The sequence below is a fragment of the Quercus lobata genome, chromosome 10 (assembly GCF_001633185.2).
Source record: "Quercus lobata isolate SW786 chromosome 10, ValleyOak3.0 Primary Assembly, whole genome shotgun sequence".
Taxonomy (NCBI): domain Eukaryota; kingdom Viridiplantae; phylum Streptophyta; class Magnoliopsida; order Fagales; family Fagaceae; genus Quercus; species Quercus lobata.
The window spans coordinates 433,676-493,761 of NC_044913.1; the positions used below are offsets into that span (position 1 = coordinate 433,676).

Genomic DNA, 60,086 nt, shown 5'->3' on the forward strand with positions numbered 1-60,086 from the left:
CTATCTCTCGATCTATTGTGAACTTCTCTAATGAACCATATCTTAGCAACTATCTCTTAGCATTGTGAAGCACGTTACAATAGAAATAAGTAGATTTTTTTTTTTTTTTTTTTTTTTTTATGAGAATAGAAATAAGTAGTTTATTGCACAACAATGAAAAAAATTCCTTTATTTATTTAACTCTTTCATATATAAGGGGGTTTTACGTAGAGAAATAAATGTTTCATACTAATAGATTTGGACACATAACCATGAATTTCAATATACGAGATATTGTAGCTCTTATCATTGAGATTTGCTCAACAAGTATTACAAGGAACAAATTAATTGTAAACATTAATATAATTAGATCGGCTCTTTACTGACCAACTTGTAATAGCAAATCTTAGGTATAATCTTGTAAGGACTCAATTTGTAACGATCCTAAACTCGTATTGGGTTCGAACGCTAAAGGCCCAAACAATAAATTTGTAGAGCGTGGATATAAAAGAACTAGATTAACTTCAAAAGAAAAATGATTAAACTTAACGTTTTTAGATGGATTAACACAAATATTACGATCAATTTCTCCTTGAAACAAGCTAAGTTCTTTATTTCATAAGGTTTTCCTCCAGGTGTCACTTGTTCAAAAGTTCCGATCCTTTCTCTCAATGCATTCTTCCATGTTATATACTGCCCTCTTGGTGTCATCTTCACCACACATGTGTAAGTTGGATTCGGGGGATCCCTTCTTGTTCCATCCAACACTTCCTGGAACCTTCAACCAGCAGCTGTAAGGCTGCTTCATCACTGTTCAAGCATCACCTCCACATTAATGCGGTCAGAGAGTTGGTTGAGAGGCAATTAATGCGGAGGCAGCAGTTGTTAAAGATATTTGTTGATCTTTTCTTTCTTACCCTTGATCCCATGTCCCACCTTTAGGGGTAATGTAGCTCTAAAGTGTGTTTGTAACAATATGGCGTTCAAGTCGTCCTCGGACACATATTGCTGAGAAGGATTTTGTCCTCGGACGAATACTGGACCCATCTCATGTGATATCTACTCCTCTTTTCATTTGGTTCCCCTTATAACCTCATATGGGTCTCTTCGGATGGTTTAACGTCCTCGGATGGGCCACAAGCCCAGTTAACATGGTTTTAATAATTATTGATTAACCGGCCCCCACAATAGCCCCTCAAAATTTTGCTTTTCGACTCCTCGGGAGAAAAGACTGATTTTGATGTCATAAGCCCATATCCTTTTACGTTTTGGGCATGCTCCTGACGCTTCAGCGTCCCAAGCACGGCAACATTAAATTTTGGCGACGCCCCTGTCTCCCACGTTCAACGGTAATATGTAAATCGAACGGTGGGGGGTCTGTCTCGTTTTGCGAGCGGGAACTTTCCCGCTCATAACTTTTGCACGACTATACAGGAATTCTCAAATCAATTCTCTTTCTTACCTTCAGCGATCACACAATTCTAGAGCTCATACACTGAACCCGTCTTTCTCCTTTTTCGTCGTTTTCCTAGGCATCTACAAATACTAAAATCTTGTCCGAGGACCCTCTTTCAAACCTGTAAGTCTTCTCAAAACATTTACAGCTTTCATCTTAAACTCGTTAATTTTTCTACTAAACCCTTTAGGAAAATGGGGAAAGAGGGTAGGTTTCGATGTCTAGTTGAGTCCGAGGAGGGTATGCGAAATTTCTGCGCTAAGCATAGGATCCCCTCAACAATGGGTGTGCGGTATGCAGCCCAAGGGGAATGGGCCGGTGCTAGAAGAACCGGGGAAGTGGTTATTCCCATGATTGCCTTCATAGAAGGCGGGATGACCATCCCCATGGGTAAGATTACTAGGAACTACCTTAGGTTCTTTAGGTTATCCCCAACTCAGTGTGCCCCAAAAATGTTTAGGGTCCTGGGAAGTATAAAAGCCTTGAATGAGAGAATGGACCTAAACTTGACCCATCATGACGTGAATTGGGTGTACAACCTCCACCATTTGAAGGGGCAGGGATTTTGTCTTCGGACGAATATTGGACCCATCTCATGTGATATCTACTCCTCTTTTCATTTGATTCCCCTTATAACCTCATATGGGCCCCCTTGGATGGTTTAACGTCCACGGATGGGTCACAGGCCCAATTAACACGGTTTTAATAATTATTGATTAACCGGCCCCCACAAATATGATTATGATCATTTGATAATTTTGTTCGGCTTTGTTTTAATTAGTTCTTTAGTGTTTTCATATCAACTAGACTTAGATTCACGCAATGTCTGAGAATATATAATTATTTTGAGATTTTTATAATATATAATTTATTCTTTAAATTTTATTTTAAATAATTTTTCTCCTTAAAAATTAAACAATTTCTAAAAGTATTTTCTAATTTTACAAATATATAACTTTATTGTTTTTGGTGTTTTTGATTGCTCTTTTGAAGTGATCTATATTCTTCTAATTATTGTTGTTATGCATTATATTTTCGTAATCTCTTTTGGTACAATTAAAATTTTTCAGTTTCAAATTTATCATTCTCTTAAGGAGATAATTATCATGATAATTAAAACTTATCATATAATTACAAGTAATATTACTCAAATAATCGGTAAGCACATTTAAATATATAACCATATGGATCGTACTTTGTTAAGAACTCAAATTCTCACTTCCAAACTAAGGATTAACTCAAATAAATGTCAAACTAAAGTTATAAGAGAGAGGACTTTTGATTGAAAACTTAAAAAACACAAATCACGTGGGTTATACTAAAAACCTCAACGAGACTTTGTGTTTTTAAGGGAAACCACGTGGGTTTGTGTGTGTGTTTTTCCTAAAAAACATACTATGAAACTTTTTTTTTTTCAATAATTTTTTTTTTGAGAAAAAACATATTATGAAAGTGGATGGTGTTATATTGGTGTTGTTGAAACCCAACACAAAAAATTGAGCGTGTTGGGCTTTTACAAAGGCAACATAAATTGAGCTGTAGTTGGCCAATTTCTTACTAGGTAGGTTTGCTTTGCACGCTTGGGTCGTGTTCGTGTAGTGCAGTTTCCTTCAAAATTACATTTACTTACTTTCTGAGAATTCTAGGCCAACCTTTCCTCTCTCTTTCTCTCCTTAAAACCCTAAACCCCCCCACCCTTTCATGGGAAGGAAGAACACACCGACAAAATTTCCATTGGATTTGTTGAAAGTTTCGGGTAAGTAGTAGTATTAGCTATTACCATTCCTTACTTTTATGCATTTTCAAGTTTTAACATCCATGTATCTATCTTTATTTCCATTTTCTTCTTCTTCTTCTTCTTCTGTTTATTTATTATTTCAATCTTTGCCATGATTTCAGTTGTTTTAAATGGTGTTATTGTTGATTGCAATCCTTGGGGATAATAAAATTTCAACATCTAGAATCAATTCTATAGTTTGCTTTATGTGTCGCTGACTATATATATATATATATATAGTAATTTCAAGTTTAGTTATGTTTTTTGAAGATAAGTTTCTTGATTTCAATTATAGTATTCCCATATTCGACATTTTTTTAATATTAAATTTTATACCCTTTGGCATTTGTTGTGGGGTGGGGGTAGTTTGAGTTGAAAATTTGTATGAGAACAAATAGACTACAGTTTAGGTGTTTTGCCTGGTTTTTGATGTTTGTGTCTGATGATTTCAACAGTTAGGCATGTGGGCATGCTCAGACATCCATAATTGTAATTGATAAACTACAACTTGTCCCAAAAGCATGAATTTAATCATTTAACCATTATTCTAATAGTGTCGATGTCGAGTAATACAGAGTTGTCAAGAGATATTTTTTTAACATTATGAAGAAAGTTTGCTATAGAAGATTGTTCTAGATTTTGAGTTGTAATTTTTATAGACGTAAATGCACTTTTAGTCTCTACATTTTGGTTTTTTTTCCATTTTAGTCTCTACATTTTATTTTTTCCACTTTTAGTCCCTAAATCAATTAACGCGTTCCATTTTTGTCATTTCCGTTAACTCATTGTCGGAATTTGCTTAGGTGGCAGACGGACTATTAAAATAATAATAAAAAAATTTATTTTACTATTAAAAATGCCACATTAACTTATAAATTGAAAAAAATTATTTATTAATTTTAACTAAATAAAAAAATTAGAAACAGATCATTTAAAAAAGAAATTAAATTAATTAAATCTCAGAATTCAAACAATCACACCACAACCAACCATGGTGTTCATCACAATCCCAAACCACAAAACCCTATCCCTAACCCTAGACCCAAACACCACCGGCTCTACCTCTCCCAATCCCACCCTCTCCCATCTCAAAACGACGTCGTCCTCCTTTCTGGCCTTCTTGTGGTACTAGACGGACCAGTTCGTTTCGGAAATCGTTTTCCACAACCGGCTCTTGAAGCACAAATGCTGGGTTATGGAGCTGGAATCGACTACGGCGTTTTACATTCCATTCTACGCTGGACTCGTGGTGGGGAAGTATCTGTGGTTGAATTCGAGTGAGGAGTGCGATTGGGCTGGAGGTTGGGTGAAGAGAGAGAGATTGTAGATCTAGGTTTGCTTACCCAAACGAAAATCTCTAAAGATCTCTTTCTCAAACCAAAATCTCCCTCTCTTTCATCTTTCTAAAGCTCTAAAGCTCTAAAGTCTCTTTCTCAGATTGTGGATTTGGAAAAATCTCTAAATCTCTCTCTCAGATCAATGGTTGTGAAGTGGTGGTTGGTTCGGTGGTCGGTGGGGGTGGATCGTTGGGTGGGTTTAACGTTGGTGTGGGTTGCAGTGGCTTGATGGACTGATTGGTGACAGTGGAGGGGTTGAGGTCGGCAGTGGTTTGGATTTGGGTTTAAAGTGTATTTACCTCCAATCTCTCATAGATCAGTGGGTCTCTATTAGATTGTTGGGTTTAAAATTTCTGGGTTTGTTTACGGGTTTCTTGAATTTGGGTTTGAAATTTATGGGTTTGTTTCTGGGTTTGATGTTTGTATGGAGGGTTTGATTTTTCATGTGATGTTCTGGGTTTGCTAGAGATTGAGGGTTGGGTTTGGGTTTGTGTTCTTTGTGTTTTGAATCTTTGAAGGTCTTTGTATTTTGTAGATATGTGCCCTTTGATTTTATGTATTCCGTGTTGGCATGTTCTTGATTTTTTTTAATTTTCTTGGCAACCAAACATATTATTTGAGGAAGAACATGAACATGGTCTTCATGATGACTGGGAAGAACATAATGTAAAGATTTTTTTTTTTAATTTAATTAATTTAATTTCTTTTTTAAATGATCTGTTTTTAATTTTTTTTAGTTAAAATTAATAAATAATTTTTTTAATTTATAAGCTGACGTGACATTTTTAATAGTAAAATAAAATTTTTTATTATTATTTTAAAAGTTCATCTGCCACCTAAGCAAATTCTGGCAATGAGTTAACGGAAAGGACTAAAATGGAAAAAAGCCAAAATGTAGGGACTAAAAGTGCATTTACGCCATTTTTATACAGTTTTACACCCTTATGGGAAAACTTTTGGTTTGATTCAGTGATTATTGTTATTTACTTTGTACTGTTCAAAGTAGATATGTTTTTTTTTTTTTTTCTGCACATCAAATTCATGATTGGTTTATGGCTTATTATTTGTAATATAAAAATTTATAGAGAACTTCTGTTGTGCAATCTGTTTTCCTTGATACAATTTGTTGTTCAGCCACTCTATTCACAATTTAGTCTCCTAAGATTTGCGTAGTTGGTTATTGTTTGTGTGAGTTTTAGTATACTTGATGTGCACACACATACACAGTGGAGCCAAAAATGTTAAGATGGTATTTAAGGACTAGGGACGGCCCTAGACATTTTGGGGCCTAAGTTTGTAATATAAAAATTTTTAGAGAACTTCTGTTGTGCAATCTGTTTTCCTTGATGCAATTTGTTGTTCAGCCTACTCTATTCACAATTTAGTCTCCTGAGATTTGCGTGGTTGGTTATTGTTTGTGTGAGTTTCAGTATACTTTATGTGCACGCACATACACAGTGAAACCAAAAATGTTAAGATGGTATTTAAGGATCAGGGGCGGTCCTAGACATTTTGGGGCCTAAGGCGAGAACTAAAAATGTATGTGTATATGTATGTGTGTTTATGTATGTATATGTGTATGAGTGTGTATGTGTATGTGTATGTTTATGTTTATGTGTGTGTATGTGTATGTTTATGTTTATGTGTATATGCATGTGTGTTTATGTTTATGTATGTGTGGATGTTTATGTATGTGTATGTGTATGTGTATGTGTATGTTTATGTGTATATATGCATATGTGTTTATGTTTATATTCATTTATGTTTATGCGCATATTTATGTATGTGTGTATGTTTATATTTATAAACATAAATATAAACATAAACACACATACACATAAACATACATGAACACAAACACAAACACAAACACAAACACAAACACAAACAAACATACACAAAAACAAACAAACAAACAAATATAAACACACATACACATAAACATACATAGACATAAATACACATACAGACTGAGAAAAATTAAATTCTCATATAGACTGGAAAAAATTGTAAACTAACACCAATCCTTAAACAATTTCGTTAGTTACTTTGGTGTGCTAAATCGAGCATTTATATGTGTTTATGTTTATATTTAAGTTTATGTGTGTGCATGTTTACGTTTATGTGAGTTTATACGTGTTTATGTTTATGTATATGGATATTTATGTGTATGTGTATGTATGCATATGTGTTTATGTTTATATTCATTTATGTTTATGCGCATATTTATGTATGTGTGTATGTTTATATTTATAAATATAAATATAAATATAAACACACATACACATAAACATACATGAACACAAACACAAACACAAACAAACATACACAAAAACAAACAAACAAATAAACATAAACACACATACACATAAACACACACACATAAACATACATAGACATAAATACATATACAGATTGAGAAAAATTAAACTCTCATATAGACTGGAAAAAATTGTAAACTAACACCAATCCTTAAACAATTTCGTTAGTTACTTTGGTGTGTTAAATCGAGCATTTATACGTGTTTATGTTTATATTTAAGTTTATGTGTGTGCATGTTTACGTTTATGTGAGTTTATACGTGTTTATGTGTATGTGTGTTTATGTTTATGTATATGGATATTTATGTGTATGTTTGTGTATGCGTGTTTATGTTTATGTGTATATATATATATATTTATGTGTATGTGTATGTTTAAATATATAACCATATAGATCATACTTTGATAAAAACTCAAATTCTTACTTCCAAACTAAGGATTAACTCAAATAAATGTCAAACTAAAGTTATAAGAGAGAGGACTTTTGATTGAAAACTTAAAAAACACAAATCATGTGGGTTACACTAAAAACCTCAACGAGACTTTGTATTTTTAAGGGAAACCACGTGGGTTTGTGTGTGTGTTTTTCCTAAAATACATACTATGAAACTTTTTTTTAATAATTTTTTTGAGAAAAAATATATTATGAAAGTGGATGGTGTTATATTGGTGTTGTTGAAACCCAACACAAAAAAATTGAGTGTGTTGGGCTTTTACAGATGCAACATAAATTGAGCTGTAGTTGGCCCATTTCTTACTGGGTAGGTTTGCTTTGCACGCTTGGGTCGTGTTCGTGTAGTATAGTTTTCTTCAAAATTACATTTACTTACTTTCTGAGAATTCCAGGTCAACTTTTCCTCTCTCTTTCTCTCCTTAAAATCCTAAACCCCCCCACCCTTTCCTGGGGAGGAAGAACACACCGACAAAATTTCCATTGGATTTGTTGAAAGTTTCGGGTAAGTAGTAGTATTAGCTATTATCATTCCTTACTTTTATTCCTTTTCAAGTTTTAACATCCATATATCTATCTTTATTTCCATTTTCTTCTTCTTCTTCTTCTTCTTCTTCTGTTTATTTATTATTTCAATCTTTGCCACGATTTCAGTTGTTTTAAATGGTGTTATTGTTGACTACAATCCTTGGGGATAATAAAATTTCAACATCTAGAATCAATTCTATAGTTTGCTTTATGTGTCGCTGACTATATATGATAACGATCAATGAATCAGTTAGTTGAACAGCATGGATCATGATGATGTTGAGGGCCTGAAAAATAAGAAATAAGAGATCAGAGGAGACCGGGGTTGGTAGGTCACAAATCCTCCGATGATGAAGTTAGCATTTTCTTGTGAAAGAAAGAATTATTCTCTTAAAGAAATAGTGTTTGGAAAGAAGAAAATACTTCCCGTTTTCTTGTCAGAGATTCATCCCCTTTTATAGGTTTAGGGAACGGTTATCCGTTGGATAACTTTCCCCTATTTTCGGAGTCCGGAGCGTATAACTTGATAACCGCTATAGCGGTTATCTTTTCATGTCAAAACTGCCTTGGTCTTGTCCTAAGTGCTATTGGACGAGATATTGTTCATCAGTCAGTAGACGTTGTCCATAGGTTTCTGTGGACGACAGGCGGGTAGTCTATGCCTTGTGAACTAAGGACGACTTACCTTTTATATGGACGACCTCTATGGACGAATAAGGAGTTGGCTATTTTTTTAGACACCATTAATATATATATATATATATAGTAATTTCATGTTTAGTTATGTTTTTTGAAGATAAGTTTCTTGATTTCAATTACAGTATTCCCATGTTCGACATTTTTTTAATATTAAATTTTATACCTTTTGGCATTTGTTGTGGGGCGGGGGTAGTTTGAGTTGAAAATTTGTATGAGAACAAATAGACTACAGTTTATGTGTTTTGCCTGGTTTTTGATATTTGTGTCTGATGATTTCGACAGTCAGGCATGTGGGCATGCTTAGACATTCATAATTGTAATTGATAAACTACAACTTGTCCCAGAAGCATGAATTTAATCATTTAACCATTTTTCTAATAGTGTCGATGTCGAGTAATACAGAGTTGTCAAGAGATATTTTTTTAACATTATGAAGAAATTTGCTATAGAAGATTGTTCTAGATTTTAAGTTGTAATTTTTATACAGTTTTACACCATTATGAGAAAACTTTTGGTTTCATTTAGTGATTATTGTTATTTACTTTGTACTGTTCAAAGTAGATATGTTTTTTTTTCTGCACATCAAATTCATGATTGGTTTATGGCTTAAGAAGATATGTATTTTTTGGTTTCATTTGTTGTTCAGCCTACTCTATTTACAATTTAGTCTCCTGAGATTTGCGTGGTTGGTTATTGTTTGTGTGAGTTTCAGTATACTTGATGTGCACGCACATACACAGTGGAGCCAAAAATGTTAAGATGGTATTTAAGGACTAGGGGTGGCCCTAGACATTTTAGAGTTTAAGGCGAGAATTAAAAATGTATGTGTATGTGTATGTGTATGTGTGTTTATGTATGTGTATGTGTATGAGTGTGTATGTGTATGTTTATGTTTATGTTTATGTGTATGTGCATATGTGTTTATATTTATGTTCATTTATATTTATGTATGTGTGAATGTTTATGTATGTGTATGTTTATGTGTGTGTATGTGTATGTTTATGTTTATGTGTGTATGTGCATGAGTGTTTATATTTATGTTCATTTATGTTTATGCGTGTTTATGTATGTGTGTATGTTTATGTATGTTTGTATGTTTATGTATATTTATAAATATAAATATAAACATAAACATAAACACACATACACATAAACATACATGAACACAAACACAAACACAAACACAAACAAACATACACAAAAATAAACAAACAAATATAAACACACATACACATAAACACACACACATAAACATACATAGACATAAACACATATACAGACTGAGAAAAATTAAATCCTTATATAGACTGAAAAAAATTGCAAACTAATAACCAATCCTTAAACAATTTCGTTAGTTATTTTGGTGTGCTAAATCAAGCTTTTATGTGTGTTTATATTTATATTTAAGTTTATGTGTGTGTATGTTTACGATTATGTGAGTTTATACGTGTTTATGTGTATGTGTATTTATGTTTATATATATGTATATTTATGTGTATGCGTATGTATGTTTATGTGTATGTGTATGTTTATGTATGTGTGTGTATGTGTGCTTATGTATGTGTATGTGTGCTTATGTATGTGTATGTATATGTATATGTGTGCTTGTGTATGTGTATGTATATGTGTGCTTATGTATGTGTATGTGTATATGTTTATGCGTGTTTATATTTATGTATGTTTATGTGTATGTGTTTATGCGTGCTTATGTATGTGTATGTGTGCTTATATATGTGTGCTTGTGTATGTGTATGTGTATGTGTATGTGTGCTTGTATTTGTATGTGTATGTCTTTTTGTCTTTTTCAGATTCAGGTGCAATACCCTGATGCAATTGTAATTAATGACTGAGATTAAAAGTTGAAAAAACAACTTTCAATTTCAACCATTAAATAAAATATATTAAAGGAGAGTTAAAAAGTTAAAAAAAAGAGAGTAAAAAATGTAAAAAAATACCTACGACAGTGCACCTGATCTCAGTCCGTTTTTCTTCTCTCACCATTTTTCTTTTCTTATTTTTTATGCGGTGCTTTGTTCTTCTTCCTTTTATTTCTCTTTATACATCGCCTAGGCTGACAGGAGAGGAGTGAGCGAAAGCCATGTCAAGAAAGGAAATCGAAGATTGTGTTGTCGAGCGAAAGCCATGCGGTGTGTGATTTTTGGTTATTTATTTATTTATTTGAGATTATGAAGTAAACAGTTTTTATATTTTGCTTACCCTTTCTACTTTCTGAAAACACTTTTATGGGAAATACCATTTTTTTTTTTGCTTTGCTTTCAGTCTATCATTCATGCTTGTAGTATGTGTTTGATTAATTTGGATCTAAAATTAGTTCAACAAGATAATTCTTCTTCTAAAATATAATAACAAAACAAATATATGTTTTTTTAACGGTGGGTTCACTTTCAGTGTTTTCATTTTGTGATTTTGGTTGTTTTGTGGGTTTTGTGCTTTGATTTTGGTGTGTGTGATTTGATTTGTGATTTGGTGGGCTTCTGGGTTTTTGTTGCGATTTTGATTTTGGCTAGGTTTTGGCCGTGGTGGTGGTCGTGATTTGATTTTAGCTGGGTTTCGGCAGTAGTGCGTGGTTGGAGGTGATGAGCTTGAAAAGCTTCGGCCATGGAGGTTTAGAAGGAGAGCTTGGTGGTCAGTCATGGAGCACGGTGTGACATGGGTTGAGGCAGAGAGAGGATGAGAGGGAAATAGGGGCGGCCCTAGACATTTTGGGGTTTAAGGCGAGAACTAAAAATTGGGCATTTTTTATACTTATATATTAATTAAATTAATGTTTATTTAATATTTTTATATTATATTTGTACGGCACCGAGATTCCAGGCCCATACGGGCCCTGGGCCAGTCCCAATTGTACGGCACCGAGATCCCAGGCCCATACAGGCCCTGGGCCTAGTCCCATACCGGCCTTGGGCGCAGGTCCAGTAGAAAGGTCCAGTTATCCTGCGCCCTTCTTGAAGCTTCCTTAATGTACAGACGAGTGTAGGGCATTAAGTTCCAAGAGGTGATCGGTCAAACGTTCCCGGTCAAGTATATGAACCGTTCCCGGGAAAATGTGGTATGCACAGGAAACTGAGTTGCCGAACATAATCGGTCAAGATAAAACCAAGTTCCAAGATCATAAATGCAGCACCGCCCTCTCACCTAAACATCCACTTTAATCAAATAATATTGGACCTTCAGTAGCACTAACGGTGGCTGTAATCATAATCTCCCCACTAACCTTGGCTATAAATAGAAGAAAGTTGGGAGAAGAAAGGGTTCAGAAAATTTGAGAGAAAACAGTCAAGTGAGTGAATATCAACTGGGCGTTGCTTTGAGTCTCTCTGCCGAGAATGACCCATAGTAGGAAATCCTCAAGCCCACTACAAATAAATTGTGAGCCCAAGTGATCTAAGGTCCAGAAGTCTTATACTTGGTTCTTACAATTGGCGCCCACCGTGGGGCCCTCCTATAAAGCTGTGGTTCGACTGAGACTCAAACGACAGGAATGTCTGAGGAGCGTTCAGGAGAGCGTGCACCGAGCGGCTCCATGGGATCTTCTCGGGGGTCAACGTGGAGGGAGAGAAGGCAGAAACGGCGGGAAGATAGGGAGCACCCAAGAGGGGAGGAAATGTCCGGATTGGGAGAGGGGTCGGCTCAGACACATTGGACGGTTTCAGACTTCTCGGCGCATCGGCAGTATGACGAAAGGGACCGAGAGCTGGAGCGGTTACGCAGACTGGTAATGGATCTAGAGCTGGAAGTAAGGGGTCGGCGACATGAAAGGAATCGCAATCCCCAGCAAAGGAGAAACCAGGGCGAGGGCTCCAACCGATCTAGTACGCAACGATTCCGAGACCGATCGCGTTCCCACGAGTCACACCGGCAACCACGGGAACCACGTCATCGGCGGAACCGTTCACGGTCGCATGGTTACGATCACCAAGGATCAGAATCGCCGGAGGAACGACTGCACCACAATGCCGCCATGGACGCCATGAACCGAGCCTTGCGGATGGCGGCCCAGTCACCATTCTCCGATGAAATTGAACGGGCCCCAATGCCGAGCAGATTCACACGACCACCATTCAATTCGTATGAGGGGAGGACAGACCCCGTGGAGCATGTTAGCCATTACATCCACATGATGTCTTTGCATGCGCACAACGATGCATTGATGTGTAAAGTATTCCCCTCTAGTCTCGGCTCTACTGCACTGAGATGGTTCAATGGGCTGCAGAAAGGTTCTATACACAGTTTCGCCGAGCTGATTCAAGAATTCGGCAGTAGGTTCGTGACATGCAGCCGAGTGCAACAACCGGTTGACGCACTACTTTCCATGAAGATGAGGGTCGGGGAAACCCTTCGGAGTTATTCCAGCCGATACTGGGAACTCTACAACGAGATTGGTGGAGGAAACGAGAAAATTGCAGCAAGCACCTTCAGGATGGGGCTCCCTGAAGATTCTGAATTACGGGAGTCACTGACGAGAAGACCCCCCGAGGATATGAGGCAACTGATGAGACGCATAGGGGAGTACAAACGCCTGGAGGATGACCGGCTGCAAAGCAGGGGGAAAGCTCCTTTAGTGGGGAGATCTCGGCAAAGCATTTTGCCGACGAAACCGAAAAGAGACTTCAGAATGCAGGAACCAGAGGTGCAGATCGAAGGAGTTAATGTGGTGTTTAAAGAGCCCGTGCACAAGATCTTGGAACGGATAAAAAACGAGCCATTCTTCAGGTGGCCGAATAAAATGGGGGGCGACCCATCTCGGAGGAACCAAAACCTATACTGCACCTATCACAGAGACAAGGGGCACACCACCGAGCAGTGTCGGGTATTAAAAGATCATCTTGGACAGCTAGTAAGGGCCGGTACCTGAAAGAGTTTGTAGCAGATTCCATTGACCGAGAAACCGGGCAGGGCGCCCAACAGAAAAGGAATCCCCTTCCACCGCCCCTGGGGGTAATCGAAGTCATCCACGCCGCACCAAGAAGGGCAGCAGCGGCAAAAAGGGTATTGACAGTGGCCTGCGCGGAGGGAGAATCATCCAAGAAGAAAAAGAAAGTTGGACGGCTGTCCATCTCGTTCGGAGAAGACGATTTGGAAGGAACGGTCCAACCCCACAACGATGCTTTGGTGGTGACAACCCGGATAGGCGGATTCCTGGTGAAGAGGGTAATGATTGATCAAGGAAGTGGGGCTGACGTCATGTACCCGGACCTCTTTGAAGGGCCTGGGTTAAAGACCCAGGATTTGGCAAAGTATGACACGTCGTTGGTCTCGTTTGATGGGAGAGTTGTAATTCCCGAGGGGCAAATCTCTCTCCTAGTGGACATGGAAGGCAAGGGAGTTATAGTTACATTTATAGTAGTCCGATCATTCGCACCATACACCGCAATCCTGGGAAGGCCGTGGATTCACGCCATGGGGGCTGTTCCATCCACCCTTCACGTGAAAGTAAAATTTCCTACTGAGAATGGAGTCACCGAAGTAAGGGGGAACCAACAGGTGGCGAGGTAGCGCCTTGTCGCCGCGGTCAGGTGGGAGAAGGAACAGCTCGGTCAAACTGAGGATACCGAGAAAGAGAATTCATCGCAATTACAGAAACCCTAGGGGGAAACTTGGGCGGACGTTGCCGAGGAGGTGCTGAAGGTAAGAATTCTCCCAGATACTGACAGATATTTCCAGATAGGTACAAGCATGAATGACCGGGAAAGGGTAGAGATGTTGTTGTTCCTGTTGCAGAACATAGATGTTTTCGTATGGAGCCCGTATGAAGTGCCCGGCGTAGATCCCGAGTTCATTGTCCACAGACTCAACGTGGATCCATTATTCCCCTCGAAGAAGCAGAAATCGAGAAGAGCGTCAAAAGAACACGTCGATGCAGTAAACCTGGAGGTACAGCGGTTGAAGGAGGCCGGAGCCATAAAGGAGATATTCTTCCCGAAGTGGTTGGCAAACACTGTCGTGGTGAAGAAGAAGAACGGGAAATGGAGAGTTTGTGTGGATTTCACAGACTTGAACAAGGCATGTCCTAAGGACCCATTCCCGATGCCCAAGATTGACCAGCTAGTAGATGCAACATACGGGCACCCGAGGATGAGCTTCTTAGATGCCTTCCAGGGCTACCACCAGATTGCCTTGGCGCCCGAAGACCGAGAAAAGACAGCATTTATCTCCCCAAATGCAAACTATCACTATGAGGTCATGCCGTTTGGATTGAAGAACGCCGGGGCTACGTATCAGCGAATGATGACGAGAATGTTCCGAGAAAAAATTGGATGCACGGTTGAAGTTTATATCGACGATATGGTGGTAAAAGCAGAATTGAGTCACGGCATACTGAAGACCTCCGGGGAGTATTCGAGATACTACGTCGACACAAATTGAGCCTGAATGCCGAGAAGTGCACTTTCGAAGTGGGGGTTGGTAAGTTCCTGGGATATCTGATCTCTACTCGGGGAATAAAAGCTAACCCCGACCAAATAGAAGCCGTGAACCGCCTCAAACCACCAAGCAATCCCAAAGAGGTGCAAGTGCTCACTGGAATGTTAGCCGCCCTGAACCGATTTATCTCCAAGTTTGCCGATCGCTGCCGGCCGTTTTATCAGCTTTTGAAAAAGTGGAAGGGGTTTCGATGGGACGAGAGCTGTGATGAAGCTTTTCGAGAATCTGTTTATGTACCTTGCAGTCACCGATCATGCCGTAAGTGCTGTGTTGCTAAGGAACCAGGGAGTGCAAATGCCGGTGTATTACGTGAGCAAAACCTTGGTCGATGCCGAGACAAGGTACCTGCCTCTTGAGAAGTTAGTTTTGGCCCTGGTGCACGCCACGAGGAAGTTACCACATTACTTCCAGGCACACACGGTGTTCGTCCTCACCGAGTATCCATTGCAGTCACTGTTGAAGAGATTCGACTTCACAGGGCGGATTGCCAAATGGGGGACTCGGTTGGGATCGTTTGACATAAGATACCGACCTAGAAGCTCGGTGAAGGGACAGGTTCTTGCTGATTTCATCGCAGAATTTACACCCAAGAATGAAGGCAAGGTAATCTGTAGTGCGGAGATTCGCCCGTGGAGGTTATTTGTGGACGGCGCATCAAATGCTATGGGGGCCGGGGCTGGTATTGTCATAATCACCCCTGAGGGTATACGACTGGAACACTCCTTCAGATTGGGGTTCAAAGCCTCGAACAACGAAGCCGAATATGAAGCCCTACTGGCCGGGTTGAGGGTAGTATTGCATCTGGGCGCAAAGGACGTAGAGATCTACTCGGACTCTCGGCTGGTTGTTTATCAGATCACTGGGGACTTCGAGGCTCGGGACCCCCGAATGAAAGCTTATCTAAGTACGGCAAAGCAGATTATCGGTCAGTTTGGAACGGTAAAGTTATCCCAGGTAGCCCGGTCACAAAACAAGCACGCTGACTCTCTTGCCACGTTAGCCTCATCGGCTACCGAGGACACGCCAATGCTTATCACGATAGAACTTATAAGGGAGCCAAGCATCTGTGTGAAGAGTGTTCCCGACCTGGCCGGGGTAGAGGTTGCGCAGGTGGCAGTGGCTGGTCCATGTTGGATGAACCTGATCATAGACTTCCTTGCCGAAGATAAAGTTCCAGAGGATGAGGCCGAGGCCAACAAGATTCGACGAATGGCTCCCAGGTACTGGGTGTCTTCGGACCGAAAGTTGTACCGAAGGTTCTTCGTAGGCCCTTACCTCTTGTGCCTACATCCCGAAAGAGTCAAAGAGCTTCTGACCGAGCTGCATGAGGGAGTGTGCGGCGGGCATGCTGGGGGACGATCTTTAGCACACAGGGCGATGACACAGGGGTTTTGATGGCCACAGATGCAGAAGGATGCCGCCGAATACGTTCGGAGTTGTGAACAGTGTCAAAAGCACGCCCCAATGATCCATCAGCCTGCAGGACGTCTAAATCCTGTCAGCAGCCCGTGGCCATTTGCACAATGGGGGTTTGACATCCTCGGGCCATTCCCTCGAGCAACGGGGAACCGCCGTTTTGTATTGGTGGCTGTAGATTACTTCACAAAGTGGGCTGAAGCTGAAGCCTTGGCTAATATCCGGGATACTGACGTGAAAAAATTTGTATGGAAAAACATAGTTACAAGGTTTGGGGTGCCGAATTCGCTAGTGACAGACAATGGGCTACAGTTCGGCAGCAACGCTTTTCGGACCTTTTGCAGCGAGCTCGGCATCAAGAACAAGTATTCAACCCTGGCATACCCACAAAGTAACGGCCAAGCTAAAGCAGTAAACAAGACTATTTTGAACGGGCTCAAGAGAAGGTTGGATGGAGCGAAAGGAAGATGGGCAGAAGAGCTACCCAGTGTATTGTGGGCCTACCGCACGACCCCCAGGAGATCCACTGGGGAAACCCCGTTTTCTCTGACATACGGAGCAGAAGCAGTGATACCAACCGAGGTGAGCTTACGCAGTGCACGGGTCGCCGGGTTTGACCCCGTACAGAACGCCGACCTGATGATGGAGCATTTGGATTAGCTAGAAGAATGCAGGGAGGCCGCGACCGTACGGCTTGCCGAGTATCAGCAGAAGCTGGCCCAAAGGTACAACCGAAATGTAAAGGGCAGGGAATTCAGTACCGGATAACTAGTGTTAAGAAGGGTAGTGGGGAACATGCGGGACATGGCTGCAGGGAAGCTTGCTCAGAGTTGGGAGGGACCATACAGAGTCACAGCCATCGCGGGTGCAGGGGCCTACTACTTGGAAGACCTTGACGAGAGGCTGCTCCCCCGACCATGGAACGCCAACAACTTGAAGAAATTCTACGCATAATCATCGGTGTAAGCCAGAACTTGTATTCATTTGAAATTAAGAGCATGATGAACTTTTTTTGTATATGCTGTTTTTGACTCCGTAACCACACACCAAGAGAATTACAAACAAATCTCTAAGGACAGAAACCTGACCCTCGGCTCGATCAAAATCGCCGAGCAGGTGGAAACCTTACAAACAAATCTCTAAGAACAGAAACTTGACTCTCGGCTCGATCAAAATCGCCGAGCAGGTGGAAACCTTACAAACAAATCTCTAAGGACAGAAACCTGACCCTCGGTTCGATTAAAATCGCCGAGCAGGTGGAAACCTTACAAACAAATCTCTAAGGACAGAAACCTGACCCTCGGCTCAATCAAAATCGCCGAGCAGGTGGAACCTTACAAACAAATCTCTAAGGACAGAAACCTGATTCTCGGTTAAACTCAAATCTCCGAACAAGTGGAAACCTTACAAGCGAATACTCTAAGGACGAAAACACGATTCTCGGTTAAACCAAAGCCTGGTGAAAACCTAACCCTTTTACAAATACTAAGTCCATTAGCGCTCTTAAATTACCCAAAACGCCGCACAACAGGTTTTCGGGGGTACCATTCTATTAAGCGGCCATAGCACTGGCATGATTCAAGCAAAACACATAAATAGATATAAATTCATTCAACAAATTGAAACGGGAAAAGAAAACGAACTACTAATTAAACAAATAAAGGCAATTGTTCAGTCACCACATCCCGGTGACGTGGGCAAATAAAACCAACAAATTAAGACAATTGTTCAGTCACCACATCCCGGTGACATAGGCAAATAAAACCAACAAATTAAAAATAAGCTAGTAAATAAAAGTAAAATCAGCTGGGAGGTTGGGTTGGCGGTGTCACTTCCTGCTGGACGGTCAGGGGGAAAGGTGGGTCCTCACCGAGAAGCTCCTGCACAGTCGGGATACTGGTGGCTTCCATTTCCTCGGGCTCGGCGTGAGCATCGATTTGTTCAACCAGCTCCCTCATACTGGCCGTCTCCTCCTCGTCAACAGCAACCGGGGCATCCTGGGAGGCAGGTGCAGGGCTCGGGAATGGAATTTGGCCGGGGTCTCTCAGATGCGAATCCTCGGGAACTCCCATTGCTTGGAGAGCGGCAAACCACCCGGCCTCAAAACCCATATTCCAAGCCCGAGCCACCACCGGCTCTGCGGAATTTTCGGCATCAGCAAAACCGACATCGTACCATTTTTGCTCTGCGGCCGCCAAGCCTGCCTTGAGGTCGGCAATCTCCTCGGCGTTGGAGGTGTTAAGGCTGATGGCTTGGGCTAGCTTGACCTCCGTCTCATTCTGCTGGGTCAGGAGCTCCGCATACCTCTTCTTGGCCAATGCCCGGTTCTTCTCCGCAGCAGCAGCCTTTTTCTCAGCAGACTCAGTAGCCTTCAGCTTTTCCTTAGCCGTTTTCACCGCTGACTCCCGCGCCTCCTTCTCGCGCTCGTTTTCCTCGGCAAGATCACGTGCCCGGGCAACCACAATGTGGGCCATTTGAGCGGCCTAGCAAGCACAAAGGTTAGAAAAGAAACAAAAGGAAATCTGTATGAAGGAGTAGATAGACGAAAGAATTACCGCAATGGCGTGCCACTCTAACCGGCGCCCCACAGACTCCTCGGATCCCTCCTCAAAGGCATGCACGTCCTCGGGAAGTTGGAGGGCTTTAGCCAAAGTTTGGGCAATACGGCCACCCTCGCCCTTGTTCCACATCCGAACACTGGCAGTTGAGGGCAATGGCTTGCCGTCCAAAAGGAACTTTGGCTTCCACACTGGAGCCACTTGGGAGGAGGACGCGCCTCCCGTGCCAGTTTCAGTTGGCGGCTCGTGGATAATGATTCCACGTGTTGGTCGGGAAGGAGTTTGGACAATGGCATCTCCCGGGCCCGTGGAAGGTTGATCGGTAACTTTTTGTCTCTTTCGGGCACGTCCGGCCTGCGAAGAGGGTGGGGGCTGAGGCACTTGACCCCGACCCTGGGAAGGCGGGGGCTGATTGGGTTGCCGGGCACCGGGCACGAACCGTTCTATTGTCATCACCTTCCTTGATACCATCCTTCCACTAGGTTGGATAGCTTCAGCTAGCAAAGCAGCCGCTTCTATCACTTGTTGTTGAGGGATGGCGGCTGGATTCTCGGGAATGGGCTGCTCTTGCGCTTGGTCTTCTTGCCGTATGGCTTCGTGGGCTATCTCCCTGAGGCGCCGGGATGCTTGTTCTGCGGATTCGTCTCGCAAAGGGGCTAGCTCGTCCGCGCAAGTAAACCGCCGACCAAATTCCCTCGCTTCCCCGGTTGTAAGCTTCGACGACAAAAAGTTTACGTACCGGACGTCTATTTATGATAGCAAGGGGCTGTCAACTATCAGTGCCTGCTTGAAAGGCTGTCAAGTAGAATAAACCGGCTCCACTCCGAGGATCAAGTGCGAGACCCGGAGTTGTCCGTCCCAATGCACGTATATCTCGGAATGGAGGACGAAGTTTAAATCCTTGGTGTGGACGGCTCTGAGGTCCTGCACAAACACTTTGCCGTTTGCAAAAGAACAGGTGACGCATTAGTCTCTAATAATAAAAATTTTTTACTCCAATAAGAAGAAAAGAAGAGGTGGAGGAAAGCAATTATATGAAGGGGATGGTACGAACCCACTTCACGCCGTGTAAGGGGGCAAGGGATCTCCCCGGCAAACCAATTGCCGAGCACCCTAACGAACTCCCCGGCGGAGTTCCTGTTCGAATCAGGTAGGCATGATATCAGCCGTACTCGAGCATCTCTTGTCTTTAGGTAATAATTGGTGGCTTTGCTCCCACAGAGACTATACATTTGGTTAATGTCATGATGGTCTAACTGTAAGTTAAAGGTGTGGTTCAACTTACTGACACAACTAACTACCCGGTAAAAATTGGGGGGAAGCTGGTCAGGGCACAACCCATAGTAAGTGAGTGTGTTTTTCAAGAGGGGATCTACGAGGAACCTGACCCCACCTTCTAAAATGGACATCAAAGGAAAGAAGGCTGTACCCTGCCCTCGGTGGAGTTCAATATCACTCTCATGGCAGTAAGCCACATCCACGTCATCGGAAATGTTAAATTTATTCCTAAAGGTGGCCAAAGCAGCCGGGAATTCTAGGAGGTAAGAGTAACCCATCTATAACGCCTAAAACTACAAAAGTGAACTCAAAGAAATAAAGCTGAAGGAACAGGAAGGGGAAGAAAAACTTACTTTGGGTTCTAAGGAGGAAAAGAACACTGGACAAGCAAGCGCACAGAAATGTGGTCGGCAGAGAGTAAGCACTAAAGATCAGAGGCGAAGGAAAAATGGAATGGTGTTCAGAGAGGGACTATTTATAGAGCCAAAAAGAAATGGGGGAAGAAGAAACGCTTAATCAAGCAATAAATGGGCACAGTTTACGAGCGACCCAGCGAATGCCAAGCGTAACCGATTCGCGCGCCGCTTCGGTTCACGAACCGTCAGGCAATAATGACGACTGCGCCTGGCGTCGCGAAATGGCACGCCTTTTGAGATGAATATTAATAAGAAGTAATAGTCATAAGTCCCAGGCTAGAAGATTCCCGAGGTCAAAAGGCCCAGGCAGCTCCTTGATTCTTCTCGGCGACCGAGTATGAATCAAGGGGGGGCTATTGTACGGCACCGAGATCCCAGGCCCATACGGGCCCTGGGCCAGTCCCAATTGTACGGCACCGAGATCCCAGGCCCATACAGGCCCTGGGCCTAGTCCCATACCGGCCTTGGGCGCAGGTCCAGTAGAAAGGTCCAGTTATCCTGCGCCCTTCTTGAAGCTTCCTTAATGTACAGACGAGTGTAGGGCATTGAGTTCCAAGAGGTGATCGGTCAAACGTTCCCGGTCAAGTATATGAACCGTTCTCGGGAAAATGTGGTATGCACAGGAAACTGAGTTGCCGAACATAATCGGTCAAGATGAAACCAAGTTCCAAGATCATAAATGCAGCACCGCCCTCTCACCTAAACATCCACTTTAATCAAATAATATTGGACCTTCAGTAGCACTAACGGTGGCTGTAATCATAATCTCCCCACTAACCTTGGCTATAAATAGAAGAAAGTTGGGAGAAGAAAGGGTTCAGAAAATTTGAGAGAAAACAGTCAAGTGAGTGAATATCAACTGGGCGTTGCTTTGAGTCTCTCTGCCGAGAACGACCCATAGTAGGAAATCCTCAAGCCCACTACAAATAAATTGTGAGCCCAAGTGATCTAAGGCCCAGAAGTCTTATACTTAGTTCTTACAATATTTTTCATCATTATTTTCATTTTCTTCTAAATTATTTTGAAGTTCATTATCAAGATTTGTTGTATTGCAAAATTGAACATCATTTTCTTCTAAATTATTTTGGTGAATTTCTTACTCATTTGTGATATTTTCATCTAAATTTTGTGTTATATTTTGTTTATTACTAATAACAAATTTATCCATTAATCCTTTTTGAGACTCAATTAATTTTTTTTTTTTTTTTTTTTAGTTTTTCATATCCAAATGCATATTTTCTAATAGACATTTCTAATCAAACAATATATTTATAAAGACTAAAATAAAAAATAACTTTCAAGTGTAGAACAAATGAGAAATAGAACCTGATTTATATAAAAAGTATTGTTGTAGTTTTATTGAATAATAACAAGTTTTTAATAATCTCAACCGGCATAAATTAAAAAAAAAAATTAAGTATAAGCATAACAAAAATTTAAACACAGCCAATACCTATTATTAAGACCCACCCTAAAAAAAAAAAAAAAAAAACGTGAAGGCCCAAACTTAACGCCCAGTCCAGGGAGGGTCCAGGCAGCCAGGGAGGGCCCAAATAAACAAAGCTATCTTATGTTCTTAACAAATAAAATGGCCCAAATATTTATAATTTTATACCTGATTCCTGAGGTGAGGTGAGCAGTTGAGACTTGAGAGAGGCGGAGAGCAGAGAATCAGAGAGAGGCTGAGGCGGAGGAGCTTCAAGCTTGCTGCCTTGCTTGAGCCTTGAGCTGTTGTCTGTTGAGCGAACAGTGGAGACTGGAGACTAGAGAGAAAGGTAAAATTTTTAGGGTTTTGATTTGTGATTGTTTTGTGGTTAATCTCTTAGACCGGATTTGTAGTTTATCTGGTCAATGATTTTGTTTAGAACCAATGTTTAATAGGATTTACCAAAATTTTTGTTTTTTTGGTTAAAAGGATTATTTTTGTAATTCATGGGGGCCTTAGGCAATTGCCTAACTCGCCTAAGGGAAGGGCCGGCCCCGGCCCTGTTAAGGACATATCTGACACTTTTAGTTCTGCTTTTTTAGGTTTCTTGAATTCTGAAGTAAAATCATTTGCTGCTTCCACTTCCTGGCTCTTCAGTAATGGTAGGTATACTTAATACTCTACACACATACACCCTTTTATGCATTTTCATGTTTTTGTATGATTGCAGTATTTATAATTTAACCAGATAGATATATAAGTTCCTTTTCTCCTTATTTATGATGTTTTGTGGAATTGGGCCTGTTGACGAGCAACCTAGCGGCCAGTGGGCCTCTTGACTGGCAAGTGATGAGCTTACTTGAGCTCTGCTGAGTATCCAGAAGGCCCCTGCTCTGCTTGGTATGAGTTGTAACCTAGGGCTAGGGGTGTGAGTGTGGCATCTCATATTCGGGGCCACTTTGTTAATTGATGCCTGGCTTTCATGGATGCACTTGAAGAAGATTGCTTCTGAAACATTTTAAAAGTAAGCCTTGCAAAAGCTTCCATGCGGCACCTTATTGTTGCCCAGGTGGCTATTTCTATATAATATATGAGGGGCCTTGTAAATGACTTCTGAAATTTTATTGCTGTTGTGGACTTCTTGCACATTTTCATTTTGCCTGTGTAGTACACTGCTTCTCTAGGATTTTAAAATTGGATCCTAAAGGATTGGTGGAGGGGCTTCATGAATTTGATCAATAGGATCAGATTGAGGATCCTAAGATCCTACTTCCTGTTGAAAAAAAAAAACTGAAAAACACATTGATTGTGACTTTGTAGGTTGAATAATCAATAGAATTATCATATTATCTATAATTAAAAAAAAAAAAAGTTTTACTTGATTATAAATGACTCTCAATAATAAAGCCATAAATATAAAAAAAATTTACAAAGCAATAAAAAATGTACCGACCCATTGAATCACTAACCCAAATGAAGCTTCCACCACATCAAAACAGGGAGCCATCAGCCATTCCAAAATAATCGAAACAGAGAGCAATTAGCCACGTGAAAAATATTCTAAACAAAGAGCCCATTATGATGATTACATCAATAGAAATATTCTAAATAAGCTGAGCAAAAATGGTTGTTTGCTGAATTGAACCTACCACTCAAAGGAATCGTTCAAACGAAGCCAAAAAAGAAAAAAAAGATACGGCGAGTCAGCGATGGTGGCGACAACTTCTCAGCAGCTTAGCCTTGATAGTGACTCATCATAATCTCAGCCTTGGCAGCAACTCCTCAGCGGAAATTAGATATTTAGGTCCTCTAATCTCTAATCTCCAAGTTCGCTGTGTGTGTGTAAATTTGGGGATTTGAAAGAAATTTTGGGCAATTAGGGGAGATTTTGGGGTTGTTGGGCCTTTTCTTTGGTCATTTTCTAACTAGGGAGTGGGATTTTTCTGGGATCATAGGATCGTACGATTCCACTGATCTTGAAGGTGATTATGATTCCTCACCAATCCTAGTCATTTTGGGTGAGTTGGATGGTAGGATGATATGATCCTACTATCGAGATTGTGATTTGAACAACCATGCTGCTTACATATTTTGTTATTGGTAAATATAGGAGTGGCAAGAACTTCTTTATGGTATGGCTATTTAACTTAATCTTTGATGACCTAAATTGTGGTTATGAAGTAACTGATTGCTAATGTTTAGGATGCTTTGCTAGAATGGATCATAGATGCCAGTCATGTATTGATTGGGCTTATGTCTAGCTTAGTTGATTTCTTTTGGTTTGTCAGTCATGCATTTGCTTTTGCTGGTATTCAAGTTTGCCCCTCTGTGATAGCCCTGCTGCTAGGTCTGCTGTTAAATCCATTGTTTTGTTAACCGTAGTTAACTGTTCAGTTACTGATACTTTATGAGAAGGTTGTTGCTAGTTTGTTACTCTCCTTGGCCAACTCTGTACATCCATATGTCTGTGAATCAGTTACAATGTTTTACTATTGGGTTCTTTATGCAAGGTTCTGGCACAGCCCTAATAAAAAATGGAAGATGACAGAAGAATGTTATGTAGTTTATTTTCTGTTATTTGTTTGTACAGGCTGCAAGACTTCTTGCTAACTTGCTTGTGCTGGGCTCTGGAGTAGTGGCAAGGTCTTTTGTTCAGGCATACCGGCAGGCACTTGCAAGTATGTTCTATCTGAAGTTCACTATCAAATCTATTGTGTTGTGCTATCGCAAAACTTATTGAAATTTTTAGCTTAGAAACTTGTGTGAATGATTGCAGATGCCTCAAAATCTGGTGTTGCTCAAGAAGCAGCACAGAATATTAGGAGAGCAACCAAAATTATGGCCGAGCCGGAGGCAAGGCAGGTACTAGGTGTCACTGAACACTCATCGTGGGAGGAGATCTTAAAGGTTGCTTTACATTTCATTTATGCTATAGATTTATATGTCTTAGAGATTGCAGTATTGAATCCTTTTGTGGTTGATATCTAGCAGCATACTGACAATCTGCTGTATACAGAGGTATGACAACCTGTTTGAGCGGAATATGAAGAGTGGGAGCTTTTACCTTCAATCAAAGGTTCATAGAGCTAAAGAATGCTTAGAAGCTGCTTACAAAAAGAATGCTCAGTGAACTACAAATCCACAACTCCTTGAGGCTTGCTTTACTGCCCTATTACCCTTTTAGCGATCCAATAGTTGCCTTCCTGCAGTTTGATCTGCATGAGTTGTCATAGCACTAATATAAACTGGCCTAGTATTTCTGTCATTCGTATACCGGTTGCAAGAAAGTTTTGCTTTTGCACCTTTAAAGTGTAATTTGATTAATGAAATTATGGTTGAAAATTGATTATTGGAATGCATTGCTGATGCACTTAAAATTTGCTTAGAGACGGGATGGGTTCAATGACCATTTGTATGTGACTCAAAGGTGTATTTACATATATCTTCATTTGTATATATCTTTGTAGATGTCTATTTGACAAATTATTCCCTGATTGTTGAGTGCACTCCTTATGCAAGTACTCTGATATTTAGGGTATGACTTGAGTGTTTCATTGGTCAGGGCCACAGGCAACGCCGTGATAGGTAGCAGAACAGTTTAAAGCATTGGATCCATACTCTCAAAGGAAGATAATTTATACTCTTCAAGATTTGCCGTGTGCAACCTAGCATTCTTCCAAATGTTTTGGTTTTTGATATCCTTAAATCCCATTATCCCAATCATCGATAATTTACATGTATTTGTTAGCAAAACAACTAGCCTAGTAGCTGGTGGAGGTTGATTTTGGTACACAAGTCATATTCTAAGCATGTTTTTATATGTTGGCTGCTTGTAAAGGATATAATAAAATGAGTAAAATGTTTTTATATCTTTTGAATGCTCTTTTGCTAGAAGGATGTGGTGAGGTGTCTTTATGTAAGACCAGTGTTGGCATTTGGGATATGATGAATTGCATTGGGTGATAACAAGATGAAGGAAGGAGGTTTCAAGAGTTGAATGTGCGAGAAGGCTTGATTTGCAACTCTTTACCATTGACCATTATTTACAGATGGGTTAGGAAAGCAAGGTGTCATTATGAGGTTGATATACTGAAGTCTATTAGGAATTATGTCATTATGTGAGATGCTGGTTGTTGACAAGAAAAAGAGTAAAAAACAAAATGCTGAGTAGGTTTTTTTTTGTTTTTGTTTTTTGGAGGCTAGCAGCCTCTGTTTTGATGTTATCTGGCTGCTAATTGGTTTGTAATGTAGTTGTAGTGGCAATTTCAATTCGTTGGCAGCTCTGCTCTGCTGTTTGGTAGGCTGGCTGCTGATTGCTGACTTTGTAATGTAGTTGGTAGCGGTGTTTGCAGTTTTGCTCTCCTTCTTGTGGTTCGAAGAGTGATTAAGTCAAGCTCTCACACAGCATATCGTTATGTCATGTTGTATTTGCAATGTGAATTGAATAAGGGGGTTTGTTTTAATCTTCCTGTCGGTGATGACCAAAGTTTTAGTTTTTTTTTGGGCCCTTGACTTGAGTTTGAGACTTGAGAGTATGGGCATCACGCGGAGAATGAACATGATGATACTCATTTTCTACAGAGCACAGAGTGAGTGTTGGACCTGCAGCAGTGCTGCCCTGGCTTTGGGATTGATGTGTCCATCTCACCGCATATAGTTGACCACATCTTTCATTCTTTCTTTTTTCTTTTGGGTCGGTTGGGTTGATGGATTGGCTTCAAGGTTTTACTTTTAATTCTTTCATTTGTTTATTAGTTTCCCTTCAACGTTCCCCCCTCTATTTATTGACTATTGAGCAATGTTAATCATTAAGACCACAATTTTTGTCACAACTTATTCACGTGACAAGTGATGAGTGGTGGAGTTGTAGACCTGTGAGCAAGTTGTGACAAAAATTATGATAAAAGTTATGGTTCTAGTATTTTCTCTATTTAAATTAGTCATTCCACTTCCTAGAGATCTTTATAGGTGTGTGTGAGTGTGACCACGTATAGGAAGATATAGACATCAATTATTTTTGTAATGGATTGTGGATGTGTGAATTGAAATGAAGGGTCTCTCTCTAATAATTGACAATAATGAAACTAATAATAATATTCCTTGTTTTCTGCTTAAAAGAAATGAAAAAGGAGGAAAAGTTGGGAGCAGCAGCAGCAAAGAGAGGAGGTGGGGAGGTGGATTCATATTAAGCATTAACAAATTATTAAACCAGGCCTCTGATTGTTGTGCTGAGGAAGCAAAGGGAGGAACCATTTGCCGAAAAGTTTGACACTGGGAGAGGCTCTCAGCCCCCGACAAAAGCTTTTTTTCTAAGTCGGCGCCGAAGTCATAATTAGGCGAACAATCTATTCTTCTCGAACACTTTTACACTTGCGTGGAGACTAAGGCAGAGTCAGCCGGCCCTAGCTAATCTATCTACCAAGTACCACCTAGTGATCGCTACTCGGGTTGGCTGCCGTCATTACATACGAGGTTTACAGCATACCCATTCTACTCTCCTTTACTTTCTTTTCTTTTTTTTTTTTTCTTTTTTTTTTTTTTTTTTTGACCATACTCTCCTTTACTTTTTCAACTAAACATACAGCATCTTATTAATTTTTTTGGTTTCAAGACTTTGTGGTCCGTCTATGTTTAATATTAATATACTTTGTGAGAGTGTTTGGAAACAACTTATTTAATTTTTTTGTTAAAAAATTTTTGTTGCAAATATACTATAGTTTACTTATACTTTGAAAAAATTTGAAAAATATGAGAAAAAATAAGATTTTAAAAAGTTGTACATAAAAATTAAAGCTTAAAGATGTTGTCAAACTCATCTTATATACTGAATTTTGTTTATAGTTTACTTCTAAATTAAAAAAAAAAAATCCAAATTGCTGTTAGTTAATTATCTACATAAAATTTCTTGAATTTATTATGAATGGATTCACTACATGTGCGTTTGGGATGAGCTGAATTTTTCAGCTTATCTCTACTTTCAATTTATTTTTGCTACTATTCATGAGTCCCACTATACTATTCAGCTTATTTTTTAACGTTTTTTCTACACTTTTAACAAAAAGTTTTTAGTTTCAACTAAATAAATTGTTCCAAATGGACATTACATATATACAATAGAATGTTCCTTGTTAGATATGCATTGCATTTCAAAGAATACAATTATCGATTATAATTAGTTTCATAGTTGATCTAAAAATTTTTGAGACTAAACTTTGATTTTTTTTTTTAATTTTTTATTTATTGTTAAGAACCTTATTGTTATGTGTCATTACCTTTTCTAAAAAAAAAAAAAAAAATGTCATTACCTAATTTTTTTTCTTCCACAGAGAAAGAGCTTAGATTCAAATCATCCCCTACCTCACTTTGTTGTAAGCCAAAAAAAAAAAAAAAAAAAAAAAAAAAAAAGGAAGTTCAGCAGGTTTAGCTCTTTATGCTTTAGCAAGTTAAAGTGATATTGTACAGTAATGTTAAGTGAATATGGACCCAAACAATAATTCATGCTAACGTTGCATTCGTCATGATATTTGATTGCATTCCATTTTGGTCTTGGAGGAGTGTGAATTAGTGTTCATATTATTAAAAGAGTTCAATAAAAGTCTTCTTGCTATAATAATTATTTTCTTTGCTAACAAGGCACAATTTGTCTTGTTTTGTACCAACTTTTTTTTTTTTTTTAATTATTTTTTTATGAACTTTTTTTGTACCAACTAAAACATGCCTCACGCGTTACTTATTATTATTATTTTTTCAGTGGCTTTGATGGTTCTACGGATTAAGAAAAGTAATTAATCATTTTTTTTTAACCAGAGTCATTTTCAATTATCAAAGTCAAGGGAAAACTGAGAATGTTAGGCATCTTTATTTGCAATCACTCAGCTCTCTTTACCCTTCTACATTAGGATTCTTACCAAAAATGCATAAAACGTGTCTGTTCAAGATGACATTGTATTTCCTGCTTATAATTTTGAAATATTCTCATGAAAAATCCCAGAGTTTGAGCTTAGTTCCAAATTATACTTTAAAGTTTCATAGCATAATGTCAACCTCATATTTTTGAAGTCGATACAATCTTTTTTTCTTTTTCTTTTTTTATATATTTTATTTTATTTTAAAATATCATTATCAATTAAAAGTAATATGAGAAAATGTAAAGAATATTATTAGGAAGGATTACATTAAGTAACTAATTAATTATAAGAAGGAATCTTTGAGGGGTGCCACCAAGCTGCCAGGTAGAAGTTTTGAATCCATGAGAATCTCATGAGGTCTTAGAAACCATTAGATCAACCATTCAGGGTTCGCAAAAAGTTTTAATCATGCATACAAAATCCTAGTAGCTAACAAAAATTTAATGAATATGCAAATTACACTTTTTCATAAACTTTCACTTCTTTTACAATGTACTCCCAAACGATCACTTCACACAATTCTTAATTTGAAAGAATCGTATCAATATACACCTTACTGTCAAAATTGAGAGTTAAATTAGGTTGAAAATGTGTTTTTTCATTGCAATCGATGAGAGTATTTTTGTGATTACACCCAATTTTTGTCTTTCAATTTAGATTGCAGAGGCACATTGATACATTTGTTTTAAATTAGGATGTCAATCATGCATAGTAATATAGTAATAGTTTGGGGGCACATTGTAAATGGGGTGCACATATCTTCATTGGATTTCCATTATTTTTAGTTAACTAAAACTAATTGAGAGAATTTAAATTTGACTAATTTTGCAACTATATGATACCATAATTACAATTGAAATTTAAAGAATTGAAATCATGGTTCAAACTCTAAGATGTATTATATATTGTTAAAGTAATGGTGCCAAAAAGGATGATAAAATTATAGGCAAAATTGGAAATGAGTCCTTGAGAACCTTAATGATACACTTTGAGCAAAAGTGAAACACAAAGAGGTTTAATTAGATATTATTCGGTTGCAATGTTGTTATTTAAGCAACCTAGATCAAATTTAGTAATTAAAAAAAGTCATACTTGGGTTTGAAAACTTTAAATGAAGACAATTACATTTTACCTAAATGTGCTCTAGGTCGAATTCAATTTACTAATCAAGCACTTTATCCATCTAAGTTTTAATTTCAATATAAAAACAACTCAAAATCATTATAAAATTATATGTTTAAATCACATTCTTTGAAAAATTAAAATATATATATATATATATATATATATATATATATATACAACAACCTCACTATAATCTTAATATATTAAAAGTTACGAATCAAAAGTAACTAAAGTGCAATTCTTTAAACGTATTCTACCAATTTTTTAAAGTTTTCATTACTTTTGAGTATAGTTTGTGGTGTGTTTTTGTATTAGGATTTATTTCATTCCCTTTATATGTGTGTGTTTGTTTCACAAAAACAAAATGCAACTCTCTAGACCACACATTGATAAATTACATTTGAAAAAAAAAAAAAAAATCCTTAATTTTTAAAAGGATAAAGATGCCTTAGATTTAAATTTGACATTCTAAGAAAGAACAAAAAATTATTTGTTGTATTGTGTTGTTTTACTCAATCAAGGTTGGAAGTGAGAGTGGGTTCCAGTTAATTCAACTGGTAAAGTTTCTGATGGTTAAATAAGAGATTTGTTGTTTAATCCCCGCCTACATCAAAAACTGATTGGTATCTTGGTCTGATGATAAAAAGTTATCATCAGGAGTGGACGTCATAGGTTGAAACTTTCTCTAAAAAAAAATAATAATAAGAGAGTTGTCTTGTTTTTTATTTCTCAAAAAAAAAAAAAAAGGTTGGAAGTGAGAGCTGACCAACTAGAAAGTCAGACAGGCCAATTGCGCAAACAAGTAGCAATATCAAGGCCCACCGTTTGTGTTTTGAGCTCAACTTTATCATTCAACAGCCGAATTCCATGACCAATCGTCAGTCGTCCTCTAATAGTTTCAGATTTTCTTTCATACCAATCTATATCTTTTGTGATTGTCAACCAATGAACCTCCTCGACGACTTGGCCTTATTATATAATATTCTCGGTTCTAGACAAAATAAGAGAGATATCAAATCTACAAGGAGCTATCTATTTAATGTACCAAATCTTACCTTGGCTTCAATCTATCTATAAATGGAAATCCAAAGGGTGGTTTCCGATTCTAAGAGATGAGCTATGGAATGGAATCAATTACACCTCGTGTGCTCTTCATGGTTGGTATGCATAAAGGGATGACAAAAATCACCCACCTTATTCTGAGCAGACTTTTTCCGCTTTTCAAGAGGTATGAAATAAAGATGTATTTTGTTTGACCCATTCATCTCTCCTGCCTTACTACGTGTATATATATATACACATATATATGTAATTTAATTATTTCTATGGATATCCTATTTATAATTCAAATATTTTTTTGACATATTCCATCATCATTTTCCAAATGTTTGTTTTTTTCTCTCCTAGCATTCTTTTATTATCCGTCCTATTTTTCTTTTATTTCTACTTTATTAATATTGAGGTCAAATAACAAAATATTTTTAACTTGTCCTATTTTCACCCTAAAAGAGGAGTAAAACACCCGTAAACTAGACCCATCTTACTCCATTCCCATCCCTAACCAACCACCACATCATAACCTGCTGATACAATAGTTTCCATCCTATTTCTCTTTTATCTCTATTTTATTAAAATCGAGGTCAGATAAAAAAAATACTTTCAACTTGTCCCAATTTCATCCCAAAAAGGGGACAGGACAGGGTTAAAACACCCCTGAACTGATCTCATCCCGCTCCATTCTCATCCCTAACTAACAATCATATCATGACTTATTGACACAATTGTTTATGTTTGCCTCAGCATCCGATAGAATATATTGTACTATATATTTTCGTGTACTTTTAATTTCATGTCTTTCCTCCTTATTCCGTGTGAACATAAATTGTCTTTCATGCTGTGCTATAACACATGTTGTACTATAACACATGTTGTCTGCCATCGCATGCTTTCGCGCACTTTACGCAGTGGCAGTACATCCTGCTTTTCTAAAAGTAAGAGCATCAGAAGTTTCTGAGCATGACTACATATCTTAGCTAACTGTTCTTGCCTGGCTTGTATATTTGATCATCCCCTAAGCTCATCACTTAGAGACCCCTGGCATAGCAATTGACCCATGCTTAATTTACTAAACCAGCAAAACAACTTGTTTTGCTTTCTTTATTTCTTTTAACTACTTTTCCTGTAGGTTTACTATGGTCGAACACTTTTGATATATGAAGGAACAGGCATTACAAATCTCTCAAGGTACATACAATTTAAAATTTAAAATAACATGATATTTTGTACACATACAGATATTAGAAATAAAATGTTAAACTGTACACTTCGATCCATTTCAAAAAGATCATATTACAAGATACAACCAATCCATTTTATTTAGAAAGCATCCACCACATATTGCCAATAGAGGTTGGCCAACTTATTATTCATCAACTAGGTACATATATATCGGCAGAGGGTACAGGTTGTTAATTAATTATCACCATAGAAACCCAGATACTCAGAATATGATTCTTGTGTTGTTGTTAGCATACAATAATGTTGTGTTTGGGGGCTGGGGTTATCACTAAAGGTTTTTATTCTCTTACATAACTTTTTTTCGCATTAATTATTTCACATCCACTTTTATATATTAAAACGTGGATATTCCCACATGAATCGTGAATATATACGTGAGTAGTAGATATAAACTAATGTGAAAAGATATTTTCCTATTACTAAAGTATCCCCAATAAAGTCGGAAAGGCTCTAACCCTCACACCACACTTATTGGAAGATTAAGGACTTGTTTGATCGTGTTGTTTAAACAACAGTTTTCATTATTTAAACAACACAACATATATTTCCACAACACCTTTTCACCTATACGTATTTTCACAACACTTTTCACTTACACGTATTTCCACAATACTTAAATAATGTTACTAAAATAACATTACCAAATGGAACCTAACACTTCCACATGATTGAATGTTTTCTACATGCATGAAACATAGAGAATTTATTGTAAGTATAGAATTTACGGCTTCAGCTCTACCGGCTACACAGGAATCGGCAGTGCTGAATGATTCATTTTTCTTAGTGGTTCAAATCTAGAGAATATGGTAATAAGAATAATTGAGTCATAAATAGAAGAAAGTTTCATAAGCAAGAATTTAAAAAGGTGGGAAAAGGTATAACATATTTGACACCAAATCGTTTAGTTTTACCTTATAAATATGTCCTTTTGAATTATTGGTCTCAAAAGTCTTTCATGTTTTTACGAGGATTAGAACTAGTAGAAGAACCACCTCCAAAGTGCGTTGGAAATCTTAGAAGCTCTTGTTGTTGATATTGTTGCTGTTGTTGAGTTGGTATGGGAGATGAAGATGAAGATGATGAAGATGTGGTAGTTGATGAAGTTTGTGATGCAAATCTTTCTTGCCCATAGAGACTTGGCACATTAACATAATGTAAGTTACTATCTCCAGTCTGAAGAAGTTGTGCATATTGAAACATATTGGGATATGTTTGTTGAGAAGTAGTTTGATGAGGGGCATGATGAAGAATCGGGTTAGGAACTTGTTCAGTCCCCAAACCAGTTGTAAGGTAACCTGTTTCGCTTGTCCCTTGAACTCTTTCCGGGAAGTTAAGCTTAGCTTTGCTTCCTTTGAATCTGAGAGCTGCTTCATCATAAGCAAGTGCTGCAGACTCAGCTGTTTCAAAAGTGCCAAGCCAAACTCTGGCGGCCTTATTTGGGTCTCGAATTTCCGCTGCCCATTTTCCCCATGGTCTCTGCCTTACTCCTCTATAGTGTCTTCTCCTTGTGTTCCCTTCACAGAAATGTTTTTGTTTTACTACATAAAATAGAGAAAGTCTAGACATGAAATTTATGTAAGGATATTGATGACTATGCATCAATTAAAAAGGACTTGTAAAATTGTAATATTCACTATTAAAATTGAGAAATTTATAATTCTTGTATCTTAGTGGCATTATCTAGTTCTTCTGAAATAAAACCTAAGGTAAAATAGACTTTACACTTGTCAAAAAAAAAAAATTTATACATTGAAAAAAAATAAAGAGAAACTTGTGCATGATATGGATAAATACAAGTGCATAAACCTTAGAGAGAACCAGTAGTCCAAGTAAGAGGGAGGTAGGTATGCACGAGAAACATATAACTAGGAGAGTCAGTTAATGATAATACTTGCATCGATCCTTTCACAGCCAAGAGCATTAAAGCACTTGGGTCGATTCAATATTGTTCAATTAGGGGGGGGGGGGGGGGGGGAAATCAACCATTAAATAAATGAAAACTGATACTGTAAAAAAATTAAACATGGAAAATAGGAGCACATGAACTTGCAATATATTCAACCCTAATGATTTTTCAGTCTGTGTTTGTGAATGCAACATGGATCGATGAAAATATGCTCAAATATATACTATTGTCATCATCCATTATTGGTACAACAAAATATGAATGAAAAGTGATTTCATAACGCAAAAAAGCTAGTTATTTATGTACGATACCTTGATCTACAGCAGGTTGAGACTGATGTTGTTCCCTTATTGTGCCAGACTGGGATGTGATTATTGGATTTCCATGCACTTGAACTGGGTTTTGATCAGTGTTACTAATAACTTGAGCTAGGGCTGAGACCATGGCAGACATATCTTGTTGGGATCGAGCTGAGTAGACAGGAAACATATGATCCTCCTCCTTCTCTTCCGCTTCATTGGAAGGAAAGGGCCTCTTCCCGTGTTGTCGATCCAGCACTTTCAGCTTGATGATGCCTAGCTTGTTGTGTTTGTTGTGCTAAATCATGCAGTTAATATAAATTTCACTAGGGCTATACTTGTTACGTTGATGCGGGTGCTAAATCAACAAAAGAAGAAGTGATTTGATGAACAAAATATGTAGCAGAAGATGGAAAGAAGGAAGAGGAGAAGAAACAAGATCGAAGACTAGAAAGATAGGGTTTACTATACAGAGATTTTTTATACCCGCAGGTTCAACTTCTTGGCGTGAGGTTTGAGAGATGAGTGGAAAAAGAGTTCGGTCTAACTTTTGACTTTGTTTCTTTCTTTTTGTTCCTGTCTCTCTCGCAACGACCGAACGCTCCGATCTCATCTAGAAAAATACTCACCGTTCCAAAATAACAAATATATATAGTAAGATTTCAATTTAAATTAGTACATTTAAAATTCAAACTAACTTCTATTTGATATAAAAAAAAAAATTACTTCTTAATACGTTGCAACTAAACTAACAAAATGAAAGTTGAAAATAATTTATAATTGATTATACACTCAATTTTGTAATAAAATTCCTTGTATTTTCTATTTTATTGAGAAGTCTAATTTTGACAATATTTATATATGTCTGTGGGGCCCAATAATTTGTGGCCCTGGCCCATTTGTTCATTGGGGCCCAAGACTCGAGCTGAGGAAGGTTATAGCCCAGGATAGGTAATACAAGTATAAAATAGTCTTGGGACACAGCCGAGGACGATTCAGTCCTCGGCATATCCGAGGTCCCTTTGGAAGGAAGGACAAAAACGGTATATGAACAGTTTGGAAAAAATCTAAAAATATCTATGTTAATAGGGAAGGATACGCTGGATAGTTTAACAACCAAGGACAAAGGGAAAGCTGCCCTTACTGCCATTCAATACTCTGCACCTGACAGAACCATACCCTTCAACTTTTACAACCACCCCCAACCACTCTAGGTATGGGTTGATGGTACAAGTATCAGTCTTGGAAAGGTCGATCCTACACGTGGACGTTGGATAAAGGATACAGGCCAGTATAAAAGGAAAAGTAAGGATCCAAAGGAAGGGCTGGGAAAAAGATTTCTGGCTGTTCGTTTGTTGTTTTTGTTTGTTTTTTTTTTTTTTTTTTTTTTTTTTTTTTATTGTTTTAGTAACTCGTTTTCTATATAGGTTTGTTTAAACCCTTCTTTGTACACTGTAATACTCTTTTATATTAATAAAAATCATCATTGCTTTATTTCGTATGTTCTATCCCTTCTTTTTGAAATGGTTATGTCGTAAATAGATGCACTACTTTGCGACTTCTTTTTTACTTCTATACTCTAAACGATACTTAGGGCCAAAATCCCAGTTAATAAAAAGATCTTGCTCTGTGCTTATTGAAACTATCCGACTTAATAATACTGAATCGAACAAATGATACTTAGGGCTGAAATCCTTATTAAAAAGAAAAGGAAAAGATATTATGACGAGCTTATTAGGGCTATCTGGCATAATAACGCCGACCTAAGAAAACAATACTTAGGGCCGAAATCCCTTACCAAGAAAAAAGACGTTATCATGAACTTACGAGAGCTGTTCGACACAATAATGCCAACTTGGACAAATGACACTTAGGGTCGAAACCCTTGCTAAGGAAAAGATATTATTATGAACTTAATAGAATTGTTTGGCACAATAATACGACCTGAGAAAACAATACTTACCCCAAAATAGCCGAGATGACAGCTGAATGCTCGGTGCGGTGTAGAAGGTAATCATCCGAGGACATATAACCCAAAAATGAACAGCCCCTACAGGTTGCTAAGTAATAAGGCGTTTCACCATCTTTCTAACAACTTTCATAGCTTTAACCTCTTCTGGTATTTGATCCGAGGATTGAGCAACTTAGAATTCCTACTAAGTAGCTGACCTTTCCATAGGTTTGAGTCCGAGGACCATGCAATACCTTGGTTCTGTCCAAAACTTGATTTCTATAAGTAGTTGGTTTCCCCATAGGTTTGAGTCCGAGGACCATGCAATACCTTGGTTCTGTCCAAAACTTGATTTTGATAAGTAGTTGGTTTTTTCATAGGTTTGAGTCCGAGGACCATGTAATACCTTGGTTCTATCCAAAACTTGATTTCTATAAGTAGTTGGTTTCCCCATAGGTTTGAGTCCGAGGACCATGCAATACCTTGGTTCTGTCCAAAACTTGATTTTGATAAGTAGTTGGTTTCCCCATAGGTTTGAGTCCGAGGACCATGCAATACCTTGGTTCTGTCCAAAACTTGATTTCTATAACTGAGTGATTGTCTGATAAGTAGTTGGTTTCCCCATAGGTTTGAGTCCGAGGACCATGCAATACCTTGGTTCTGTCCAAAACTTGATTTTGATAAGTAGTTGGTTTCCCCATAGGTTTGAGTCCGAGGACCATGCAATACCTTGGTTCTGTCCAAAACTTGATTTTGATAAGTAGTTGGTTTCCCCATAAGTTTGAATCCGAGGACCATGCAATACCTTGGTTCTGTCCAAAACTTGATTTTGATAAGTAGTTGGTTTCCCCATAGGTTTGAGTCTGAGGACCATGCAATACCTTGATTCTGTCCAAAACTTGATTTCTATAAGTAGTTGGTTTCCCCATAGGTTTGAGTCCGAGGACCATATAATACCTTGGTTCTGTCCAAAACTTAATTTTGATAAGTAGTTGGGGGAATTAACCCCTCATCTATGGCATGGGACCTTGGTCTAAGCGGAATTAGCTCCTCGGCCAAGCCCCTTGAACCACCCGTGCGGCTGACGCTACGAAGCGCAACCCCTAGTGAAGAAACATAGCCCCTAGCGGAGCTTTACGCTAGAACACTACAACCGGCTGTTAAAAATGACCAGGGGACTGTCTTGACCTACCGTCTATGCCAACACACAAGCCTTTCCCACAGACGGCGCCAATTGTAAGGACATAGTTCGTAACGACCCGTAATAATGTTAGGTTCGCACGTAAAAAGTCTCAAAAAATATCACTTATAGAGCGTGGGTTTGAAAGGCTAGACCTTGGTCACAAGACAGTGGGTTTTTGGTGGTGTTCATACATGATTAAATCGTGTTCGCCCTAGGAGTCTTTCTCCTGGAGGCGGGCTGGGAGGCTCCGGTTTTTGGCCATTTTTCCCAGCCCCTTCCTTTGGATCCTTACTTTTCCTTTATATTGGCCTGTATCCTTTATCCAACGTCCACGTGTAGGATCGACTTTTCCAAGATTGATACTTGTCCCATCAACCCATACCTAGAGTGGTTGGGAGTGGTTGTAAAAGTTGAAAGGTATGGTTCTGTCAGGTGCAGAGTATTGAATGGCAGTAAGGGCAGCTTTCCCTTTGTCCTTAGTTGTTAAACTATCCAGCATATCCTTCCCTATTGACATAGATATTTTTAGATTTTTTCCAAACTGTTCCTATACCGTTTTTGTCCTTCCTTCCAAGGGGACCTCGGACATGCCGAGGACTGAATCGTCATCGGCTGTGTCCCAAGACTATTTTGTATTTGTATTACCTATCCTATACTATAACCTTCCTCGGCTCGGGCTTTGGGCCCCAATGAACAAATGGGCCAGGGCCACAAATTATTGGGCCCCACAATGTTTAATTTCGAAAATATTTGTATATACATAAAAAATTCAAATATTTTAATAGATTACATGTTAATCTACAAATCTTGAATAATTATATTTTTATTATCTAATAATGTGTACAATATTAACTTTGAGGTGTTAAGCGTAATTTTTTAGGGTTGAATTTTTAATATCTTATATATCTATCTATATATACTATTTAAAAAAAATTGAGGGAGTTATGGCAAGGCTGGCCCAAGCATTTCTGAGGCCTAAGGCAAAATTTTCAAATAGAGCCTGTGGGGCCCAATAATCCGTGGGCCAGGCCCATTTACTTGTTGGGGTCCAAAGGCCCAAGCCGAGGAAGGTGATGGCCCAGGCTCGGCAATACAAATACGAGGTAGCCTTGGGACACAGCCGATGACGATTCAGTCCTCGACATAACCAAGATCTCACAAGAGGAAAGGGCAAAAATGGTATAGAAATAACTTTGGAAAAAATCTAAAAATATCTATGACATTTAGGAAAGGGTATGCTGGGAAATATGACGATCAGGGAAAGCTGCCCTTACTGCCATTCAATACTTTGCACCTGACAGAGCCATATTCTCCGGTTTTTACAACCACCCCCAACCACTTTGGGTATGGGTTGATGGGACAAGTATCAGTCTTGGAAAATCGAACCCCACACGTGGACGTTGGATAAGTAAGACAGGCTAGTATAAAAGGAAAAGGAAGCAATTCGGGGAGGAGGCTGGGAAAAATGGCCAAAAACCAGAGCCTCCCAGCCCGCCTCCAGGAGAAAGACTCCAGGGGCGAAGACAACTTAACCATGTATGGATATCACGTAAAACCCACCGCCTGGTGACCAAGGCCTAGCTTTTCAAACCCATGCTCTACAAATGATATTGTTTGGGCCTTTTCACGAGCGAGCCCAACACGGCTATGGTTCGTTGCGAATCGTGTCCTTACAGAGCCTTTATGTTATCACTTAAATAATATTTAACTATCCTTTTATATAATAATTTTTTTTAAATCCATTCTTTTTACTTTTTAATATTTTTTTTTTTTTGTTGAGAAAATGCTAAAGTTATAACAAATTTTACTACAAACCGGTGTTATAATGAATATGATAAATGACATGAGGCTTAGAAAAATACTAGAAATATTATAAAATTTATTACATGAGAACGACAAAGATATATCACCAATCACAAATATTCATTCAAAAATGCATTCAATAGTTTGTTGAAATTCATTTATCATATTCATTATCACATCAAATTATAAAAGTTATGGAGACTATCACGCACCCTTGGTGCAGTGATCACTTCACAAATATAAGTTCTTGTAAGGTGTGAGAGGCAATAATTGAGATTTAAGTCTCTAAAAGAGAATTTCGCACACATATATACTTAGATTAGACTAGAGTAGAATTTTTATTTTGTATAAAAATAATTAAATAAATAAAAGTTATGTAGTAAAATTTATAGTATTTTAACATTTTCCTATTTGAATTAGTTGTGATTAGTAACACGTCTATTTGTAATACCTATTTATTTAAATTTGTCTTATCTCTATCTCTAATATTACTTAATTCTTTGAGCTTTCTTAATAATGAAAAAAAAATGTAAACTAAAATATTTTAATATCTCCCAAAAATATTTATATAAAAAAATAAAAAATAAAAAATTTGCCCCCACATTTGGGGCCTTCTCTAGTAAGAAGGCCCTAGGCAATGGCGTAATCGGCCTAAGGCCTAGGGCCGGCCCTGAGTTATGGCCTCCATGTCTATACATATATATTTTTGTCCCTCCTCTTGTTTGTTCGTTGGCTGTGGACACAAACATTAATTCGAAACCAGTGCTATGACTTCATGGCAATTTCACGCAATCAAGGTGTGGATGTGTTTCTTCTCAGAAAAAAAAGGTGTGGATGTGTTTCATCTATAATCACCCAAATTTAATTTTTCGTCATTGGTACTTTTTGATAATAAATGCCTCCACAACATCAATATCAATCGTGTCATTACTAGTGGAGAAAATATGGAGATATAAGTGAGTTTAAATGTAGATAGGTACCATGCATTGATCACTCCGCAGTTTTAGTCATAACAAGTGTGCACAAAGAAAATGGAGAGTACATTGTGACAATTCTCAAGGCCGCTATGTATACACAATAGCAGTAATTAGAACAAGAAAGTAAGAAGTATTTTCTTCTTTTTACACTTTCATGTTATATATTTCTTAATATAATTAAATATAAGAAACATCAAATTTGTCTTTAGCTTAAATTAATTCAAGTTTCAATTACATCAATGTTCACTCAATAATTTTTCATTATCTAGCTAGATCTACAATGAGTTTCTACTTACTTAATAATAATATTTTTAAATTAAAAAACAAAAACCATTCATGCTTGTGCAGTGTATCCAAGAGTTAAACCCTTTTGAATATATATTACTGTCAATTTCTTTAAAACATTCTCTCCTCTTCCCGTATGTGTGTGTTAAAAATACTTAGTATTCTCAAAAGAAAAAATAGTGGGTTAATCCGACATTAAAAAATAAGTGTGAGTTAAACTGTTCATGCTTGTGTAGTGTATCTAAGAATTAAGTCATTTTGAATATATACAATTGTCAATTTCTTTAAGACATTCTCTCCTCTTCCTGTGTGTGTGTTAAAAATATTTAGTATTCTCAAAAGAAAAAATAGTGGGTTAACCCACATTAGAAAATGAGTGTGAGTTAAAGAGGTTTAAAATTTGTGTTGTGTATCCAAGAGTTAGGCCATTTTGGATATACACCGCTGTCAGTTTCTTTAAAACCTTATCCTTTCTCCCAGTATGTGTGTTAAAAATATTTAGTATTCTCAAAAAAATCCATTCATGCAAACGCCCCAAGTAGTAATTTAGTGCAAGAAATCCACAAATTGATGGTTCTTTATTAAATTGTTTATATATTGGTTTTTATTGATTATCTATTTATTTTTAATCTTTTGCACATAATTGAGACATTTTTGCTATCTTTTAATATATCAAAATATATAGCACCCATTTTTTAATCGTGTGGACGGACTTTTATACTTTTAAGATGTTATAAATACAACTTACGGTTCCCATTACTTACTGAGGGCTCATCTAGTAAAACTTTCTTTTTTAGATAAAATCTAGTAAAAATTTCTATAAGGACTCAATTTGTGACGACCCCAAAATAGTATTGGGTTCGCATGCTAAGGGCCCAAACAATATAATTTGTAGAGCGTGGGTTTGAAAGGCTAGGCCTTGGTCACCGAACGGTGGTTAGTCGTGGTGTTCATACAGAATTAAACCATGTTCGCTCGAGGAGTCCTTCTCCTCGAGACGGTCTGGGAGGCTCTGGCTCTTGGTCTTTTTTTCCCAGCCACTTTTCTGGATTGCTTACTTCTCCTTTTATATTAGTCTGTACCCCTTATCCAACGTCCACGTGTAGGTTCGACTTTCCAGGACGGATACTTGTCCCATCAGCCCATACCCAAAGTGGTTTGGGGTGGTTGTAAAAGCTGAAAAGCATCGCTCTGTCTGGCGCAGAGTATTTAATTGCAGTAATGGCAGCCTTTCCTTTGTCCTTTGTCGCCATATTGTCCAGGGGTCCTTTCTTTATCAATGCGGATGTGTTCGGTCTTTCCCAAAACTGTTCCTATACCATTCTTGCCCTTTCTTTTAGAAGGGCCTTGGGGATGCCGAGGACAGAGTCATCCTCAGCTATGTCTCAAGGCTACTTGAACTTTTATTGTATGTCCTCGGCTATATCCCACCTCGGCTCGGGCCTTGGGCCCTAAGGTAAAATGGGCCAGGGTCACCGTTTCTTTGGCCCCACAATTTCTAATAGTGAAAATTGATGCAATTAAAATTTCTAAGGTTTAATTTAAAACCAGGATGAAACTTTGGAATATATATGGTCTAATTGGAAGATAAAGTCTCTGATGATTAAATAAGAGATCTATAGTTCAATTTTTGCTTACACCAAAAATCGATCGGTATCTTAGTCTGAAAATAAAGAGTTATCATCAAGAGTGAACGCCATATGTTGAAACTCTTTCTCTATAAAAAAAAAAATTGGAATTATGTAATATGTAGGATAGACTCCTTTTTACACATAGACATAAATTTTCTTACAATAAAATTATGGTATTTTACTGTTTTTGTACTTACTAAATGTATATTTTATTCTTCAATGGTTAAAAAAAAGTAAAAATAGGAAAAAAAATTCCTTTTACATCCACTATTTTACACATATATTTAAAATTGATGCAAAAGTTTATACATTTTAAAAAGTGAATAAAATGTCCACATCTAACACAAGAAAGTAGATATGCATGAGAAAATGAATGTAGTAAATGTGAGAGTATTATTTTCCTCAAAAAAAAAAAAAAACTATTAACAACAAAACATCTTATAGGATTGACTCAAAATAGTTTGAGGTCTAAGGCAATTTATATAAGTAAGGCCTTTTATAACTAAATATTAATTAAATAAATTTATTTAATACTTATCAAGTCGAGGTTAATTTGAAGAATCAAATATATAATTTGGTGAATTAGTTCTAAGGTTAATTTTATATAAAGATTGAAATATCATGTTTCAAGGATAAAATATAACAAAAAGAATTGAAAATTTATTTCTTAATTTTTGAAAATAGAAGGTTTATTTTATCTTAAATAAGATGATATATTGTAAAGTAATGTTGTAGTTTAATTTTCAATCTTGATTATGCATGGTGTTCAGAAAGAGAGAGATCGATTATTTAATGTGTGGCCATGTGAGAGGGGTAATTATTGGATACTCACAGAGTATCATAAATGTATATTCATCCATCTTACATAATTGTGGGTTTCATTAATTAAATTTATAGTGGAACTCACAATTCATGTGAGGGGGGAGTACGCATTTATTGTATTCCTGGAGTATTCAATAATTTTCTAGCAAGATTTAGGTATAGTACTTATGTGTTGTTCTTCAGGTTCCCTTTTTAAGATTTTGCCATGTGGATTTTTTCTCATAGAATGGAAGTGTATCTTTTAGTTAGATAGTCACATAACTAAATCTTAAGAGAAGAACCTAAAGAATAACACCTAAGGTACTGTAACTAAATTTTGACCATAATTTTCCGTGTGAGAGATTAGATTTTGCTAATATTGACTATCTATCACGTAGAATCTTGGTTTACAACAATTTTTTTTTTCAAAACAGTTTTAAGGTTTGAATTGAGTTGAGTTTGTACTGGTTCAATATTTTCAAAATCTTTTTGGGGGATGAATACAACATCTATATATGGATTAATAGCAAACCACCAAAGTCGAATGGCAATCTCTCTCTCTCTCTCTCATATTAATTACTAAAAGAAGTGGTCCGGTCCATGCATCAATGCATGGATGATGGACCATTGGACCACCATAATTTGACATTTTTTTTTGGGTTAGTTAAGAAGTGGTCCGGTCCATGCATCAATGCATGCATCTATACTAAGTTCTTTCAATAGCTCAATAGGACAACGCAATAACTCATTGATGACATGACAGCATTGGGCTACCTGATCTTTTTCCTCATTTCAAATCCTAAATTCCTAATATCTACGTTTCTCTTAATAAACTAGCTAGCCCATCTACTTGAATATGCTTTGGATGTGCCACCGTATCTTTTACAAATGGACAGATAAAATATATGCATCTAAGACCGTGAGTCAAGTATGGAGGCAATCAAACAAACTACTACCTAGTCTAAATAATCATAAGTAAACAACTATTGTTGTTGTTACGTAGTGATCAAATGTCCCATGAGATGAGCTTGCCTAGCTATATACCACTGTAGTAAACACCCTTTTTTTCTTTTAAATAATAAGCATTTAGTATGCCTTTGGGACAAGCTGAAAATTTCAACTTATTTACAATTTTAACTTATTTTTGCTACTATTCATAGGCCTCACTGCACTTTTTGGTACTATTTATGGGTCTCACTGTACTATTTAACTAACTTTTACCTTTATTTATAATATTTTAAACAAAAAATTTTCAATTTCAGCTAAATAAACTGTTTTCAAATGGACACTTAGACCGAGAATGGAACTATTAGACATTTCTATGTTGTCCAATAAGCTCATTCTTTAGATGGGCCTTAACAACTTCCTCTAATCGCAGGTAGGCCCAGCATTTCACACCCATCCAACAAAATGATAATTTGCACAAGTTTTATTATTATTATTTTTCCTTAAAAGGTTTAGAAAAAATAACAAAATATCACAACATTTTCATAACTTTTTTTTTTTTTGACATAACTCTTATTTTGAGTTGTAGTGGAAGTTGACACTTCAGTTTCTTGAATATATATGAAAAAAAAAAAAGAGAGTTGCTTGGTTTTTTTTTTTTACAAAACAACTGTAAAAGATTAAACGACATAACTCTAAATGTATGTTGTAAATTGTTTTTTATTCTAATGGTTTGTTTTGTATTTTTTTTCAAAATTTTTAACTTATATTGTGAAAAATGTGAGATTTTGTTGTGCAAGGGGAACAAATCGTTTTCAATAGAAAGCTAATCAAAGTTGCATCTCAGAGGTTTGCAAATCCAAATCAGTAAGTTCCTCTCTCGAGGTTTGCACCAGATTTCATGCTAATTCAATCTTGTAGGCACAAGGCAACACGAAATTACGGATTGACTTTAGCTCTGGTGAGACAAGTTTAGCATTGATTTTGGGGGTTAATAGCTGCAAAGACCTGTTCACTTTTCAAATTCAAATTCATCTGTCTTTTAGTGATCACACTTTCAAATTTCACCGGCAAAATTCGCCAAATTTTGACCCATACAGATCGCATGAGCATAAATTGACAAATTTGTTCAAAGTCCTTTCACTCGGACCATCTTGGTTTGTACTTGATCCCTTTGTACATGTGCATGGATTTCATTAGTGCATCTTGATTTGTTTTCATACTCAGCTTCCAATTGGTCAAAATACCTTAGAACCACTACATATGCTAAGTGCTGTATTTTACATTCCACAATTAAATTTAGCTACAAAGCTTATTAGCCAATGCAGTACAACCATGACTTAATGAATACTAATCAATGCACAACCTTGTGTATATGTTTAAGTTGTTGAGTCATTGGCTAATTGAAAGAGAGAAAAGAAATACATAAGCAAGATTTTAACTCTTATTTATTAGGTTACAGTGAACCTAATGTAGGGCTAATATAATAACTAGCTCCAAGCATACCCTAACCTAACCATAGACTAATCTAGTAATCTACAGTTCATATTGCCTGTTTTACAGGTACGTCGACTTATAATAAGTTTGGGCCTCCTAGGTCACAATATCTCTTAACAGAATAATTACATGAAAACTTCCAAGGCCAAGGGCCCCCATGGAACACAGCTTCACACCCTTGCGGACAAGCTGGCTCCTGCAGAACCTTAGGCCTAAATAATGTAGAAATTCAAGGTATCACATTTCAACCCAAAAGACAAAAAATGTAATGCAAGTTGGAAACTTGAGAGAAGATTGGAGAGTCCATTCTAAAAACATTCTTCACATTATTATCCAGTTCAAATGATACAAATGTTGTTTAACCCCACATCTTTTTCATTTAGGGCCTTGGTGTTGGTTCCAACACACTAAAAGGAATTGCTTTGAGCACGCACTTAAGCCAGTAGTCCATGAAAAACTTTACTGGAGCCCAAGATAACCAAGGAACGTGAAGCCGTGAACCCTCAGTAGCTAATTGACAAAGGGGCTTGTATGGAATCACGATGACGCGCTATAATATTACCCTTTCTTAGCAATATGAATGATGCCACTCACGACAAACCTCAAAAAAATATGGTGGCCTGAACGAAGGTGAACCACTTATGGAAAATCAAATTTCATTATGTACTATTCTTTACATTATGAAGAAAGTGGTTGGATATCTCTGGTCCGCATGTAGGTTAAAAATTGCGTTGGTAATTCAGAAAGAAGTGCTTGAACAACAGAAATCTCTCCACCTGCAGGTGCAAGGCAAAGTTTCATTTTGAGGATAAGAAAATTAAAACCGCAAGTCACTACTTAGAAAGTATTCATAAAATTTCAATTAGTTAAGTCAGCATGGGAATCAAATATAATAAGCAGATTGACTTACTCTGTACATCTCGGAACGGAACAAACTGGACTATATCACGCGAAGCAACACGTCCCGTTGAACTTTCAAGTCTCTCTCCCTTGTCTGCATCTAAAATCTGTACAAAAATGTAAGATGAGATAATTAATTATGCTGAATAATTGAACCTCTAGTCCTGTACCAAATATTTCAAGACAATCAACCAACAAAAAGAAATGTGTTGAATAAATACCTCCATTTCTTTGAAGTCAGCTCCTCCAACTCCAACAATTAGGATTGACAATGGCAGGTCAGATGCTTTCACAAGGGCATCTTTGGTTTCTTGGAGATCTGTCACTACTCCATCCTAAGAACAGCAGTGGGAACTCAACAAAAGGGGGATATTTAATATTGAAAGCACATATGAGTATTGATCGTGTAAAACAAATTTTTTAATTCTGCAACATGGAAAAGGAAGTGCAGAACAAGCCACTTAAGAAAAGGTTCCAAGTTCAAGTATTATTCGTGTTAAATAAAATCACACACACACATATAGAACCTTCATAAGCGAACATGAAAAAATTCATCCAAAGATCCCAATGATTTACTCTTACCGTGATTATTAACAACACAAAGTATTTGCGTCCACCATTTGCAAGAGACTGGCTAGCAATAAGTGCAGCATTGCTAATAACAGGTCCAAAAAGAGTTGGCCCTGCAAGAGAAACGTTAAGGAGGGCACTTGTATATGCCATCATAATTCCTTGGATTCCTTCAACCTGAGAGAAATGGGCTTACATATGCTTAATATAAAGGCTTCTAAACAAAAATATCACATAATGAAAGCAAGAATAGATTTTGCAACCATTCTACCTCACAGTAATGACTGCTTCCATTCAAGTTGAAACAATGAGAGACTGGACCGTCGATTGGCCGTGCTCCAAATCCCCATGCAGGAAACCGCTTGTCTGAGTCATAAAACTGCAACACCTCTCCAACCTCAATGATTGCCTGAAAAGCAATGGGCACCATCAGATGGGTATATCCAAAAAGAAGTTCAAGAAATTGCTGTAGAAAGGACCAATTTCTCACTCTTTGGTATGCATTTGGCCGTCCTGAAGGATCAATATAATGCAAGGAATCGGGAAGGCGTGGATTTCCATTTGAAGCTAATAGGAAAGAATGACACTTCAGTATATAATAAGATATTGCAGTAACTATAACCAATACATGTAATGATTTAAAAGTAAACATTCTCTTCTTCTTTTTTTTCTTTTTTTCTTTTTTCTAAAAGAAAAAAAGAAGAAAAAAAAGAGATCAAAATTAATTTTCCAAGAAAGAAGATATGAATTCAGAAGCAACTAGAAGCAACAATGAGTATGGCAAAAGTTCATAAAACTAAACTGCTCTCTTGACAATCACAATTCTATCATATTACAAAACCATGAATGACCCAGAGATATCTTTGACTTATGAAGAAACTCAAATTCTATCGACTACAATATACCTTATAAATAAGCAATCCAATAGGGACTAGAAGAAAGGTCAGGAGAATGGGATGGATAAAGTGAACCAATACTTAGGAAGAGGTACTTCAATAACAATGCCAAGTGTTCATAAATACTAAAAGCACAATTATGTCCCAAGGTAGGATATAGTGTTGCGAAATCAGGAAACAAAATGCCAATAGAGTGCAGTTGAAACAAGGATGTTAAAATGAATAAAAAACCAGACAGTAACAGGTATCAGTAAATGATATAAATGAATGTGTTATGCTAAAAATATTTGCATTCACTCTTAATTTTTATAGAGAATAACATTCGGACTGCAAATAGAAATTTTCAGGTACAGTAAACAAGTTGATTGCATAAATGAATACCAGTGAAATCAATTGCCACCATGAAATTCAGTTCACACCCCCCAGCCAAGTAATCTAAGAAAGTGTGTTCGACACTCTGGGAAAACTTCTCAACAAATAGCTGACTCTTCAGTATCTGCATGATATTTAGAGACCTTCAAACTAAAGGCAAAGAATTTTATACAATTCAAAATGCGAAGTATACTTGATACACATAAAAGGACCTTGTTGTGGTAATCATGCCCAACTAAAGTCGGTAAAAATAAATTTTCGCCTTGCCCACTAGAATGAAGCTTTTCCAAATCTGCCAATGATTTGTGAATTTTTCTGATGATACAACAACAAGCTTTGTCATTATGCTGGTCTATAGAGATGAGGAGATAATGAAGACAGGCAAGATTACAATTTACCCAATCAAATCATGTTTTCCATTGCTATTGAAGTTAAAGCACTCTATTACCAGTGGACTGTCCTGCAGATTAATTTTGAAAAATAAAAATGAGAAAACTAGCAATGAACAGACAAGGACATGAAGCATCTTACAGGAAAAATTCCAAAATCCATATCTAACAACATCTACATAGGTTTGGCAGATGGTTGCCAATCTGGAGCACTGAGACAACTAATATTGTCCAATTAGGTCATTGTGCCCATCAAGCTCTAATAAGCAACCAAAACTTGGAGCATCCATCTATTAATAAACTCAGTATGCCTAGGATTTTTTTTTGGGGGGGTAGTATGCTGACAGCAAAGGACACCAGATTTCTAGTAGTGGATGCAGACTATAGTACTGAAGGTAAACTTTCTTATACCTTGCTTCCAACTTGTTGAATATTCAAAAATACTCGCTTCCATGTTGGCTTGAGGTCATTCTTGATTACTTCTGTTTTGCAAACTGGAATTGGGGTCCCATTCTCCACTTCTTTCGATATTATTAAAAAGGGGTCCTGCAAGATAAATCAGCACATGGACAGATGGGGTAACTAGGGTACCTCTTTAAATCTAAGAATATAGAAAGAGAATTAAGAACTTAGCAGCCCATACACTTTTTGAGAAGAGATCTTTATATTCCAAATCAGAACACCTTAATATCATCTCTGTTGTGGTTTTGGAGCTAACAGATTCCTCAGCATGCACAGTAAGCTTTCCAAGGTTTCTTGGACGGGTTGATCTGGTAGATTCTTCTCTATGTACAAGATCTAAGGTCAGCGACCTGTTTGATTTAGTGACTATCTGCACAGAGCGACACAAGAATGTTGAGGGTTTAATATATTGGAATTCTGACTTTCAGTAAATGTAATGAACTTCATGGTTTGGGTGAAGGCCAGTTAAAAATATCAAAGATAAAAAAAATGTACAAGCAGAAGGGAATGTGAAAGGGCAAAAAAATAAAAAGAGAGACCAAGAAAGGCACACACAATATGTGTTTTCATCAAATCAGGTATCTAGTTTTCAACATGTGATGAGGGCTGCTCTCTCTAAAGAATATTATCATGGGGGTTCTTATTGTTCAATGACTATAAGAGTGACAGTAAGTATGATATACCTCAGACAATGCACAAGTTGCCTCACCAAGAAATTGCTGCTCATCCAGCTTAAGCATCTGCACAAGTTAAATTGTCCCTTATGAACTGATTTTTTAGGCTTGCATGCACTTGAATGAGAGTAGTAAATGTGCCTTGTGAGCATTCTGCTCAAAACATTGAGATCCTATTTATGACATCAATATAACAAAAACATAAAAATATAAATCTAGCAAATAAATAAGCAACAAATTCTTATATATACCCTTCGGGCCTACGTAAAGCTGAAAATAGAGAGAGAGAGAGAGAGAGAGAGAGAAAAAAAGAAAGGAAAATAACTCAACTAGCAAATGTGATGCATCCATGGAAGATTAATTTTCACTACTTTAATCATTCACTTTAGATTGGTGCTCAAGCTGATCAGGTTCAGTTCACTATTTTGTTACACACAATTTATCAAAAACAAAAATAACTATCTACTCAACTTGTTGTTAGGTTAAAAAGATGATAAATTCAATGATGAAACCACAATCAGAACCATTCTTGCACCAAAAATAAAACATTAAGAAAAGAAGAAGAAGACCAGAGATATCATCAAGATATGTACCTTTACTTCTACATTGTGAAACTGAGTGTCAACATCATACATGTGAAACCTGTCACAAACAGCAATTTCAAAGAATATTTTATGGTGAAAAGAGTAACATGCACATCTCATAGATATATATATATATATATATATAGCATTAAACTTACACTAAAGTCTGCACAATCTCAAAATGATAAGTGATTGTATGTTTTGCGATCCATGTGGGATTTAGTGAATTTAAAATTACTTCAGTGCGGCCAAGTTCTTCAAGTACTCCATCTCTTCTTTTTGTATAAACAACCAACATGGGGTCACTCTGTAGAACACAAACTTTATAAATAACAGGATAAATCTTCAGCAACAACAGTAAGATTTCCACAACGGAAAAATGGAGCATGATAGCACAGTAAAGAGAAGGCTTATTAATCATCAGAAGCATGACATCTAGAACCACAGTTTTTGACAATGTAGCGAGAAAAAAAAATTGATCATGAAAACATCGTCATTAAGAGAGAGAGTATACAGAACAATCTTTTAAAAATTAAAGGTACTTCTTAATCTGTCAAAACCCACACCAAATGCATTCTGATTCTCTAATATGCATATTTCTTTTGTCAAATAATATTTGATTATTTGTTTATAGTACTTTCTCAATCAACTAGGGTAATGCCATAGTTGACATAGTATGTTGCTAAGTTAATTAGCTTATCACTAAGAAACTTGTCCGCAATTAGAATTTTGACCCATGGTGGTGTAATTAAACAAATGAATGCATCTAACTTCATCTCGCAGAAGAGAACTAACCTTCAAGAGTACATTAACAAATAAAGCAACAGGACTTGTTTAAGTAAATATATCTACTTTAAAAAGTAAAGCAACAAACCTTGGAGAGCACATCTCGATCACGCAAGTCTGCAGCAGAATACGATAACTGCATTGGAATTGTATTCACAAAGAAAAGTCAATGATGGATGTGAAGAGTAAGCCTCCCCTTACCCCCCCTAAAATAAATAAATAAAAGACCAACAATGAAAATATGAGCATAATTTATTTATCCCAACGTGAACATATATTAGCCAAATTGGCCCAACACTAGCCAATTACACTCAAAATTTAGGTAGGCTCACTTTGTTTGTATAAAGCTTTTGTTGATGCTAAGCCTATGTTTGGTAACTACAAAAAAAGAATGCACTTTACGGTTTTCAAGGCTTAAGATTGCATTTTACATTTTCAGCTTGTTTGTTAACTCAAATTTGCAGTGGCCTCTTAAATACATTCTCCATAACCTCTACAAATTAATTAGAATGAGAACTTCTAAAAATCGTTATTCTCATTTTGCAACAAAATATATGGGCCTAAAATCATAGCACACAAAGCCACAACAGCTATTTAGGTAGCTCACTTCATTATTCTCATGTCTTCTTTCTTTCATTTTTTTTCCCCAACCATTCTACTTCTTATTTACCAAGAGGTTATGGCTGAGTGGTACCCCAACAAACTCCCAATCATAACAACCAGTTCCAAGCCCTGAGTTGCACCCTAAATGGCAATGGGAGAACAGTGCTGTTACTGCCACTAGCGTGAAAGTGGCGTGATATTCAGCTTCAAAATTTTCTTGTTCTCCTTTACTTTCCCTTACTTGATCAACAAGAACTTCAATTTGCAGACCTTCACAAATGGGCAACAAAGATGTATTTCATGTGGGCCCACCAACCCTAACTCAGCCGATGGTGCCACAACAAGTTCCTCTCCTCCGTCCTTGGCTGCTGACAGAACCACAGCTCCAACCCCAATTCGTAGTTTCTCTTTTTTCTTCTTTTACTTTTCTCCTTTTTTTTCATTTGGTGTTTTAATGATTATAAAAGTACTTGTCTGGATTAGCTTGCTTGAGCTAGTTTTGTAGCAAATATAGGGAATTTGGAATTGAATTTTGGATTTTTTTCAATAGAAATTGGAACTAGATTGGCTTAACATTTTTTTTTTCCTCCAAGGACAGTTGCTAAAGTGTGTTAGACAATTAAAGATTTTTTTGGATGCTGAGAAAGTTTGGGGGAAACATGCGGGTACTAGCTTGCTTGAGCTGGTTTTATTTTCCATGCATAAATAAGTGACAACATCTTTTAAAAATTATTTGATGATACTCATGTATGATAACTAAGCCCAATTTCAATCAGCACAGTAGCAACTGATACTTCTCAAAATAACATGAATTGCGAAAATTCAATTCAATATACTAGGAAAGATTCATTCTGTTTGGGCAATAGAGCTACTAAATTCAACCAAATTCATGTTTAGCCTACACATTTGAAGTCAAATCATGTTAATAACTTGAGAAGGAAATGATTCAATACTTTCATTCATCTCGATTAGCAATTAATGCCGAACAATTGGAATAATTTATTTTTTCAAGTTAAGTTAGAAAGAAAAATAGCATTAAGAAAAATTGTAAAATAAATGTCATTGGTGTCGTGTCACGTCTTAGCATCGCTTGTGCTTGTGCAGACATAGTCACTATATATCCAAATTCCACTAAAATGCCACTATTTTTTATGTTCAATCAAGCACGCAATTGAATTTTAGTAAAGCTAAAAAGAAAAAGAGCAATAAATGCAGTGAAATTGAAATAGGTAGCTAAGAAACAGTGTAAATCAAATTCAAAAGGCTAATATAATATAAGTAGTGGAACTGAATCTAGAAAAAGAGAGAGAGAAAGAGTAAATAGTAGAGTAAGTTGAAAAAGAAGGAGACCTCGATCTGAGAGAAGAGGCCGTGGTAGCCGCGAGACTTGAGGAATTTATCGATGGCTTCGTTTGGAGCATTGGGGTTGTGAGATGAGGCGCCGCCCACGGCTGCCCTTCCGCCGGCTTGGTCGGAGCAGCAGTTGCCCATATCCCAACAACCACCACCAAATTCCTCAGCTCAGCTCAGCTCAGCTCAGTAACAGCTTCAGCTCCAGATTCAGCTTATGAAATATAAAATGAAAGAAAGCAAATAATAATAAATCGTAACCTATTCCTATGGAGAACAATTTTAATTTTGAAGTTTAAGTTTTAACCCAGGACAGGAAGACTGACTCCTCCACAGACAACGGCATCTATTTATATATATATATATATAAAGATATATTGAAAAAAAATTGGAGGATAGTGACCGATGAGTTGAGTAGCTTTGTTCTTGTTTTGGCCCCCACTCTAGTACTAGTCTGGAAAAAGAAAAGATCACAAAACCGCGTTATTTTTTTTTGGGGGTTGTTAAGGTATCCTACTGTTTGGTCAAATATTTAGTAATAAATTATTGTTCGTAAAATATTTAGTAATTTATCACATTTTTTTAACTCAAGTTTGTCGTGTAATTCAAGTTCTTTGAAAAAATAGCCTTCAAATTTGTTGTGCTATTTTTTATGGAACTCGAGTTTCTGAAACTCGAATTATATTAAAAAATTTTGGCAGAAATTTTTCATGAAACTCGAGTTTGTAAAACTCTAAACTCGAGTTACGCAGTAAACTAGAGTTTCACAAACTCGAGTTTTAAAAAAGTGGTAGATTCCTAATTAAATACTCGGCCATTTTAGCCGATTCTTAAGTACTGTTATTATTTTATTTTATATAAATAAAATAAATAAATAAATAAAAACAGAATTCTTCAATTAAAAGATGGGGATGGCAATATTATTGACAATCTTAATGAGATTGAAAACATTCTTCACTCCCACTTTGAGTCAAATTATGAAGATTGTAGTTCTAGAAGTGTGGATAACATTCTAGAGGAGCTCCAAACTCTCAACATCCCTACTTTAATAGATGAGCAAAACTTATCTCTCAACATACCAATATCAGACTTTGAAATTGAATGTGCTGTATTTCAAATAGGAGCCCATAAAGCACCAGGTCCTGATGGTATTCCTGCTTTCTTTTTCCATGCTTTCTGGGACATTATGAAAAAGGATGTTACAAGAGCTGTCCAAGCTTTCTTCCACTTAAGTTCCTTATTTAAACCTCTAAACCACTCCTACATTGTTCTTATCCCCAAAAAACCCTTCCCTAATGAAGTTTCTCACTTCAGACTTATTAGCCTATGTAATGTGATCTATAAGGTGATATCCAAAGTGATGGTTAATAGGTTGAAACCTGTAATGGATAGTTTGATAACTCCATTCCAGAATGCATTTATACAGGGGAGAAACATTTCTGATAACATTCTTTTGGCTCATGAGATGATGAACACCCTTAAGAAAAAGAAAGGAAAGAAATTCTCTTTTGGAGCTCTAAAAATAGACATGTCCAAAACTTATGACAGAGTCAACTGGAATTTCTTGAAAGCTGTCCTAACAGCCATGAAGTTTGATCCCAAATGGATTAGATGGGTTATGGAATGTGTTTCTTCTGTGTCATACACTCTTCTAGTCAATGGGAGTTTAACTTCAACCTTTCATCCAACACAGGGCCTAAGGCCGGGAGATCCTTTAACTCCTTATCTCTTTCTTTTGTGTGCTAACATTCTCTCTATTTCTTTGCTATAGGCTGAATACTCTAATAAGATCAAAGGAGTGAAAGTAGGAAGGAGTGGTATTTCTTTCACTCATCTCTTTTTTGCAGATGACTCTCTTCTTTTCTTCAAGAATGACAGGAACTCCCTAGGTAATATCCAATCCATCCTAAGCTGGTTCTGCTCTATCTCAGGCCAAAAAATAAATTTAGCCAAATCTGACCTTTTCTACTCCCCAAACAAGGCCAAGGAATGTCAGGTATCCATAGCTAGAAGTTTGAATGTGAACCTTGTCCAACACCCCAGCAAATACCTTAGTATCAATTTTAAGTTGAAAGGGAATCGTATTGCTGATTTTCTATTTTTGATTGATAAGCTTTATGCCAAGCTACAGGGTTGGAAAGCTAGGCTTCTTTCACAAGCTGGCAAAACTACCCTCATCTCTTCTGTCTTCCAATCTCTTCCTTTATACACCTTCTCTTGTTTTAAGGTTCTTGAATCTATTTGCAACAAGATGGATTCTATTGTGAGGTCTTTTTGGTGGGGTCATGAAATTGGAGAGAAAAGACTTCATTTGATCAATTGGAATAAAATCTGCAAGCCTAAAAGATGGGGGGGAGGGGGGTCTTGGCATTAAGAAGTTCAGCCCTATGAATCAAGCATTGTTGGCAAAACAGTATTGGAGACTTATTAACAGTCCCCAATCCCTCTTAGCTAGAACTTTTAAAGCTAAGTACCATCCTGAAGAATCCTTGCAAGGCCACACACCTAAAGCACACCATTATTGGGTTTGGAAAAATATTGTTCAACGTGGTGATCCTATTCTTAGGGAAGGCAGATGGTTGGTTGGAGATGGTTTTGATATACCCCTTACACATCCTGATTGGTCACCAAACTTAAGGGATGGTTCTTTTCTTCCTTTTTTGCAGACTGGCACAGTTGAAGATCTTATTGATCATAATTCTAGAAGTTGGAAAGTGGATTTAATTAGGAGCTTATACCATCACCCTAAAGCTGTCAACATTTTGCAAATGCCCATTTCCAAAATCAATGATTCTAAGGATAGGCTTATGTGGAAATACTCAAGGGATGGGAATTATAGTATGAGTTGTTAACTGAAGACTTTTAGGGTCACAACAATTCCAGCAGGAAAGGAAGATATGGACTGCAATATGGAAAGCTCATGTACCCTTAAGAATTATCAATTTTGTGTGGAAACTTCTCCATGACAGCTTACCTACCATGGCCACTCTACACAACAGAGGCATCATTAATGATGACACTTACCCCTTATGTAATGCTGAAGAAGAGACTACTACACATCTGTTTCTCTTATGCAGCTTTTCTAGAGCTTGTTGGTTTGGATCGAATCTTGGGCTGCATACTTCTGAGATCACTATTGTGTCTGTTCAGTCTTGACTAAAAGACTATATCAACTCTTGCTTAAATAAAGAATATCAAAGCTTGGTCATCCTTCAATCAATGTTTATTGTTTTGTGGTTAATTTGGATTCACAAAAACAAAGTGCTTCACCAAGGCTTGAACTCAAATCCCTTAGAGGTTATTCTAACAGCCAAAACTTTATCTTGCAGGTACAGGAAGGCTTATGCAGGTCCATACCATCCTACCAAAGAGCTTAGAGCAGCTAAGTTAGCCCATCTCACAATTGCAGGGCAATATCAGCTTATCATCAAATTAGCTGAAGCAAGAAGAACAAAGCCACAAAGGAGAGCATACGCTTTTGTAGCTGTAAAATGCAGGGAGCAGAAGTGTTTTCAGGGGTTAATTGCAGTCTAGCCAACACAGCAATAGGAGCTCTACTTGAAGCAATGGTGGAAGCTGGTATCATAGCTAAAAACTATGGCATTCAACATGTTTTGTTCTTAACTGATAGGGTCAATCTCCATCAAGTTTTCAAATTGAGGAAAAGCACAGATTGGCTGGATAGCAGTAGGATAGCTGACCTGAACTTTCTTTCTCAAAATGGATTATTTTGTAATACTCTAGTTGTCCCTCATGTAGTAGTTAAGGTTGTGCGGTGTTTTGCTAAACAAGCTATGAACATACCTTTGTATTACAAGTAGTACAATCCTGCTCTATGTAACCATGTATGAACTCTTCCTTTGTTTGGTATCAAAAAAAAATAAATATATATATATATATATATATATATATAAAGAGGTTGAGAATCCATCAACATTAAAAATAAGAACTTTTTTTTTCCTATTTTAGACATTTAACTCGCTAGTTTTTCAAAAAAAAAAAAAAAAAGAAAGACTTTTAACTAACTAGTATTTTTTTTAAGACATGGCAACTTGATTATTTATTCTATATTTTATTTGATTTTTTAAAAATTATTTTTCTCTTTTTACACACAATAATCATCATCTATTCTCTTCTTTTACCATCGGAAAATATTAAAACTAATAAAAAATTGTTTTGCATAAGATACAATGATTTGTATATTTGCACAAACATTATAACAAAATCTCATTTTGCATAACCAGTTCATGATCTAATGTTGGTGATTTTGAGATTTTATTGGCTATATTTTGAGTTTTATGTTATTTTACATGAGTTGGTACAAATGCTTAAGGCTTCTTGTTGTATAATATATATAAGGAAGTGATCTTATAGTGTTTGGCCATATTATTTCACACCTTGATAATGAAGACATTCCGAAAGTCCCATAAGAATGAGGATCTCCAAATTTACAACAAGTCATTCCAAATCTAGAATACAGGGGAGAGGGAGATTTTATTTCTATTAATATAAGAAATAATGAGTCTTTTAATTGACCCATAAAACCCATGATAATTTCTTACTTCTTTATAACTTTCTTCACATGTATTGTCCATCAAACAAGATTATTTTACTGTGGCCTTTTTTGATGTATGTTTAGTTGTTTACCCCATTCGAAAGGTCATCTCAATAATAGTCATAGAGTATCTATTCATCAAAATAATAGTAATGATGTGAATTCCAATTGTATATCCTATAGTATATGCTCTGAAAGTACTGATTTATTATTTTTCTTGAGCTACTTTGACCAGGAAGACTTGAATTCAGCAAAAATATTGATATAACTGTAAATATATATCCGTAGTAAATAAGAACAAAATAATAGTTTCGAGTTTAGCTAGACCCTGTGTGTGCGAGGAAATTACACCCATACTTTCTAATATGGTCGTGGACTGACTACTGACCTGGAATTGGAAAGGATATGCCCAAAATAATTCACTTTGCCACTTAACAACTTTTTTTTTTTCTTTTGAATGAAAAAAAAATGAGGTTTCCGGTGTGAACTCATTAACCCCACGTCACGTGATGGTAATAGGTAATACCATATGTACCACACGGGCCTCGCTAGGGCAATTACTCAAACTGAACCTTTCTAAATGTTAAGATAAAGACTCCTACTACCAGACTACACTCCCGTGGGATGCCACTTCCCACCTTTGGAGAGTCAAGACTCAACACTTGACATGACCGTCAAAAGTCCAAATCCGTGAAAGGCCAGTTGGACTTGGCCTTGTTCATACTTCTTTTTAATTTTTATATGTATAAAGTATAAACATATTAGACAGTGGTTTTCTTTTCTTAATTTTGATTAACCAGTTGTTTTCTTAATTTAATTCTTTGCTTCATTTCTTTATAATACTTGACTAAGAACTGCCCTTTCTCCGGTCTTACATATGGTCAATGATTATCAAGAAATGGTGGCCCCGAATAGTTGGCTACTATAATATAAAATTTTTAATTCAAGCTTTCATCGTAAGAAATCATAAGTACAATAATCTATTTCTATTAGACCAATACCTATATAATAACTTACTAAGATTTTTTATTCTTATTTTTAAGGTACAAAATGATTTGAATCAATTATTACTTACATTTTATGATAATTGTTTTTTTATGATTTGGTCAAGATACCAAGATTTTTGTTTTCGTATAGACAAAATTGATATCAAATTATCAGTTTGGATAGAAGGAAAAAGGCAAAAAAGTAATCTTAGTATTATTTTCAAATTTGAACCAATAACAATTAATCACCTGTGATTTGTTGTAAAAATATTGTAGACGTAACATCTCTCTTATTCAATAATTGAAATGATATGTTTACAACATTTTTACAACAAATCTTAAGTAGCAAGTTATTACTGGTTGTTGTTGTTGGGGCAAAAAAGTAATCTTAGTATTAGTTTCAAATTTGAATCAATAACAACTAAGCACCTGTAATTTGTTGTAAAAATATTGTAGACGTAGCATTTCTCTATTCAATAACAAGAGATGTATTTAAATTATCAAAATCAACATGTCCACAGCTAATTAAGATTTTCCGGTTTCCTATTTAGGTGATTTTTTTAGTTAATACTTAATACTATCAACTACAAATTATGTCCTCCGCCAGTTGATGTTTGCTACTAAATTAATAATAAGGCCTCCCATCAACGTTAAGGAATGCAAAATCAATTTCATTGCGAATTCTTCTAAAAAAATAACCCAAAAAAAAAAATCATTGCAAGTAGGTGCGGTGTTTCCAGTCAATAAATTTTTAAGTCAAATGACTTTATTAATGTTTTCAAGGCAAATTCCCTTCTTCCACCTAGAATGTATCTAAAACAAAAAACAAAAAATTGGGGCATTTTTGTTGTGTATTGCAATTGGATTATCCTTATGAGATCATGTTTTCTACACAATATATATGCCTAGATTATAGGTTGTAAATGAATCAATTTTTTTTAAGAGATAATTCTATAGTATATCATGATTTACTTCCATGATACTACTCATTTCTTATTTAGAAAAAGAAAAATCAAACTATTTATAAACGAGAAAATATCTCATAAACCGATATATATATATATATATATATATGCATGCCAATGCATATTAATCCAATGCATAAAATATTGTTGTTTATGAAGCACTTGGGTTCGAGTTGACAAAAAGTTTGTTCAAATTTGTTTATTTAACAAACAAGTCAAATGCCCAGGTTTAGTGGGGTTTTATTATTTATTGAATTAAGTGTAGGCCATACCATTAAACAAGTCAAATTTAAACATAA

General features: G+C 36.9%; 3 protein-coding genes and 1 long non-coding RNA gene across 5 annotated transcripts; 2 read left to right on the forward strand and 2 right to left on the reverse strand.

Annotated features, from left to right (window-relative positions):
* Window positions 1–22,268: 22,268 nt before the first annotated feature.
* On the forward strand, window positions 22,269–25,578 carry LOC115962546 (mitochondrial import inner membrane translocase subunit PAM16 like 2). Its single transcript, XM_031081399.1, has 5 exons — window positions 22,269–22,435; window positions 22,689–22,748; window positions 24,677–24,764; window positions 24,863–24,993; window positions 25,103–25,578. Exons 2-5 carry the CDS (start codon window positions 22,746–22,748, stop codon window positions 25,214–25,216), a joined length of 336 nt encoding a protein of 111 aa, XP_030937259.1. The 5' UTR covers window positions 22,269–22,435; window positions 22,689–22,745; the 3' UTR covers window positions 25,217–25,578.
* Window positions 25,579–31,144: 5,566 nt separating this feature from the next.
* On the forward strand, window positions 31,145–33,478 carry LOC115962997. The gene is made up of 3 exons (XR_004085658.1): window positions 31,145–31,347; window positions 32,305–32,363; window positions 33,392–33,478. It is a non-coding gene; the product is annotated as an uncharacterized LOC115962997 (long non-coding RNA).
* Window positions 33,318–35,244, reverse strand: LOC115962996 (ethylene-responsive transcription factor ERF113). Of its 2 annotated transcripts, none has more exons than XM_031081878.1 (2): window positions 34,635–35,244; window positions 33,318–33,955 (listed from the first exon to the last, which is right to left on the reverse strand). In XM_031081878.1, exons 1-2 carry the CDS (start codon window positions 34,810–34,812, stop codon window positions 33,360–33,362), a joined length of 774 nt encoding a protein of 257 aa, XP_030937738.1. In that variant the 5' UTR covers window positions 34,813–35,244; the 3' UTR covers window positions 33,318–33,359. The 2 variants fall into 2 exon arrangements, with proteins under 2 accessions (XP_030937738.1, XP_030937739.1); XM_031081879.1 differs by having other exon boundaries at window positions 33,318–33,931; window positions 34,635–35,242.
* A 10,745-nt stretch (window positions 35,245–45,989) lies between these two features.
* On the reverse strand, window positions 45,990–53,630 carry LOC115963789 (protein BONZAI 1-like). Its single transcript, XM_031082956.1, has 16 exons — window positions 53,282–53,630; window positions 51,417–51,464; window positions 50,701–50,849; window positions 50,552–50,600; window positions 49,968–50,024; window positions 49,466–49,654; window positions 49,234–49,368; window positions 48,832–48,893; window positions 48,646–48,748; window positions 48,443–48,557; window positions 47,656–47,732; window positions 47,437–47,574; window positions 47,178–47,342; window positions 46,817–46,930; window positions 46,606–46,702; window positions 45,990–46,471 (listed from the first exon to the last, which is right to left on the reverse strand). Exons 1-16 carry the CDS (start codon window positions 53,420–53,422, stop codon window positions 46,374–46,376), a joined length of 1,737 nt encoding a protein of 578 aa, XP_030938816.1. The 5' UTR covers window positions 53,423–53,630; the 3' UTR covers window positions 45,990–46,373.
* Between the last annotated feature and the right edge of the window lie 6,456 nt (window positions 53,631–60,086).

Bases quoted from the DNA above. Each gene is read 5' to 3' on its own strand.
- LOC115962546 (XM_031081399.1), top strand. The intron at 24,765-24,862 runs GTATGTTCTATC...GAATGATTGCAG, and splicing joins ATACCGGCAGGCACTTGCAA to ATGCCTCAAAATCTGGTGTT. The intron at 24,994-25,102 runs GTTGCTTTACAT...TGCTGTATACAG, and splicing joins CGTGGGAGGAGATCTTAAAG to AGGTATGACAACCTGTTTGA.
- LOC115962996 (XM_031081878.1), bottom strand. From the start codon at position 34,812: ATGTTTCCTGTCTACTCAGCTCGATCCCAACAAGATATGTCTGCCATG. The intron at 33,956-34,634 runs GTATCGTACATA...TATTTTATGTAG, and splicing joins TCAACCTGCTGTAGATCAAG to TAAAACAAAAACATTTCTGT.
- LOC115963789 (XM_031082956.1), bottom strand. From the start codon at position 53,422: ATGGGCAACTGCTGCTCCGACCAAGCCGGCGGAAGGGCAGCCGTGGGC. The intron at 48,894-49,233 runs GTATAAGAAAGT...ATTAATCTGCAG, and splicing joins TTCAACAAGTTGGAAGCAAG to GACAGTCCACTGGTAATAGA. The intron at 47,343-47,436 runs GTAGAATGGTTG...CATTTCTCTCAG, and splicing joins GAAGCAGTCATTACTGTGAG to GTTGAAGGAATCCAAGGAAT.